The sequence below is a fragment of the Amblyomma maculatum genome, chromosome 5, assembly GCF_055883805.1.
Source record: "Amblyomma maculatum isolate TAMU_Amacu chromosome 5, ASM5588380v1, whole genome shotgun sequence".
Classification (NCBI taxonomy): domain Eukaryota; kingdom Metazoa; phylum Arthropoda; class Arachnida; order Ixodida; family Ixodidae; genus Amblyomma; species Amblyomma maculatum.
The window spans coordinates 114,261,419-114,319,261 of record NC_139348.1 but is presented as its reverse complement, the minus strand read 5'-3'; the positions used below and the strand labels follow the sequence as shown (position 1 = coordinate 114,319,261).

The following is a 57,843-nucleotide window of genomic DNA, read 5'->3' as shown; positions in this document are numbered from 1 at the left end:
GACGAGTCCACGTCTGTGGGGAAGGGCGCTTCGTCGGATTCGAGATCACAGGAAGTATAGACGGCAACAGAGACTGCAATAGTGCAAACATGCTCAGCCATACTCGATCCCTTTCTTTAAAGCCTAGGGCATAAACTCAAGAGGCCGTCACAAACCCTATCTGTGGACGAGACGCTCTCCTCATGTTTTATTGCTGCGCGAAGTTCGCCGGCGATAGCTATCACTGTACCACTTCGGATATGTGAATAGGATTGAGGTTCTGCTGAAAAAAGAAGATTCCATTCTTGAATGGGCCATCTAGAAGATATAGCAGCTTCTGCAGGTCGACAGGCTGCAGTAGGCCTTAGCTGTGAAAGGTTTTGGGAGTCTGACAATATGGCTAAGAGCATTTTTTAGAACCGTGCCCCAAACATTCACAGAGAGAAGCCAACTACTGGGGCCTCCAGAATGTATCGATAATTGTACCTGTTCAGCCAGACAAAAACTTGGAGGCGTTAGTTCGAAATGCCTCGCTGGTCGCGAAAAAAAAACGTCCTAGAGAGCGTATTGCAAACCACAAATCCTAATATTAGGATTTGTGGCCATATGGCCATATGGCCATATATTACCAAAGAAACAACTATGATACAGTATGAAAAACAACAGAACAAGATTTGTGTGGAAGCCACAGTTCGCAAATAAAGCCATCACTTGAACAAGGGGACTTGCCTTCATCTGGGCGGCACGGCCATCACTGATAGTTTTTTATATTTATTTTCATATGTGCCCTGCCGGTTTCTCCCTGATAAGCTTATGCTGAGGAGAAATACCTGGTGCTCTGGGGCCTTCAAACGTGGCGCCTTTGGCCCTATTAAAAGGAAAACAGATTAGATACTGAACACGACCTCGCATCAGTAATCCCCTGTACAACCCTCGTGTAGCTGTGAAACGCAGTCTCTCCCTCTTATTCGCGGTTGGTTCCGATTTTTGGGCAGAGCTTCAGCCGTGAAGCCGTGCGCGCATTGTTAAACAACAGGAGTATTCTTCTCGCGCTCAGCTGCAGATAAAGGGCTTCTTTGACCTAAGCTCCACTAAAAAGCAGGTGAACCAAGGTGTTGTTTATAAACTGATAGACCTTATCTTGCATCGACCTTGGGCGGCCAGCACGCTCGGTATCTCCGATTCGCTCATGATCATATTGCCACGGGTTGTATCGCTACCCGGACGGCAGTCCAGAAGGACAGGGTCAAAGGACGGGGTTGAGGCACAGGAGGCAGAGAGCAGGCGCTTGACCAGGCAAAAGCAGCGGCGTCTCAGAACCACGCGCTCTCCGCAGAACTTCGTCTTCTTCTCCCTCCATAACTGACACGGTTAGCGCGAGTTTCACTACTCCTCCCCCTGAAAGGCGCATCGTCCCGATGCGCGCTCCAGCGTAACTGAAACGTTAAATCAAGCAGAGCTCAGAGTCAGAATACGTGGCTCTAGTTCACAGTAAGTTTTGAGGCGAACCACATGCACCACTTCAGGATGAGGGGGCCGACGAGATGTGCTCGGAACAATCGGAATCACCTCGTAATTCACGTCGCTTATACGGCGAACGACCTCGTATGGGCCAAAGTGACGTTTTAGCAGCTTCTCGCTGAGACCGCGACAGCGAACGGGAGTACACACCCACACTTTATCACCAGGTGCAAAATGAACTTCACGATGCTGGAGGTTGTACCTGCGTGCATCGACGTGCTGGCGGTCTTGGATGCGTAGTCGTGCCAACTGTCGGGCTTCTTCTGCGTGCTGGGATACCAGTTGGACATCGTCGTAAGAGTAGGCCTCCGGTTCATGGGGAAGCATGGCGTCAAGCATGGTAGTCACCTCTCAGCTATGCACCAGGCGGAGCGGCGAAAACCCGGTTGTTTCCTGAGTTGCGGTGTTATAAGCGAAAGTTACGTAGGGAAGAATATCGTCCCATGTACGGTGCTCGATGTCCACATACATAGATATCATGTCGGCCATAGTCTTATTAAGGCGCTCTGTGAGCCCATTCGTTTGGGGGTGGTATGCGGTAGTTTTCCGGTGGTGCGTGTTGCTTAAACGCAAGATCTCTGCCATTAGCTGGGACACGAACGCGGCACCGCGATCTGTGATCAAGACTTCGGGAGCACCGTGACGGAGGACGATGGACGCGACGAAAAACTTCGCTACATCAGCCGCTGTTGCAGAAGGTAAAGCTCGCGATTCAGCATACAGTGTGAGGTAATCAGTAGCAACAGCATTCCAGCGGTGTCCCGAGTTGGACGTAGGAAAAGGTCCGAGCAGGTCCCTTCCTACCTGCTGGAACGGAGTCATAGGCGGTGGAATGGGGTGAAGATGTCCTGCGGGTTGTACGGACGGAGTCTTACGTCTTTGAAATTCGCGGCAGGTCCTGGTATAGTGACGAAAAGTCTTAGCAAGTTGAGGCCAGTAATACTTGGAACGAATTCGGGCGAGTGTTCGGCTGTATCCCAAATGCCCGGAAGTTGGGTCGTCATGACAGGCGTCCATAATTTCATTACGTAGGTCAGCCGGAATAACCAGTAGCCAAGACGTCGCACTCGCTGCGAAGCTCTTTCTGTATAGCACATTGTTGCGAAGACGTAATGCGGGTAGAACGCGCAAGAAGACGCGTGGAATGGTGCCTTCTTGACCTTCCAGATGGGCGATTACTTCACGGAGTTCAGTGTCGTGTCGCTGCCGCGCTGCCATACCGACCGTGCTTATGGTACCTATAAAAGCATCTTCATACTCGTCATCTTGACCGTCAGACGCTGATTCTATAGGGGCTTTCGAGAGGCAGTCAGCATCTGTGTGCCTGCGACCGGACTTATAAACTATTGTAGCATCGAATTCTTGCAACCGAAGGGCCTACCGTGCAAGTCGCCCTGAAAGGTCTCTCAGAGTGCTGAGCCAACATAGAGAGTGATGGTCGGTAACCACCTGAAATGGACGTCCGTACAAGTAGGGTCTGAACTTATTAATCGCCCAAACTACCGCGAGGCATTCTTTTTCAGTGGTCGAGTAGTTAGTCTCCGCCTTCGATAATGTTCGACTTGCGTAAGCGATTACACGCTCGGTCCCGTTCTGTTTTTGAATGAGCACGGCTCCGAGGCCCTTGTTGCTGGCGTCTGTATGAACTTCAGTCTCGGCGTCCTGGTCAAAGTGCCCGAGTACAGGGGAGGTCTGTAAGCTTTGCTTAAGGCGGTCGAATACACGCTGCTGTTCATCCGACCACTGGAAGGCGACGTTCTCCTTCGTAAGATGAGTAAGTGGTGCAGCGACATGAGAAAAATTGGGAACAATGCACCTATAGTAAGCACGAGGCCCAGAAACCTCCGTACGGCGTTCTTGTCCGATGGTGTAGGAAAGGAGGCGACGGCGGCTGTTTTATCGGGATCTGGACGAACGCCCGCGCTACTGACGACGTGGCCAAGAAATTTTAATTCATCGTAGGCAAACTTGCACTTTGCTGGCTTCAGAGTGAGGCCTGCGCTTCTTATAGCTTGTAGTATTGCTCTCAGGCGAAGAAGATGAACGTGCTTGAGAAGATTACAACATCGTCAAGGTAGACCAGACAAATTTGCCACTTCATTCCGGCCAAGACGGTGCCCATAACGCGCTTAAAGGTTGCTGGGGCGGTACAGAGGCCGAACGGCATCACTTTAAACTCATATAGACCATCCGGGGTGATAAAAGCAGTCTTCTCTCGGTCGCGCTCATCAACTTCGATTTGCCAATAACCACTTTTCAGATCTATGGATGAAAAGTAATGGACATGTCGTAGATGATCAAGTGCGTCATCAATGCGAGGAAGGGGATAAACACCCTTCTTGGTGACGTTGTTGAGACGGCGATAGTAAACACAGAATCGAAGAGTGCCATCCTTTTTCTTTACTAGTACCACTGGAGCTGCCCATGGGCTGTGCGAGGGTTGGATTATATCGTCGGCCAGCATTTCTTGCACTTGGTTCTGAATAACTTCACGTTCTTTGAAAGAAACTCGGTAAGGCGACTGACGAACAGGGTGAGCAGCGTCATCGGTAATTATTCTGTGTTTGGCAATGGTCGTCTGGCGAACTCCGGATGACGTAGAGAAGCAGTCTTGGAATTCTGCAAGCAGCGCTATCAATTTGGCCCTCTCGCTCACAGAGAGATTAGGTGCAATGCTTACACCCAAAGGTGCATCGTTCTGCTGCGATGAGAAAGAGGAGAAAGCACCTTCGGACAGGGCAACAACTTGAATAGGGGCGGTAATGCTCTCCATGGTACCGAGAGCCGTGCTTTTCGTAAGGCGCTGTGGAGTGCCACAAAAGTTGGTGACTAGGGCGTGTACGCAGCCAGTATCCAGCTGCGCGATACCATGAGCAACACCAAGACCCCGTTCAAGAAGCAGCTGAGCACTTCCTTCCAGCAGAACGTCGCCAGAAGCAACGTGGTCGGACGTGACAGGGAGAAATACGCTAGACTGGGGCGGTACGGTTACGTGCTCCGCCAAAACGCGTGCTGTGCAAACTTGGGGCTTTGTTTGCGCCGAGGTATATCGAGGTTGACGAAGCGTGAGGCGGCGGTCGGTAAAGTCGATTACAGTGCTGCAATCACTCAAAAAATCTATGCCGAGAATAATGTCGATGAAACATTTCGATAGTACATCAAAGGTAACCGGGCACCTGAGACTGTTAATCTCAATACGAGCAGTGCATCTGCCGATTGGTCTCACGAGGTGGCCTCCAGCGGTTCTGATATCGGGGCCATCCCACTGCGTTGTTACCTTGCGAAGACGGCGGCATAGCTCCCCACTCATAACAGAATAGTCTGCACCGGTGTCAACGAGTGCCGTCACGTCGTATCCGTCGATCACAACATCGAGGTTATTGTACACTGTGGCGCGACGGTCGTCGGAAGCTCCGGAAGGGAATTCGTCGTGAAGTTCGTCAGAAAGCTCGTCGGAAAGCTCGGCGGGAAGTTCGGCGAGAAGTTCGGCGCGAAGTTCGTCGGGAAGGTCGTCGGGTTGATTGTCGGTTCGCGTGGGGGAGCGGGGCGAAAAACATGGAGGCTCTTTAACAGGAACGGGTTCGGCAACGTCACCTCCAGACGTCGCCGGGATTAGTTTTCCCGATGAGGGAACAGGCTTTGCCGTCGATTGCTGCGAAGGGGAGATTCGAATCGGCGGGAAGGTGTCGAGCGAAGGTCGCGACGTGAAGACCGGTCGGGTGGTGGTGAACGGCGCAGATAATCCGCGATGTCACGGGGTTGCTCGCCGAACTCCGGGCGGGGAGCATTCCGCTGGAAACCGCGAAAACCAAGCTCGCGGTAAGGGCAGCGACGGTAGACGTGGCCTGCTTCTCCGCAGTGGAAGCATAGTGAGCGTTGGTCGGTTGTCCTCCACGCGTCAGCCTTGCTCATCCTTTGTTGCTGCGGACGAAGATCGTACACAGGGATACGGGGTTGTGCAGGCAAGTACTGACGGCGAGCAGGCGGCGGTGGTGGCTGCTGCGGCGGCGGGCGACTGGCAACGGACGCGTACGTCTCAATGGGCTGCGTAGGTGAAGAAGCAACGGAGCACTGTGGATAAAGGGCACGTTGTACTTCTTCGCGGACAGTATCCGTGAGGGCGCAGGATGCCGTACCATCAGCAGGTGGAAGCAGCTGCCGTATTTCCTCGCGTATAACTTCGCGGATGATCTCGCGTAGGTTTTCGGTGTCGAGGGAACCAACAGGGAAGCGAGCAGCTGAAAGGTTCGAAACGCTGGGACCTCCAGCAAGGCGACAATAATGGTCCGCTCGCGTAACCAAGGCTCGCTCAATGTTCGTCGCCTCATTTACAAATTGTGCCACTGTAGTCGGCGGATCACGAATAAGCCCGCCGAAAATGTCACTCTTGACGCCCCGCATGAGTGCACGCACCTTTTTTTCCTCGGTGGCACGGGGGTCGGCAAGGGAGCTAAGTCGTAGGACGTCTTGAACAAAACTCGTTACAGTTTCGTCGGGTCGTTGTACTCTTGTTTGCAGAAGGTCTTCTGCTCGCTGTCGCCGATACTGATTGGCGAACGTCCGTCGCAGCTCTTCCTTACAGGTGTCCCAGGATGTAAGGGAGGCCTCGTGGTTTTCGAACCAGTGCCAAGCCGTACTGTCCAGGCAGAAATACAAATTCTGAAGACAGTTTTCGGCATTCCAACCATTGTGGCGGGCCACACGTTCGTACTGCCCCAGCTAATCCTCCACATCTTCGGAGGCATCGCCATGGAACGTGGCAGCCGCTCGAGGAGCCATCGGTAGGTACACCACGGACGGTGCGAGAAACCAGTCCGTCTGTTGACATTGGGTAGTGGTACTCCGGGCCATTGTAAGTTGTGGAGAGCCGGAGTTCGGCAACAGACCAAATTCAGGAGCAAGCCCGTGAAGTCGCCGGCTGGCACGTATCTCGGTCTCCTCGTCGAAGGGGCGGCGGCTGAGAATTGGGGGCGAACTCAGAGTAGCGGGTTTTGAGGAGCTGTGCTGCATTTACCCCGCACCTCCACCAGAATGTCACGGGTTCTATCGCTACCTGGACGGCAGTCCAGAAGGACAGGGTCAAAGGACGGGGTTGAGGCACAGGAGGCAGAGAGCAGGCGCTTGACCAGGCAAAAGCAGCAGCGTCCCAGAACCACGCGCACTCCGCAGAACTTCGTCTTCTTCTCCCTCCAGAACTGACACGGTTAGCGCGGGTTACAATATGCACGAAAGGCGCGATGTTTCTTCATAACTGGCCTCAGTCAACTTTCCAATCTTCCTCATTTAAAGTCCCTGCACAGAAAGATGGATGATCTGCCGCCTCCTATCCCCGGTGATCTAAGGTAGCATATCAAAATACTCATGCGATGTCTCAACTGCTCAAAATGAACGTTTGCATTGAAATGAAATCGATTGTATGGAAAGATGAGTGCATCAGCGCAGAGGTGCGGGCCTTTTGGGCGGTGGTTCCATATCGCAATTTAATCGCAAGAAAATCCAACGTTGGCGCACCCAGTCACTATGAGCACTATTCCATAGCTTTCTTGTTTTTCCTTTTTTAGTTACCGGAACATCAGCATTACAGCAACATGACAGGACAGGAGCAGCATGTACCACTGGCAGCGTCATAGAGCCAAATTCGAGATGCTGTCAGTGGTGTGTAAATGGCCTGGTCGCTTCTGACGAAAGCTTGAAACCCGAAGCTTTATTAGGACATCAGTGACCAATGCCAAAGCACCAAATGTATACAAAATCTAATTTTGAAAATGGATAGTTCGCGATTTTTAATTTTGAACTGTTTCGGAGCATATGGTTGTGCTTCAGTTCTGATTATATTGGAACAGATCTCAATCACATGGCTAAGTATACATTTCTGAAATAAAAATTTCTTTGCGGATACGATTTTCTCTTGTCTACGTGGTTTGAGAGCCACTTTCTCGAATAGCAGGAAACTAATGCGTAGATCCGCAGCTATCCTGCGGCAGATACGTGGCTGCTTGAACTTCCGCTCTCAAGTATATCTATACAAACCCGGTTACCATGCCCGTGTCCGAGAGTCCGGCATGGAAACTCAGAGGCCTAAAGTCCCTCAGTCAAAACGCAAGGAGGGAAGACTTGGTCATTAGAGCGTCCGAGAGTCCGGCATGGAAACTCAGAGACCTAAAGTTCCTCAGTCGAAACGCAAGGAGGAAAGACTGTTGGTCACTAGATAGCGGTGACTCTGTAAAGAGGCCCTTTCATACCCGCAGCCCTCAGATGATCTGACGGCGTATTCCCACAAAGTTTTTTCCGTCAAATTACGGCTTCATAATTGCGGAGGTACTTCAGTAGCTCGACGAAACAAAATCGTTAACATGTTGTCAAAGATCCGCATGCTCGCCTAGGGGTGATATCCGGCAGCAGGGATGCAGAAGGAAATCGCGGCTTGTGGACCTTATTTCATCATGGAAGAGTCATTTGAGCAGTGAGGCCGACCTGGGACCCCGAGTGGTGCTACTCTCAGGTAATATGCTATTATTGGCGCTAGGGCCTTCCAAGTACGAACCTAGAAGGTTCGCACAGATCGAGTGGCAATGGTGGGGCTTCGCGACAGATGTTTCTTATCGATACCCACTAGATGTTCCTGGCATCCCCAGTCTACTTTGAAGATGTAGCTTTCTCGTAGCCCCTCCACTGCCTATGAATGCTTAAATATGCCAAACTCTTAACAAGCTAAATTTTGGAGTCACCCCTGTTTTGTGCATATTGATATAAGGTTGGAAATCACTTTTTGGTAAATTCAGATGAATTCAAACTTCGGTTGTCTTCTGGTTATATTTTTGGGTGGGCCAACAGATTTGGAAGTCATTGCTGAGTTTTCTATAGTACGATTAGGTTGGACGGCGATATTTATCAAATTTAGAAGCCAAGTTTCAGAGATGAATTTTGCCTATTTTGGTGGTAGCCTGCCTACAAGTTGATGGCACAGCTGATTTGGATGCCAAATCATACCTGAGGTTGAATACCAAATTCGATTAAGTTCAGACCAAGTGAAATTTAGGGCCACCCGTTGCCAATATTTAGGGTGGCTGCCTAAATTTAAGGGTGTGCCACCGCGATGGTGAATTGGTTAGGTCGCTTAACTTCTGTGTTCAGAAATGCAGGTTTAAATCCTGGCCGAGCGGCCGCTTTTTGAAGGAGGTAAAGGGCTGGCGCTCGTGCGCTGTGCGATACAAGAGCACGTGAAAAAAAACTAGGTGGTTTAAATTTCCGCAGTCCTCCACTACGGTGTCACTCAATCTGTATTGCTTTGGTAAGTTTAAAACTCATACAATATACGAAACTGAAATTGCGGGTCATCGCTGAGTTCTCAATAGCTAATAACTATTGCAGCATTTAGTAGTTATCGAATAACTTCTTACTCATGGTAATGGTATCCGGAAACCTTCTGCGCAAATATTCTGTAGACAAGTGCGTTCCGCCCCCATATCGAATTACCATTGAATCATTACCAGTAACTGCATTGAACGAACACAAATCTGCGGCACCACATTGGGTATTTCAGCTGTTCGGTTGGCAGCGAGATGCCAGTGAGCCCCGGCGCCAAAAAAAGTTCAAACACACATGCCATCTACGGCGGAAATGCGCCTACTCTTTCTCCAAAAAGTACTGAACAGTAGCGCCAACCGCGCAGGCTCTTCCGTTGTATCAAGGCAACAGTCCGCGCATTTGAAATGCCCGCTCGCGTCAAACAGCGCGACCTTCCGATTCGGAGCATCACCAACGTCACAGTAACGCCTTGGCAGTGGCCATACATGAGGAAGAATGGCAGGTTATATAGGGCTGGGGATGTGCAGATGTTCACGACGATTTTCTGCTTTCGGTCGGCTATGCTCGGTAGCGCTGACCCTCAGTATTTTCAGTTTTCTTCTAAAAACACTTTTATAGTTTGACACCATGGACACTCTTCCGCGCCGTGCTTCCTTACTCGCGTTCTTCTTGCGAGGCTGTGGTGGGCGCTGCGCACGACACGCTAGTAGTCAGTGGCGCCCGCCGGCTAGCCGCCGAAGTGAGGGGGAGGCGCGTGTCCTTGGGGGAGGTCAGCTCTCTAGTAGTGCACAAACTTTCAAAAATTGTGTTAAAAGCATTGAGAATTTCGAAAACATTTATGAACAGGTTACATTCTTCTTAGAGTCGCTTCAGTAAGGAACACGGATGTAAACTAAGCTTTGAGGCGAGCTCTATACTCCAGATATTTTTAAATCACATGATGAGATGTTTTATTTTGTGTAACTAATCTAGTATTTATTTTGCTTTTCTCTGTGTTTGTTTTTGACAGTTAACTCTGCTTACCGTGGTAAATGTTTGGAAAACGTCTCAGGCTAGTCCTCATAACTTCAAAATCAGAGCTAAAGCAGGTCTATTTTGCTACTGTCAAGCTAAACGTCTGAACAGCATATGTCTCGTAATGAACTATGAGTTTGCTTTATTAGCAATTATACAGTTATGTTCATCAATTACTAGGCCAAACCAATTTTTGGCTACAGCATCGAGTCATATACTGCTGAAAAACTTCGGCGAACCATAGTGGCACTGTGCTAGTTAGCGATTCTATACAATTTTTGTTACTCAGTTTATTGTGTTAAAACCAACCTGAGCCATTGATCATGTCATACATCACGGAAAAGCGTATGATGAGCTCGAATACTTTGTGTACTAGTTAGCAACCCTCGTGAAAAATATTAATCTATAGGAAATCAAAATCACCATTTGCATTTCGCATTCAGTCAAACCGTTAGGAAGCTTAGATTAAGCTATAATGATCTATTCGAGGCAGCGACGAGAATTGTTTAGTGGTAATTAGGTAATTACTGCTAAATCCTAACTTCCCTCTGTGGTGACAAGCTAAGCCTATGCAAATGTATTAATGTAGTTAGCCAAACTCAAAGATAAACCTAACAACAGAGATAATGCTTTACTATAGGCTTAACAGAGTTGAATTGCTTCATTATAGTTATTTTTTCTTCTGGATGCTTCTACGCAGCACGTCTTATTTAGATTGGGCCCAATTAATATACCTCAGTCATTGGTGCGTCGTACGTCTTAGGTTTCTTTTATCGGTGTGAAAGTAGTTTCTCTGCTGCTGTCTGTAAACTGCGTACAAAAGCTGCGGCTCAAATTGGTTTTCAGCGAAATGTAATTAGAACATAAAGAAATGAGCTAGCCTCTCAGGCTGGATAAGAAAATATCTTGCATACAATTAAAAGCGCTGTTTTACTGTTCTAAGAATTGTTATTATAAATATCTCCAAATACTGCCCTCTTACTACATCTTAACCACAATCCTTACTTATTGTTCAAACTTCGTAATTACAGCAATTCTTTCAAAGATTGCGACTTGTTTTACATGGGTGAAAAACGTTTCCAACAAACCTAAAGCGCTGAATTACGATTTTAGAGCACCAACTCCCAAAACGAAAGCTCTCATCTAATCCCTGGAAGTCGTGGTCATGATCATGTGAACATACCCTGCAGATTGCCCCTATTCATGACAAAACCAAACTATACTCGTTAATCACTCAAGCGGAAAAGTCAGCAGGACGTAAGCAAGAACTGAAAAAACCCAATATGAACTAACCCGAAATACCGCCAGTTTAATTACCAATAACTTTTTCAGGGCCAGCATTCACTTTACCCAAACAAACGACGCAGACTTGCAAGTATATATATGCTAGAAACACTAGCTCTTCTGCAAGCCGCTGTTTAGTTTTTTTAGTGCAACAGGCAAGGCAATCTCGCATAATCAAGACAGGCTGCACCCTCCCACATATTGTTGCCAACACAAATCAGACTCTATAGTGTTAAATTTCTGATTATGATATGTGAAATGGTGGAACCCAGCAGAATATTCAGCGTGGTGAGGACAACCTCGTTTTTTGCAGCACACAAACTGACACAGCGAATTATTAAGGAGCAAGAGGAAAGACTAAAAAAGTTGAAGTCTCTCAAGACAGCTTTAAGAGGTTAACAGCGAAAGCCTATGGTGTTACTATTAATCATTAGTAGAGCTTGCTAATTAAAATATTTTGGTCGTTTGTAATCAATCTTTGATTGGATGAATCTTTAGTGCTCGTTACAAGTCAGTAGTAGCCATTTATCATTACCACTCATTAGTAGTCATTTTTTCATTACTGATTATTACTAAGCACTCTTAGTCATATCTATTTATCTTTAGTTTTGCAAGCTTTCGTTAGACATGTTGGTCATTACAAGTGATAAGTAGTTATTACAAGCCTTTAGTAGTAATTTCATATCATTATTAAGTCATTTTAGTCTTCACTTATTACTAAGCTTTTTATTCATTTCTATTAATTTCTAGTCATTTTACGTTTTCATTACACATAGGGCTTCACAAGTCATTAGCAGTCTTTATTAGTCATTATAACCTACAAATCTACGTTAATTGCTATCACTATGAATAATTTTTCCTTCTTTTATCTGTCTTCAGATGGGCTACATTTCCTGATGACTAGTCCGGTGTCGATTTCTGCCTGCCCACCGCGACCTTAGAAGACTTTCCTTAAAAAACGCAGCATGAGGTAATGCTTTATTACCAGCAAGGAACGCTGTACTCTGTTGGCAAAAATAGCTCTCAGCCGATGTTATGAAGCCACTACATTTCGCGCAAGCCATCACGCTTTCCTTGCAGTATTATCAATTATTTATAGCCATTTTAATGCCGCTCACTGCAGCCATACCAGTAAAAGCACGTCATAACACTTTCACATTGCGAAGAAAGCGCAACGCAGAAATATTCGCTCGCTGAGCTCGTCAGGAGAAACTGCCGTGAATGAAAACTAAAAAGAGAAGAAAAACTCCGGAACAACTCATTTCCATCAATATTTGATATTGTGTGGCAAATCAGAAATATTATGGTTAACTCACATTCAGTGTTTAGGGTCATGAATTTTTCTGTTTAATGTTGTGCCTGTAATTCATCGATTGGATATTTTAACGGTATGATAAGCAACACAGTTAGGGACGGAGGAAAATTGCGTACTGCTACGCAATCTGCACATCTCCTGGACAGACTGCACAAGCCTAATTTTGACCACGTTTGCACGACAAATCTGCATTTCCGAAGCCGCTTCTTTATACCCCTCTCTTTGGCATTAAACACGGATAGTCCGTCATATTATCATACTTATAGTCTATGGTATTCTGAATACCTGAGCGCTGTCAAATCAGAAAAGCTAGCCAGAAGGTGTCTTTGTAGGCATGGTTTTTGTTTGTGTGTACATGTGCCGAACCGAATAGAACTAGCTCTGTTGGTATTGCGAATGCAAATATGACACTGCTAGACAAAAATAATCGAAAGCACTGTCCACCGCATCATTTGAATACTCCTGACTATTTCATTTTACACTATTGTCTGAAAAGGTAGATAGTATTCGCGGTCCAAGCCCAAACGAGTCTCCGGGAAGAAGCATTTATGTTAGCTAAAGCATATGCCTCTTTTGCGCATCCGGAATAGAATACGCCTACAGCGTCCTAAGCACAAGTAATCGAATTTGCAAACCATGATAGGTACAGCGTTCGATTCATAAATCTGTTTGGAAGGCTTCCGAAAGCCACTTGTCAGAGCAATGTCAGAAAAGCAGTTTCTCCATACTGCTTCCCGACACATAAACGATTCAATATGCTCCATATAAAAGGCAACGCACCGCCGCATGCGTTTCCTTCCGCAGAAAATATAAAGCTTGCCTTTCTGCTTAGATAATGGAAATGAGCGGTGCTATAAAAGATAATGACATCCTAGTTCCTTTAATAGCCGTGTACAGCGCTAAAGGAGAGTCTCAAGTGCAGCAGGAGCTTCAATTCAGGCACGCCTTTATCAGCACCAGAAGCAACCACAATGTCTTGCCATCTACGAGTCGGCATCCTTCCCGTAAGCTACGAGAAAGACGCGTACTCCTCACTGATCAAATTATATTAATAACCACGCCATGAAAGCTATACATCGTGACAGTTCGTAGCGTCCTCCCTTAAGCGTCTATTGTAGCAACGCGAACAGTGTAGAGAAGGGACAATAACAGACGCAAGGAAAACCGCGCTTATTTCCAACCGTTTATTTTCTTAAGATGCGACGCTTAATTTCGAAACGCAGCGCCAGCAGGGAAGGAAAAATTTGGAAGGTAAGAAACAACACAAATGACACATCATACATGATAGAAACCGGTCCTATCATCAATCATGTAATAACTTAAGCTCTTAGTTTGTGTAAGCCATGGCCCGCTTGCACACTGTTACCCTGCACGAGCAACATTTTGTGTGTCTTTCTTGTTCCTCCGTGCTTTGTCCTCGTCAGGCTACGCGCTGCGAAAAACAATCTTTGTCACCTCCGATTCTTTCAAATATAATATTCACGGTATCGAGCTAAAAATTCCTTTTTTGAACAAAGGCGCACATGGCTTGGTTCAACGAGTTGTAGGCTTTTTTCCGCATGTGCTACAGTGTAAGCTAACGCGGAGTTGGTTAGCGTCGTTTGCATACTTGTTCTGTTATTTAGGCTTTGTTTTTAGCCATCTGCCGGTCTTTCCAATGTATACTCTTGTTCACAGGACTGATATACACTATATACAACACTCTCGGTACAGATGAAAACCCGTTCTTGTGGCTATTCATGCCCATTTCTTTTTAGCTATAGCACGGGTCATTTTGCTGCTTAGTGTCGATACCTTCAGCAGAGCCGACAACATGACATTGACACCACTCGTTTTTCAGCTTTCAGCAGGTAGTGGGATTTCTGATGAATATACGGAATGATAGCAAGTTTCTAGCACGTATTCGGAGCTGACTCACCTTTTTCTCTGAATGTCTTGAATAAATTAGGTTGAACAGAGCCGGAGATATCTAAACCCCATACTTAAAGAACAGAATAAGAATATAAAAGACGCTAACCAAGGTCATCTTAGTCTGCCCCATTGTAGATACGGAAATGAGTCTCTGTGTTTGTCTCTGTATCTTCTTCGCACTGTTCGTGCACCTACCCAAGATATCCTGAACAATTAGCCCAACCAGCAACTGTTTCTATAAGCATATCCTAACAATGTGTCCGTGTTCTAAATTTAAAAGATCATACGCGCTTTCCGCCATAAACACTAAAATGATCACCAAACAAAGCATGATTGTATTCAGCGCTCCTGTTATCGATTGAGTCATTTTTTTGGTTCCAGGACATAGGATAGACCTTAATGCATGGTCGTGTGATCTTTAGACCCTCAGGAACCTTTCCGCTGCATTAACGAGCGAACGGCAATGACTCCGCAAAGTTACAAAATCCTTTGGGATTTTGTAACCCTAGCAAACATAGAAATATTACTTTTCAAAGAAACTGATATTAAAATCGGTCTTTAGGGCAACAAAGGTCGCAGCATCTGTCACAATTACCTCTGGTACCTGAAGCGCATAAAGGAATAATTATGCGCGCAAGTGATAGAGAACTGCAGGATACTCTTTCTTTTAATGAATTTTGTTTTAGCTTTCTATTTTTCAGAAACGCACTCAGGAAACTCTATGAGCAGCAAAGTCATAATGGCGAGAAACATTTTGGGAAGCCACAATGTTACCAAGATATGTTGATATATATCATAAAGTGGCGCACCTAGACTTCCCTTAGGATGGCCAATCACAAGCTGTACCTGGCATGAAAATTTAATTCTAGCCACATATAAAATGCATTTAAACATTGCTCTGGGTGTTTATATTATTATCGCTAGGTCAGCGCTTAAGTCCTTAAGCTTGGCTGGCATTTCTGCTTCCTGGAAACTAAATGAGGCATTTGTCGCAATGACATGCGTATGTTTTAGAAGTTCTGTGTGTATACTTGTGCAGTCGGTGATTTCTCTACAATGATTGAAGAAATACCACAAAGAACAAATTATGGTTGCGCGATGCCCTATTGAATACCATGCTCGAAGCTTCCAGAAAGAAATGCTGTTCGAGCTAGCTCAACGTTTTTAGCACACGTGATGCTATGTCCCTTTTTTCAGATCATGCAGTTACAAGTGCCACCTGGTCATGTCCGCGGCAAGATAAAAAAATAAGAGTGGGCGGCTCTGCCTTCTTAACCATTCGAAAAGATTCTCGCGGCTACCACCGTTGTCCAGAGCCCGTGCACACAATGTCGAGGATGAGCACTTCAGGCGATGAACACCTTAGGACATGTTATCTAAGCGGAGGCGCTAGATTTTTCCATTTAAGCCGTTTTTGTCTACGAAAAAGTCAAACCTCTTATACAATGACCACCATGCCATTACATGCAAACTATAGAATAACAATATGAGTTGACTGCATATCATAAACGCAATTTTTATTCATATAAATATAATTAACTGTAATGTGTGATGACGCCGGTAACTGAAGTATACACGAGATAAGATATCCAACAAGGTATGACATGATGCTATAGCGTGAATATAATTCTAGATGCAGTTAGCTTATTTAAGGTAAATAAGGCACGCAAGTCACCCCCGGTAATTATATCGTCACACGCTATCGAATGATACATGACGTATTGCAATGGTGCAAGATTAATTTATGAGCTACAGTCTACTAATTACCAAATAATTAGACTTGGAAATAGAAAAGAACAATTATACTTCTCATAACCGATAAAGCTGTACATGACTTGATGCACGCTTCTTATCGTTAATTATTATTTACAGCTGACTAATCACCGAATATAGTTACGATCTATAGGTCACCCAGTACGTATATACCCAACATAAGCTATTCAGTGATATAACTCTTCTGGCAAATATTCTTCACATAAGCTACACAAATACTGTGCAGTAGATTTTTCGGCATTGTTTTCCTCGATCAAAATTTTTTCACATAAGCGTTCGTCGGAGCTGCGAAGAAACAGTGAGCTATTAAAGAAAAATTGTGTAAATGAACTTTGAGACAATATGCATTGGCAAATATTTTTACAATTCTTTAATTATTTTCTTATCTCGTGTTATTACACGAATAGTTTTGGGTCACGAAAACTAGAATAAATAGTATTTTCGGATTTTTTGTTTAAAGCGCGATAATATTTCTAACCGAAATTTACTCCCTTTCTCAGGTTGCCGCAGTTAATATTAAAGATACTTCAAAACTTATTTAAACGAGCATTTTTTTTTCTGTACACAATTCAAAAAAATTTTTGTATGGATTTTCAGGTCTCTATAGGGAATCAAGGCCCTCTAGATAAAGACACGCGAGATCGCACATATACAAACCAACGTTTCAGTTTTTAATCTAGAACATTTAATTTCGAGTACTTTTGCTCGACGTCGGGCGAAACTATTTTTAAATCCGTATATTCCAACCAACTGGTAGGAATTGACTAACGGGGATTCCACTACACAACCGGCAGCTGTCACTGGCTGACATTATGATTTGCATATTGAGTACGCAGTCACTTTCTTTATGTCATGAGTCGAAAGATAAAGAAGGCTACGTAGAAAGTTACCTAAGCTTCTGCTTTATATCAGTTTTAATTTCGAGTACTTTTGCTCGACGTCGGGCGAAACTATTTTTAAATCCGTATATTCCAACCAACTGGTAGGAATTGACTAACGGGGATTCCACTACACAACCGGCAGCTGTCACTGGCTGACATTATGATTTGCATATTGAGTACGCAGTCACTTTCTTTATGTCATGAGTCGAAAGATAAAGAAGGCTACGTAGAAAGTTACCTAAGCTTCTGCTTTATATCAGTTTGTACCTTCACATTTTAGGGAGCAGTACTCGCGAATATAGAGAAACAAGACCTGCCTTAATTAACTAGGTATTTATTTCCTAACGGGATTTCTTTGCAACAAAGGTGGAAGAATAACTCCTTGATTTCTTATTGGCGGAATAAAGTTTCTTCGGTGCATCGGGCGCAGAATCCACTGACGCTTTCTATGGCACACTCAAATGTGGGAAACAAGAGCAAGGCTAAAAATAAATTCATCGTAGGGATGATTCACAAGTGGTTGGGGTTGCCTCCCAGAAAGATCACAAAGGATTAAAGTAAACTCTTTGTTAGGTACAAAAATAAAAGTGCAAAAGAGAACTGACTTCTCAACTCACTTTGGTAATCGCAGTCGAAGTAAGTGACGATTCATTCGTTTCTCACCAGCCATGTTTGGAGCAATTCATGGCGTTATCCGATAGTACTCAATCAGTCAGGAAATTATGTAAATAAACTGGCTTGTTAGCTGAGATGGCCTTAATTGTATAGCGGTAACAATCCAAGAGTTGGAACGTTGAACATGACTGAATACAAAAACGAATGCTAAGGAGAAAATTGGGATAATAAATAAGTTTATAGGCAATAATATACTTCCGTGAAGAACCGTAAACCCCTTGATGCACAGTATACTTACTGCTCTGAGACGAAAGATTTCGTGTTGTGCCTTGGCGTTGATTACTTAAACCTGGCTCCTAATGCAAAACGCTCACAAATATGTTGCGTGGGACTTGCCTGAGCGCCCCGGGCTCTCAAAATTAGATGTGGAAAACTGACGAAAATACGCCACCTGAAATGTATTTGCATTATTTTGAAAGAGCGCAGGCACACGTTCGTATTGCAACCAGTATTCTGTCCATTCGCAGAGTATAAGATAGAAATGCGCAAGTGAAATATTTTAGAATTTTATCGATCATTGCATCTCGTTTCACGCATGCTTGAAAATGATTTTTTACGTACTTTTTCTTCGCTGAAACATTAAACAGCGCTTACTTCAACAACAAAAAAATTGCCGATGATTACGTCACTTCATAATGCTAAATTTGAACGCAGCTGATCAGCTTTTCCAGCTTTTCAATATATTGAGGTAAAGAATTTGAGCAAGATGTGCATGTAAAATTACAGACAACTTTTATATTTTTCACAGTTATTCCTTCGTCAAGAAACATTGTACTAACAGTTCTTGATCTACACGCATATGTGACCTGCGCTACAACCAAAAATTGGCGGTGGCACCAGGTGGACGAAGCGGCAGACGAAGCTTCGACTTCCATCTTTTGTCTCTCTCATGGCTTAGACAAAACTGACAGAGAATAAACTATTTTATAGGCGGCCGATTCGCAGTGATGAACGACGGCATATTTGAGTTTCTGATCGGGTGGTGCGTGTTACACTGAGCCTTGCACCGAACACAACCAGCGTTCCGATGAACGCATCAAAGCTCATCGGTGTTCTAGGAAGAATCCACTTTCATGCGGAGGTATGCGTTTCCAGAAAGCGTTTTCCTACTCAATTCAGCGAGCCCTCCGCGGCGGCGCGCGCATGCGCAGTGTAGAACCTCGTTACGAGGGAGAACGCCGACGGCGACGCCGCTAAATGCAGGAACGGGCATCAAAGAGCTGTGCTCTGAAAAGATTTTCTCGAGAAAACTACTTCAACAAAAAAGCTTTCATGCAATCGTAAAAATGATAATGGCGATAAGGCTTGCTTTCTTTTAAACGCACACATCAGCAGATCATGCATATGTGCAGATACGTTGCTGAGAAACCTCGCGCAGTATCTTGTTCAGAACAATCAGCGGTGAAGTACACCCTTATACCTTTCTCCATTTACGCCTGGGGAATAAGCAGTGTCAGTTTTATTTGCCCTCAGAATCTTTCCTTATTGCGAAAACGACTAGTATTACCGCAACCAAAATACAAAGAACGGGACTGAGGAGCTTAGTCCACGTTTCAGCAGCAATTTGGTTGAAGGGGCCAGGGAATGTAAGTACTGAAAACGGCATCCACATGTTAAGTTGTCAGCAGTTACTCAGGAATTATTTAGACATGCTACAGCGTTGATGAAGCACGCAAGAAATAAAATTACTTGTTTCCACACATCTTATACGAATATTAAGGAGAGACCTGCTCTGTTTACCCGCACTATATCTATATTGCACCTCAGCAGATCAAATACGAATGACAGACTGCTGTGGAACACAAAAGTTTGAATATAGCAAGCAGTTTTAAGTTATTCCAATTTTGTAGCTTTTAAATGAAAATTTATTAATCAATGGGATCTTATCTGATCCCTTCTAATGTGAATATAACTGTAAACTAACATTTCTTCTTGTTCTGCTAAGATTTTGTTATGATATATCAAGGAAGGGCTTCTTTTATTTACACAGGACCCTTCGTCAAATAAGTTGCATGAGGTCTATAACACTAGCCGTTGCTGATTGTCACCGTGTATATTCGAAAACAAATATATATTTGAAATCAACAAGCATTTCTTTCAAAGTTTTCCCCGCTTGACTATACTGTAATTTCATTATCATTTAAGTTGTTGCTACCTACTTCACCCATTACTTACATTTTCAGGTTCCTATTGGTTGTGACATCAAGTTCGTGGACAAAAAGATGCAAGTGACTGGGATCACAGACATCATGATGTCGTCAATAGAGCAGACACTCAATTGCTCGTAAGTGAATATTTATTAGTTGTCAGAGGGCCAGCTTTGTAAAGCACGTCTATACCGAGCAACAGTCACCGATAATTCTAGAGGGCGAACTCAGTATCCTACAAGTCAATCATGCTCCCCACAGACAGGCCTTCACAGCTTCACCTTCACTCGTGAAGCTTTGCCATGCACTACATACTGGAATATGTTTCAACTCACGGCAGAATGATAACTACACATTTCACTACGAAGGCTAGAAAGGGTTCGTGACTAGACCATTAGGGGTGAGCAAGCTTATGTGGAAGCCATTGCTTCGGATTCAGCTTCATTGTCAGCACGGGTAACTAGTTAAACCGTATGTAAAGTACACGGCTGCTAATATTAAAATATTTCTCACGCTCAACACTAAGTCTTTCTCAGCGGTTAAACTTTAACTATACGCAGCCTCTTTATTAGTTTTTTGGCCATACACCACCACTATTACTGCTTTCAGAATAAGAACACCAGGGACCCCAGGCGGCTGTATCAACTGTGTTGCTAATGTTTGCAATTGGTTCTAGCTCTATCTTCAGAAATTCTGTTTCGGTATTTGTTTTTTTTAAAACAGCCGCTCTTGTTTGTTAGGATTTATGTGACCCGATTCCCTTCTATAAATCCTAGAGGATCAAAGGCATTTAAACTAAACAATGTTGTCTGTTTAGACATATGGGGTTTGCACAATGCTGCAATCTGTAATAAATGCCTTTTTGGGCATAACGCAGTGATTTCTAATCACATTAACAAGGAAGGTGTTTTATCGCCACGCGTTAAACGCTTCCTTGTCAAGAAACGCTGCGTAGCCACTGTTGGTGTTGTGAACAAAACATTTAAATGTAACTAACTGACAGGGGGTAGCGTCTTAGGTGATATGAATGGAAGGAACAGCTCAAACGAACGGGACGTGTAGAAAGGCGAGACAGACTTATGTGTTTGTTTCGCCTTTCTACACGTCCCGTCCGTTTGAGTTGTATCTTCCTCCCATTCAACATGAACCAACCAGCCCGACAAAGCCCTCTTCTTAGGTGATATGGCCGCGCCTCGAATTGTCGGTGTATATTGTGGGGCCACATCACCACACGGCATGGCCAACTTTGAGATGGCAACATAGCCAGCTCTTTTGAGATAGGAGGAAGTGAGGCGGATCCTATTTATAACCTTGAACATTTGGACATGCCTTGGGAAACTTTTATATTTGGTTGTGATATTTTTGTGCCGCCAGACCTATACATATCCGGAAATAAATAAAAGAACTTAGCATACGTGGTTGAAAATCAAATTAGGCAGGGTCATAGAATGGAGAAATGTGCCGCTGCCATTCCGGGACCTACCTTTACAAGCACATAATTATCATTCACCCCTGCGCTGGTACGGCGACCTTATACGGCCTCACAAGCAACACATTAGGCGTCTTCGATATCTTATAAGGCCAGATCAGTGCCAATCTTGAGGATGCGACAACAGGCTGCTGACCATTCGAGATGGCACACATAGAACCTTCGTATCACGCGCGCTCCCTAGCTGAAGGCAAAAGGGGACCTCAAGCCTCCGTCCTCCATGAATGCATAGAGGCCCACAGTTTTTTGTTACCGAGGCTCGCATGACCACACAGAAAACGTAGAGCCTGGAGGAGGCTCTCCGAGACATTTCCCGGGATCTCTGCAGTACCGCCATCACATTAAGCCTCAAGATACGAAATTCAGTTGCGCAAATGGCACGTTTCTATCTCAGTCAGTGTCTACACGAGTCTTCTAGGTAAGCTTGGTCTGAGTCGTCGCCACAAAGTGCCTTGTGCTTCAAAGAATCAGCAGAAAGAGTCCTGAAAATGAACTAAGCGCTGGTATCTGCATCGCTTTCAGTCTTGAAACATACTTGACTGACTATGTATACTGCACGTTTACTACACTGCATGTTTACGACACGTGGCCAAAATAGCCCGATTTAGATGTGGTGCGTCGTTAGTTGCCGTAGCCTCTCTGTGCATCGACCTTTGGCGCCAAATTCAAAAGCCTGCTCCTAGAGTCTGGTAGAGAGCACCATATTTAAATTGATATGCTCTCATTTGTTTTTACACAATCTCTTTGGGGACGTACAAAAACGGTGAGTAATATTGTTTATTGTCTGAAAATTATGCCGACTATTTTTCATCGAATAAGGCTAGCAAACAATTATCTTCAGTGGGGCACACCACACCACCCTACAAACGGGATCTTGTAGTTCGAGGAGTGAGTTGCTCCTCAACATAAATAAGTACAATACAATCAAGCTGAGGAGGATATAAAAATACTTCTGGAGTGGAGGCGCTGTTAAGCAAGTGAAGCCACACGTCGCAATTTTGTGGTTGGAAAATAAAGCATTGTGCCGCTGCACAGCGTTTTGCGCCCATTGCAAACATTTTTCCCGCGCAAAGCAACGTAAATCTAAACTCGGGTGCTTTGAACGCTGATGCATCAGAGGTGTATACCAAAGAGCAGGTCCTTGAAGCAGGAATGGCCTTTATTTTAAGCGGTCGTTTATATAGATCATTCGGTCGACAAGCCATCGGCGTCGTCCGGTCGTAGCGTTAGAGGTAGTAGCAGTAGCATTAGTTATAGTAGTCGGCACCGCATCCTGGAAGTAAATAGGGCTGCTTAAAACATTGTATCATGATATTCTGAGGCTGTAGCCATTGATTAATAACAGCTGTGTGTTAGGCAATAAAGGATAAATAAAATCATTCTTTAAGCTGAATGTTCGATGACTTAATTGAATCTTCGAGATTTGATGGCGGCGATTCCAGTGCAATGCTGAGGCTGGGGCTCGTCTCGCATCGCCGCTGCCGCATACGATAGGAACATCCGACTTCTTCTGATCGAATCAGGCACGTACAACAGACAAATTTCATATTCAAACATACTAAAGACAAAATGTCATTTCTTTGCGAAATTCGAACTACGAGGATTCCACGGTTAAGATGGGGGAAGTATTCTACAACGCGCTATAAAGGCCACACCACTGTGACTTAGCGTTAGCATGCCTGACTCAGGAACCAAGAGTCCTAGAGGTTTTGGTCACGATCTAACCCTCTCATCTCGAAGGATGTGCCCAAATCTGGAGTCTGTGCCGTCTTCTGGGATATAAAAATATCACAAAAGACAATTCCAAACAGCGCCTGGCCATTCCGCCTCTCGAAAACTCCCTGCTACAGTCAGGATAGGAAGTTTCTGCTCACAGCGCTGGCGGCAGTGTGCTAAAAAGGGGAGCGTTTCACCCAAGCATCATTGCTTCTGCTATTCTTGTTTCACGACGGCACAATATTGTGCCGTCATTCTCCTTCTATGTAACGCAGAATAGTGTCAATTCAGGTTTGTTCAAGCCATTTTACTCCCCTTCTTGTCTCCTCCTGCAGTTACAGCTACCATCTTCCGGCGGTGCTAACCTACGGGTCACCTGGTCCGAATGGCACGTGGAAAAATGGTTTGATGGCTGACATCGCGAATAATGTAAGAGAACGTTTGTTTATTTATTTTTAAATGTTGCAAATTCACAAAGCCCTTTAGCAGGGTCGGATACAAAATACTGCAAAGTAATATAGGCAACAAGAAGGCAGTATAACAAATATTCAAAGTTCAAGAACAGTTAAAAACTGAAACAATATATATCATGACATACCCCGACATTGTAGTGCTTATACCTACGTCGCATTTACAGATGCAGGTGTGAGTAAAGTCTTGCCTTCCCAGGTCGAACTGCAATTTGAGCTGTATGGCTGACACTATGTCTTAAGCCGAGCACCAGAAGGTTTTTCACCATGTTACTGAAATCACCTTGCATCAAAACAAAACATTGATATAGTTATTAGAAGGGAATCTAAAACGCACGTTTCTAACGTATGTGGAAAATTTGATTTACTGACAAGGAATTAGGATGTGTTTTAATACATGAAGGTCCCAGTGCGTCACATTTTACGTGTGATAGGTAAACCATGAATGCACGTCCCCATATAGGATCTTCATCAGGATGCCGAATTTATTCTTGGTCAACTCTCGCGAGGGCCCCGTTACGCATCATTTTCTTAGTGAGAAACTTGTATATACCCTTGGGATTGAGAAAAACGGAAGTTACCATAAAGCTTCATACGTTACCAAACTATACTTTCATGCTTCAGTAACGGGGTCGCCTGAAACGACTTTGTTTCAAATGAATCTGTGGAGCACTTTTTTATTGTGTCACTTGTACATCTCTCTAGAATTGAGATAAGTGAGGTTAGCATAAATTACTATAGATTGCGAAAACATTTTCATACTTGTGTAAAAGGGAAGCCATTATAATACAGTTTCAAATTAATGTCTAGAGCACCTTCTAATGCGCCACTTGTAGATCTTGATGAAGGGAGCCTGATCTAACTTCACACAAGTAAACGTCTAGAGCAGTTTTTACTGTGGCTTTTGTAGATATCCGTAGGAGCTAAAAAATGGAAGTTAGCAAAACGCTCCATTCGTTTCAAAACTATACTTTCATGATTTTGGGACGGGGAAAACCTGATGTGACTTTCCTGCAAGTGAAATTCTGAATCACTTTCTTACTGTGCATTTGTAGATCTCTGTGCAATTGAAAACAAAACTAGGTTAGCGAAAAGTTCTCTACACTACGAACACATTTTATTCTTCTGTGACAAGGGAAGCAATCTGATTGTTCAAGTGAATCTCTGGAGCACTTTGTTACTGTGCCGCTTGGAGACCTGTTCAGAATTCAGAAACACCGAGGTCAGCATAAAGCTATAAACATTACGAAACCATTTTCTTGCTTTTGTGACAAGGAAAGCCTGATCAGATTGTTTTAAGTGAACGTCTGGAGCACTTTCTTACTGTGTCACTTGTAGATCTCTCTAGAATTGAGAAAAACCGGGGTTAGAATAAATCCATATAGGGTACGAAAACATTTTCATGCTTCTGTGACAAGGGAAGCATCTGATTGTTTCAAGTGAACGTCTAGAGCCCTTTCTTACTGTGCAACTTATAGATCTGTCTAGAATTCAGAAAAACCGAGGTTAGCATAAAAATATATTCATTACGAAAATGTTTTCATGCTTCTGTGACAAGGAAAGACTGATCTGATTGTTTCAAGTGAGCATCTGGAGCACCTTTTTACTGTGCCAATTCAGAAAAACCAAGGTCAGCATAAAGCTCTATAAATTACGGAAACGTATTTATGCTTGTGTGACAAGGAAAGCCATCTGAGTGTTTAAGTGAACATCTGGAGCGCTCTCTTACTGTGTCACCACATGTACATTGCTTTAGAATTCAGAAAAACCGAGGTTAGCATAAAGCTATTTGCATTGCGAAAACATTTTATGGTTCTGTGGCAAGGGAAGCCTGATCTGATTGTTTCAAGTGAACGTCTGGAGCACTTTCTTACTGCGCCAGTTTAAGATCTCACGAGAATTGAGAAAGACAGAGATTAGCACAAAGCTCTATCCATTATGGAAACATTTTTTTGCTCTGTCACAAGTGAAGCCTGTTCTTTGTTTCGAGAACATATGTGGAGCACTTTCGAACTGTGTCACTTGCGGCTCTCTCTAGAATTCAGAGAAGCTGAGGTTTGCATAAAGTTCTACTCATTATGAAAACATTTTCATGCTTCTGTGACGAGGGAAGCCTAATCCGAATGGTTCAAGTGAAGATCTGGAGCAATTTCTTACAGTCCTTTTTATAGATCTCCCTACATTTTAGAACACCCGAGGTTAGCATAAAGCGTATACATTACAAAAACATTTTTATGATTCTGTTACAAGGACAGCCTGATCTGACTGCTTCAAGTGAACTTCTGGAGTACCTTCTTACTGTGCCAATTCACAAAATGGAGGTTAGCATAGAGATCTATACATTACAAAAACATTTTCACTCTCTCAGCACGCAGACATCACGCCACTTCATTGTACGATAACCTATTCGTAGGTATTGTAGACATGGCATTTACAATGATTGCTTGTTAACATCTGGTTTTTTCCCCATTTTTCTTATACAGTTTGATCATCCATTTTAATAATGAGTGAATATTGGCTCGCGGATGCCATGTCAAGCAGAGATGCAGTATAGGGGCGCTCAGACAAGCTGGTGCACATTATTCTGTGCTGTCCCGAGCCTTTCAGTCGAAGACATACTGATGTATTTAAAGGAATAAACTGCAAACAAGAATATTTATTCTCATAATAACAAAGTATCACCTAAATATCTGAAGGGCCTAAAGAGAAAAATTTCAAGATGCTGAGTTTAATGCGATAAGCATCTTGATGACATCCTTTTCCAGGAGTCGGAGCTTCTTTGATCACATCAGATCGCTATTAAACCCCCTGAGGCCCGCATGCAGGAACGACCATAAGGCTGGGTTAAAGTGGTACTATATATGAAAATTCAAGCAGCATTTCACAAAGCTTGTTCGCTTAATGTGTACTATGTTAACGCTTTAAAGAATTCACAAGTGGAGCCACATACGAGGGCTCAACGAGTTCATCTTACATCCTGAAACGTTGAGATTAAGTACCCCCTATAAATTCATCTCCTCAATAAACTCGCGTACTCATTCTGGTGCACGTAATCGCCGTAGCGGCTGTCTTTTGCCATATACAGTTCTTTGGCCTTCTTCATCATCATTGTAGTTGGCAGCGTGTGTATATATATCCTTCAACACTGGCCACTGCAAACGCTTCGCTTAGCCCAATCGAGCTGTCAATCATCCCCCAGTCTAAATCAAGTTGTTCCTGCCTAACAGCCCTATCTAAACTATAATAAGGTCTATATCTCTCTCATCTGGGAAGTTTCCCAAAATAGAGGAACCAAGACCGTAACGCAGCATTGTCCACAAGCATCAGCGTCCATGTGGATAACGCCGGAAGAACGTAATTTTGTTGTCTTCTAGACAGTACTGGTTCAGGAATTGACTGAAATAGGAATGACGTTTCTAAGCGTTCATTTCTTAGAAACTGAAGCGTTTTGATCCCCTATGTCAAATTACTCTTGCAAACGCAAGTTTCCAGAACACACACATTTTATTGTAGTGGCTTCGTCTGTAGATTGTAGGTAGAGCAGACTATAGCTCCTTCTGTGTTTAATGAATCCAATGTTGATTTGTAATCCAACACCCCCTACAAACATTTACCTGCGCCTAAAATTGGGCTTTATTTATCTACCTGCTAGACAAAGCCTAGCCGAACAGATGCCATAGCTTGTGAACGCTCATTTGGCTTTAATGTATACAGTGGCACCGTCTTCATCCTAACCCATAGTGTACATATTCTCCGTCCTTCTTTCTGTTCCAGGTTATCGATATGACGTTCCCAGGCGTTGCGAGAACTCCTGACCGGGACCTTCTCGCCGACCCAGCACCACCGAACCTTCACATGGGAGTTGGAATCTTGGCAGGCAGAAATCGAACTCGGGACACCAATTTGGCTGGTTATTTGATGACGTTTGACACACAGGTGAGCGAACGGGCGATCTTTCAAATGGCGTTAGCAGTTATTGTTCACATTTTATGAATCTGCGCCGGTTTCTCCGGGGCGATCATGTGACCACTAAGGGCTTCGATTAGAATTCCTTGAACTCTGAAGTCGTCACCATGGTGGGCTGCCACCGTAGCCACAAAATATGTGGCCACCCTGTAGCTCACCCTAACTGACGTTATGCCACCCAAGATGGCGGCCGCCCGAAGGCCCGCCCTAGGTCAAGTGATGCCACCCAAGACGGCAGTCAACCTAATTCCACCCTGGTCCCACCCCTAAATGGGGCGTACTAGGGACGGTTACCATTGTAATATATATATATATATATATATATATATATATATATATATATATATATATATATATATATATATATATATATATATATATATATATATATATATATAATGCTTCGAAGATGACGAAGCGAGCAGTGCCGCGGGGCGGAGCGCTTGCGCCAGGCCCGCTGGATATTAAAGCATATTTCATCATCATGTCATCACGTCGTTCTGTTTCTGTTGTATCGCCGTGTTCCATCGCTTGTCATGCCACCACGTAACATTTAGTGAAGGTGCGGTTCATCCCCATTCTCGCATCCTCGCCTTGCACTGTCGAAGCCAGCCGTACGCCGGGTCCATCTGCCGAAATCCCGTGGAGATCGCCGCCCAGCTTTGCCCCAGCCCTTTTTGCTCAGACCCGACCAGCCGCTGTCCCCAGCCTCGTCCCCAACTCTGACCACAACACACGACGACCGGGAAGAGCCCAAAACCGACCCTACCGACCATATAGACCCCACGACAAAGTGACCTCACGACCACTCAAGCGAAGACAGCACCCCCGCCCAAGCCGTTCGGCGTGTCCGTGAGCCTTGGCCTTCGGCAAACGGTGAAGATTGGACTTGATGCTGCGGTGCAAGCATTCTTCCCATCTTCGCATTCATTGTGGTGTCCAGCGTTTCATGTCCCAATCCTGTGTCTGTGTTCATCGTCACGCCATGCATTGGATTTCTAGCAATCAATCGGGGCGATCGCTCGGTGGCCCCGGGTAATGCTACGGAGATGGCGAAGCGGGCAGTGGCGCGGGGCGGAGCGCTCACGCCAGGCCCGCTGTCCATTAAAGCATATTTCATCGTCATGTCATCACGTCTTTCTGTTTCTGTTGCGTCGCCGTGTTCCATCGCTTGTTATGCCACCACGTAACAATGTATACAAACATACATATAAGTATATTTATTTTATTTATTTATTTAGGAATACTGTCAATCCCGGGCGGGATCGTTACAGGCAGGGTACAAAACGCATACAAAAAGTCAGACAATATTTGGAACATGTTCAAAGGCAGGGACAATCATTTAAAATAAAAGGAAGATTGCGGTCAGAAATAAACGAAGCAAGACAATGATCAGTGTACAGTAAAAATTACAGTGAACTATTGATACATGATACATTGATACATATATATACTGAAACATGATGTCAAACAATTTTCCCGATTATCTATTTCATTCAAACAGTTTCGAATGGTGGACCGTCCTTCTTCATAGTAGAATTGAGAATGGAGAATACGTCCGCGCATTACATCGGTAGCATGACCGCAGCTAGACAAATGTAAAAGGTAATTATACCTAACAGACAATGATTAAACCTGTGCAGTGATTCAGAAATGAAGCCTGAATGTGTATAAACAGGCAGCAGCAAAATTACGCGTTGCAATGCCTAATTAGGTTTGTTTCGATTTACCTAAGCGTAATAGTTCAAATTAAACCTCTTTAATGCGAAACCACTGTCGGCCTGGGACGATGCGTTTCGCCGATATCAAGATTCTGCCTTCCAGTTTTACCCCCTAACCAAATTTTCTTTGAAAAACTAAGCCTAGCTTTAGTTGTATGATTATACTCCTGGTTAACATTAGTGACCATAACTTCTGTGTTTTAATTAGCAAATAATTGAAACAAAGCTAAACTTACTTAAATGCTGTGTAGAGACGTGGCCCTCTCGCAAGTTAACCTCGGACCTTGTTATGGCTAATAACTCTCGTTTTTTTTACCTTACTTAGCATTCCAGCTTGCATAACACGCAAATCGCAAGTACCGTCTTTGCCAAAAGTAACCAGGCTGATCCGAAGGCTGCCGGAGCAAGCGCGCGGCCGTGTGGCGGCGTTGCGCTCGGTGTGGCTTATCGGGGCTCGTCAGCTTCGAGGGTACAACAGCTGACGTAACTTCGTACCCTCACTCTCGCCCATTGGATGATAAAAACTAGGTGCGTATGATGTGCGGGCTGCGGTTTCAGGCATGCGAAGCCTGGTTGTGACCAGCAAGGGCGCTCAGTATGCGACGGGCCTATTCGCTCTTCTCGGCAAATGCAGAAAACAGAAAAGCAGGTGATAGCAGATACGGTGAGCCTTGGTTGTTCGTTTTTAGGACGAATATACGCTAGGTTTGCCTGACAGTGTTGCCCTGGAATAAGGGTTCCGCGAACGAGAAAGTAATCATATGCATCTAATAGCTAAGCGTGAGAAAGGTTTCATTATAGTTCGTTGCTTAAAACAAAACTTACCTACAAGCAAATGCAAGAATTGTTTAGAATCAATCATTGCATTTATTTATACACAGCCTCCTCAAAGGGTTAACACAATTTTGCAATCCTAAAAGAGAGATAAGGTGGCTTGAAAGGGTTAACAAGCTCTCCCATATCTTTGTACCGGAGTCATGGTCCTTAAACTGGCAGTACGCAAGGCACCCCCGAGAAGGCACATTGAAATTTCGAGGTGGGTTATCATTCTCTATTTTACAGGTGCATCAAACACGCCGGAAAGCGCAATTGTGCTGGTACGTTTCAGCAGCGGAATACAGAACACAAGCACGTATAATTATATAGCAAGAAACGCGACCTATAATATGGGCTTCTGGGCTGTTGCCGAGAAGAGCGAATAGCCCCGTCACTATAACGAGCGCCCTCGCTGGGCACAACCAGGCTTCGCACACGTGAAACCCGCAGCCCACACATCATACGCGCCTAGTTTTAATCATCCAACGGGCGAGAGTGAGGGTGCGAAGTTACGTCAGCTGTTGTACCCTCGGAGGTGACGAGCACCGATAAGCCACAGCGAGCGCAACGCCGTCACACGGCCGCGCGTTTGCTCCGGCAGCCGTCGGAGCAGCCTGGTTACTTTTGGCAAAGACGGTACGTTTATAAGACCGAAGAAAATATACAGCAATTTATTGAATATGTTTTACATACAAGAAAAATCCTTATTTATTAGTTGTATAAGCTGTAAAAAACTTACAACGGGTATTAAAATCAATTCTTTAAGAGCATACCTAATCTGAAATCTTGGGTACGAACTTGCTAAATATGGATAGTGTAATTTGCCTGCACTAAGTGAACAATTTAGAAATGAAATTTTTCTCAAACACTGTTTCGCTTTCAAGTGTTGTGCATGAAATTAGACATCACAATTGAGTGACATCATAGAAGCATAAAAATCGCAACATAATAGTTTTTGTCCAGAAACAACCATTTAGGCTTCTGCTGCAGCTCAGAACAAAACATTGGCTTCATTTAAGTTATAAAACAGCGAATATCTGGCAGCTCTTTTGTGTGCAAAGTGACAATGTAGCAACTTGTGATGACTTAGGTCTCTTGCAGCAACTAGAAACTGACAGTGAAGCTTCAGGATGAAAGGCAATGCCATCACAAATTACAAAGCACTCGTTGAGTGGCGACGATTTACTTTTTCTGGTCCATTTTATCATTTCATACGTATCACTCTAAAAAGCAATTACGGTAGGTATGTTTTTGCTTATTCCCCGTTACGGTCGAGCGTAGGATATTCCCTATACTGAATGGAACAATTAGTTTCAACAAATTACAGCAAGTATCAACAATATTTAATGTATTCTGTCGCTCCTGTGTTGACATGCCTCTTCCACAGGTATGGATGATGCTTTTGCTTTTCCTCATTCTTTTGAGCATTTTGATGGCCTTCCTGGACGTTGCATCTGGACGAATGCGTAGAATCAGAACAGTAGCAGCCGAATCCTGGGACAAGTACTTCTGGACACTCTTCGAGAACATGTTTTGTGAAGGTGCGTGCTAAAATGGTAATATGCTGTTGGTATGCAGTTAGTAATTTAGGGAACGTAACAGCACGATTGCATGGAAGCCGAGGACAAGAGAGTATCAACACACCCATAACTTTTAATGAAGTGCTGTTATCAACTGCGCGTCCAAATGGTAATTGCTGGATTTCAAAGCCCCATTACTTTTTTGGAGCTTTCTTCATTGCGACTGTCAGTGCAAAAACAAGCGAGCATGAACTTTATGAGGAGTGTAACATTGCAGTTCTAGTGTGTGGGGGGCGAATTTTGTCTTCGTTCTGTGAACTCATGCAGCGAGAGCTCTGCACATGCTAGTGCCGGAGTGTGGGCCTGCGGCTACTCTCGATGCCAGATCCACGGATTGTATTTTTAAAAACAGCTGCACCTGCGACAATCCGAAAGAAAGCAGCGTTTTCGTATGAGTACAATCATTTGCGATGATTCTAGGGGCATTTCGTCTCACACAAACAGTAGTGATAAGGCTGGGTGCCAGTGAATTTGGGCATTAATTGACGTACTTTTTGAAACGTGACGGGCGTATTGCACGAAATATTCACGTATTACCTAACGCCACTAAATGGTTGCGTTAGGCGCATGCATTCGTACATTGCAACGTGCAAGGGTAAGGCACTCGAATTCTTGTTTCAGTTGGCACCGTCCATCCTTAATTTGCACTGGCAGGTTAAATGGTGTATCCCTGGAAGACGTATACAGCACACTTCTTGATACGAATCGATCTTGCAGCGTCTGCAGTAATGCCGGAAAAAACTGTGCTGCGGATCGTCATCGCAGTCTGGTTGTTGGCCATCGTGGTTCTCATGAACGCCTTCTCAGGGCAGATGCGCGCCTGCCTTTTGGTGAAAAACAAGCTCGAAAAAATCAACACGGTGGAAGACATAGCTTCGAGGCCTCATCTAAAGGTTTACGTCCTCAAGAACAGCATCATCTCCCATCTGTTGGAGGTAAATGCACACAATGGGGATTTTAGGTGGTAGACGGAAATTACGCTCCTCGAGATGCAATCCATACTGGCCAAGGAAAATTCCAAATATGCGACATCTGGGAATGGAATTCGAAATGAAAGGAAACAGAGTTTGTTAAAAATGTACGTGCATGGGTATAGACCCTCTAGCGGCCCGTCCGTTATTGTGTTGCCTTCACTCAGCCGACACCCGTAATGTGAGGAGTACCTAAGTGAAACCCCAGCGACATTGTGCTTTCCTGCATCACACTGTGCCATACTTGCTGTTAGCAACGTCATGTTCGTTGAACCCCAAGAACGTGCATGAGTTTGCCATAGCCTGACTACTAGATGACGATTCTGGCTGGGATTTGAGTATGATTTCCGTCTTTATTTAATGTAATACTGCTAAGTGCAGTTTTGTTTATAAATTACAGGTTAGCTATGCCAGGCATAGGCACAATCAAGGAGGCTAAATAATAGCAACCGCCAGAAGTATATGGAATTGCGGATAGATTTAGCTTGTCGAGATGTCTATTTTGCCTTTCTTGCAAATTCATTTACGAATGCTGGTGGACGACACGGAGAAGATGTATAGACGATTGGATTGCTTTACTTTTTTCCACGAGAATGCCTGGTGATGCCCTTTCTTATGCATTTTACGTGTCTACCGAAAATGATAATTAGGGTAAATGTTGGAAGAGGACGCTCCCCAAAACATGGCCAATAGACGTTTAACAAAGCGCCGCAGGTCGCACGAACTGTTTGGATTTGCCGTTGTGTTAAGCGCGGCATGCAACAAACGGCATCAAAAACCGGACTCCAACAAACTGGCAAAATTGAAGGCCTGGTAGGAGAGCAAACCAGCCTGATGTTGATGCATATATGTGGAGGCGAAAGTAATACTAAGCGGAAATGATGCACATAAGAAGCTGTAAAGACTAACTTTAACCGGCCGATCAGATAAATGCGAAAGCTTCCGCTGAGGTTAATAGCTGAAGTGATGGAAAACACGCGTAGCTCCCATCGTCGCACACACCGACGCATTGTTGGAGGGTTAGTAGTCCCAATTCCCTGAATAGGAAGGTGGTGTGCGTTTTCAGCATACCTCAATTGGCTGCTCTCTCCGGGTCGCATTAAAAAAAGTCGCGAAAGTGTAGCACGCGAGAAGGAACCGTGGAGTGACGTCGAATCAACTATTCACTACTTTGTCGGAACCACGTGTCAGGTTTCCTATTCAGGATGTCCAGCCGAGGATAAACCGTTGCGAGGAGTAGCGGATCTCCTATAGGCCCTTTTGAAGTGGGCCATGATGATCATTCATGAATGACCAGGCTGATTAGGGCCGACAAGGCTCTAGGAATAAATATTTTTGAATTTCCACGGTGTCGGTGACTACGAACCTGCAAAAGGAAGCACTATTGATCGTTTGTTTGAGTGCGAGAACTGTGCTGTGGACCGCTGCGACTGGATATGGGGCGAGGGCAAATGTTCTTGGCCCAACCACGCTGTTTATGCTTAGTGATTGGAGGGTTCAGGCAAAACGGTGGGAAGCAGAGGTGTAAATGGAAGGTGCCGAAGGATAATTTTTTTTTTCTCGTTCAGATGTCATCTTAGATTGGTACGCTGCACTATCCGCTCTGCCAAATTGGGAGTCTTTTTCAAAACTGACTTGCTATTTTCAGTGTTTGCAATGACTGTGCAAACACATAAATCTTTTTGAGCAAGCAATAAATGAGAAACTACAAGAAATAAAAGACAAATTCAACTCATATGCATCAAAATAGAAAGAATGGAAATATAGGCAATTATAAAGCCGACCAGCTTACGAAAGCAGCCTGGAAAATAGGTGAAGCACGGTCACCTATCCCAAAACAATGCATATAATAGCCCTTAAAGAAATTGTTGAGAAACTGAACATCCTGTAGAGAGAAGACTAAAAACGCAAATGCATACGAGTGAAACAGATATAAAATACACATCTACACAAACTGTTCTAGTAATCACTACAAAAACGAACATAATCGTACGCAGTTTCCTAAAGCGCAAGCCATTTATAGGCAAGGAAGTTGTTCATTCTCACTGGGTTGATTCGACACTCCAGGCAGTTTCAATGTGCAAGTGTAGGAAAAATTGGTATATTTATTTATTTTCCATACCCTCACTCATCTAGGGATTAATAAGCAGAGTGGGGTTACGTAAATCTTAAAAACAAAACAGCTGTCTTAGAAACAAGCCCAAACAGAATTTTTCATAAGAAAATAAACACAATAAAAACACTAGCAAATTGCTGATGGCATAATGTAAGCAGTATAACATTTTTCAGCAATAACGTAGGAGACCAGAAAATTACAAACAAAACTTCATTAGCATTAAAAAGGGATTAAAAGAGAGTAATAAACGGCTTACATTTAAAGAACACTAAACAAAGCCACGAAATGAAAATACTGACAATGGCGACGAAAGAGATCGAAATCATTTATTCACAGAGTGTCTACGAAGAGGTGGTTCCAGTCATTTGATACGTGGCATCAACGAATAATAAAGCTTTTTTTTTTGTGAGCGGTGACTAACGTGCACTTTGTGCTGGTGACCAACTCTAAAAGGAAGGTACGTTTGCGCTGGTGTAAAATGGCTGTGCAAGTAGTGATGATGATAAACCATGTTAAATAGAGAAAAGCGAAGCAATTTCCGTCGAAGTGACAGACAGGACAGGGACAGCCTGGCCTTTATAGTAGTAATTCAGGCGATGCGGTTATAATTAGAAAAAATGAACGAACAGTGTTATTCTGAATAAATTCAAGAGCAGTATTCAAGGTAGAATCGTTATAATTCCAGATTGATGTTGAGTAATATAGTTTGGAGCAGACGGGATTTATAAAAGTGTAATTTCATTGGAATCGGAGTTTTAGTGATGTTTTGCCGCAAGTAAACTAACGTGCGCTTAGCATAGGTATTTATGGGGTGACTATGAGCCTTTCAATTTTATGGCGATATTAGTGGGCACAAAATATTGATACGATAAACAGACCCAAGTTAGACGCTGTACAATGTGTAGTTGGACCTACACCCTTACGCAAATATGGACCGACAACACGAACACTAAAAATTATTTTTCTGCATAGAAAGATGCACCAGAATAGTTGGCTTCAGCAAGATGACAAGCACATCAGTGAGGCTTCCCTATGCATGTCTTAAAAGAAGCCGCTTCACGATAGAAAACGCTGGCATGCAAATTTCTCAAAACGCGTAATCTCTCCACGTTTACAAAAGAGTGCACAACCTGCACGTCTTGATATGCTCGCCAGTTTGAATTTTGCTATTTAATTGCATTGGCCCCATTGTGCATCGAATAAAGATGCTATTTAGGTCTATTTCGAGGGCCAGCCTGTCACCATCACTGTTAACTTCACGATATACGACACAGTGGTCGTCGTAGAAGTGTATGCGCGATGACATGCACTTTGGCAGATCGTTAATATATGTATATTAGAAAACGTGCAGAACTCAGAACATAGCCCAGAGGCTCTCCCGACGTTACATTTATAATTGAGATTCAAGGCCGCTATTATTACCATATTGAGAACGATTAGTGAAAAAACATTTAAGGCATGTTATTTTGTCAAAATCCAGTTTTAGTGCATAAAGATAAAGCATTAGGAGTTTGTTGTTAACTTTACAAAAGCTTTAGCAAAGTCAAGGAAAAAATAGTCTATATTAAGATATGTTGCCTGATATGGCATTTAATGAATGAGTGAATTGTAAGAGCTACGTTTCACCTATGTGAGTGATCGAGAAGTACCGTATTGAACAAAGGTGAAACTAAATTGATAATAAAATGTTAAAATATATTTCAACTTAAGATGCGTTCCAAGGGTACATGAATGCTTGTTTGCGAAATGTGTCGATAGTTTAAGACGACTCTTTTACCACACCTATGCAAGAAAACCACCTTTGTGGCCTTCCATTGCAGTGGTAACATATCATGGTAGAGGGTGGGCTGGAATACTTTAGCGAAGTATAAACAACAGATTTTAGTCTGTTTAAGGAACTTGTATATAATGTCACAAGCACAAGAAGAGGATATTTTTAAAGAATCAATTAATTTTAAAATGCCGGCAGGGTCAGTAACTGGGTCTGTAGGTACAGAATTGCTACAGGGAACATGAAATGTTGCGGTTGCAGTGGAGAAGCAAGCGCTATTTGAAAACACAACGTTAAATATTGAGGCACACTTGACCGAAGGATTGGCTCACCACAATAATTGCTGAAAACAATCTGGCGACCACAATAATTGCTGAAAACAATCTGGCGACTGCAATTGGGAATTACAATGTTTCAGAATTGGTTTGACTCAAACAATATTAGCGGCACAGTATTGCTAAAAATGTGATCTTTTTCTTAGCGAAGTGTTTTTTATAGTCATCTTCAACCTAGCTGTACTTTTCAAAGCAATAAAAAGAAATAAACATCTTTGCATCACTAAAAAGTCCTATTTTTTATTTAAAGGCATTTTAGGGTGTTTGAGTGCCAGGGTAATTTGGTGTTATACCAAAGGCTTCTGGTAGGCACGTGCGCGTCTTAGCGTTTTTGAACTTGTTAGTGAATAGGTTCCAGTTTTCGTATACACTTCTATAAAACTGTTTGATATATATACCCAGATATTTACTAAGCTTTTCATTGATCGCATCCTACTCAACTCTGCTGCAGTTTAGGATAAGTTTATTCTCCCATGCATAACGTTGGGGACAGAGAAGAGTTTTGAACTGAAAAAATAGATGATTGCTTTGTTTACATAAGTAAAAATACTGCACCAAATCTTTGTATGAGGGCTTAAAATCAAATCTAGCATATTGGAGCACTCTGCGGTGCGCAAATAGGGTACCCACTTTACTTACAGTGTGAAGTTAAAGCAAGCACATATGACTAAACATAAATATATTTTAATGTAGCAGGTTTAACAAGGGAAAAAGGGCCAAACCAGTCAATATTGGAAACCAAAAATCTCCTAACAAAAGTACTGAAAAGGAGAATAGCGGTGCAGAACGTAGGTCTGATTGTCATGCAAGTTCTTCACAAAATTTGGTGCAACGTTTGGTGGCCGGTTGCAGTTACAAAGTATGAAGTGTAAATGTGAAATAGTCGCGCAAACCTAAACAACTTTTAGATTAATTTCAACACTTAGTTGGAAAAATATAATGCTCTGAGATAGAGCTATCAACGTCCCAGCGTCGTGCCAACCTTTTCTGTCATAATGATTCACATTATAGGCTTTAGGGCATTGAAATATTTCGGAATTGTGAATGCTCTCATAAAGCCATGTTTCTTTATTACGTGTATTTTGTGAATGTCTTGCTAGGCAGTTTGGCACGATGGACGAGGGTCTGCTCGATTTCGTGCGCACTGAATAGTCTCCGGAACACTGTTTATTTATTACCAAAGCTCCCCCTCTCCCCCTACCCCCCCCCCTCCCCATGTTGTCAGCGTGTCCTCTTGGTTTTAACACCGAGCAAGGGCTGTTGTTGAGCTTAATGGTTGTTGAGCTTAATGGCGGAGTCTCAACGATTGCAGCAGCTCACCTGTTCGTAACGGTGGAGCCACTCGTCAACGTCCTCTCAGGTTGTGCCAGCGAAAGGAGGGGGTTCCCGGTGTGGTGGATAAAGGGCGGATGTCGCCTGACGAAGAGCCGAGAAGCTCACCTATGGGGCTGAAACGTGGAGGCTAACCAAGAGAGTTCTACTCAAGTTGAGGACAACCCAGAGGGCTATGGAACGAAAAATGGTAGGGGTAACATTAAGAGATAGGAAGCGTGCAGAGTGGGTCAGAGAAATAACTCATGTTACCGACATACTAGTGGAAATTAAGAAGAAGAAATGGGCATGGGCAGGACATGTAGTACGAAGAGAGGATAACTGATGGTCGCTTAGGGTAACAAACTGGATTCCAAGGGAAGGAAAGCGTAGCAGGGGGCGACAGAAAGTTAGGTGGGCGGATGAGGTTAAGAAGTTCGCAGGGGTCAAGTGGATGCAGCTAGCACAGAACCGGGTTAAGTGGAGAAATATGGGAGAGGCCTTCGCCCTGCAGTGAGTATATTCAGGCTGATGATGGCCATGACGATGATGATCATGAGACGCAGTCGGCAGCGGCATGGTAACCAGCATTGGCCGGAGTCCAGCGAGGCTGCGGCTACGACGAGGCTCCAGGGGTGCATCGATGGCAGGGCTATACCGCTATATCTAAATGAACTCCCCAGCAAAATGTAAAACTCTGAACCTTTGACGTGCACGACGGGTTGCAAGTGAATAATCCTCCACGACTTATATGTCGTGGTCCGTTTATTTAAGCGTTGCAGAAAATGTTTTCGCGTAATTTTTTAGTTTCAATACCAGTCAGAAATTATTTTCGCCATAGGAACCGCCAATACAACCAGCATGCTCAATGCCATCGTGAAACAAATTTGGATCAATATGTTCTTTTAGCATAGCCATCAACTTAATTTGTTTCATTTTCAGTTTCCCTGTTATAAGAATGCAGCGAAAAATTCAATTTTTTTCACTTTAATCTGTCTTCCGTATCGTCAAGGCGGGCGCGCAAAACTGCATATTGCGGCGCAAAATTGCACAACACTTCTTGCTCATTATGTAGACCATACTCTACGTTGGCTAATATGTTAGTATTTGCCTAAACGTTCGGCAATCGTTCATTCATGCTAGCAAACTTTGCCTCTATTGGTCGATGTAATTCTTTGATGGCATTAAAGGCAGTTAACAAATCAGCCTGTCCTTCAGTTTGAACTTTTTACTTCTTTCAAGATCGCGCATGCGTTTTCGCATTGACTCGTCCCAGTCTGTTTTGTACGAAGACGCAGCTGTTGTCTGAGGAACAGGATTGCTTTCACTGTCGTCACAGCATAACAATGCTTGACTTAACCCGTCCGTACATTCCCAGATAAAATCACAAAGCTTAAGTGGGAATTAAAGCAACAGTAGCGGCTCGCTTCAGTGCTTAGAAAAACGTGAAGGTATGTTAAAAACCTTTACATAAAAATTAACGATGCGTTAGTCATGTTGTTCAATGCAACACACCAAAGCTCGCTGAAGTTCAAGTTCATGAAAACTTTACTGCCGTCGATGTAGAGGCCCCTCCGCTCCCTCAGGAAGACTCTCGGTGGCATCCAAGGGAGAGGGAGCACAGCAGAGGGACGTCTTTCTCAAAGCGTCCCGAGCCAGACGGATTACTCTAGCATGCTGCTTCGGCATCCGAGGTTTCATTCTCTCTGATTCTATCAGTATGCCCGAGAGAATCGGGGCATTCCCAAACGAGATGATCCTGATTGGCTATTATCCCGCATTTGGTGCAGAAGTTTGGTAGTTCCTCTCCCTTTCCATATAGATAAGGTTTAAATAATCGGTGTACTTGTAATTTTCTCCAGTCTCTGCACTCGTTAGGTGTGAGAGACCGCGATCTAGAGGCGGGGGGTCTAATCTTTCATTCCTGTGTGCAACAGTGATTTCTGCGTACGTGATGAACGGATCCTTCAACCCGGGTAAGTGGGATTCCACGGTCTCCCGGGTGTAAATATCTCGGGCGGGACGGTTAGCAGCCCCATGTCATGGACTCCCCTCGTGAGCCGGGACCCATATAATGGAGATCTCTCTACCCAATAGCAATTGTCCAAGTATCTTAAGTGCTTCTTTTAAAACTATCCCCGTATTAAAATTTGTTACTGCTATCCTACTGTCGCAAAGTGCGAATTTGGCTTCTGGTGCTCCTGCAGGCTAACGACAGAGGAGCCTCTTCCGCTATGAGCGAGTTTCTAATGTTGAGCAATGCGGTGACCCCCGCCTCGTAGTCCCGATTCATTACTGTCATTACGGTCGTTTATAGGGCTGAGTCTGCCCCTCATAGTCTTTTTCTTATTACTTTGACTCTGTGTGCCCTGCGCACCTTGTGTTTCGGTGCATATTTTTCAGAATTGGAACTGTCTTCAGTCTTTTTCGAACCTGAGCATATATTTCTCTAGTCACGTATGACAGCTACCTCTGGTTTTCCCCTGAAAGGGACCCGAGGTGATGAGGCTCTTTAACCCAGCTCTGGCGCATGCTGTCTTCGGCAGTGCGGCTGTTGCTGTGTGTCCAAGGAAAGAAGCCGCACTGAAACTGTCGAAGTACACGAAGCGGTAGCACCAGGTAGTAGGGCAAATAAAGCATTATGATCGCTTCTCGGATAAATGAACAATTTGCAACTAAAATTACGAAGCAATTATTAAAATTGTTAAGACTAAACCTACCAGAGAAAATAACTATAATATTGAAATTAACATAAACAGCAGAACTAATAAAAGAAATTAGACTAATAACATCTAAAGATATTACGAATGATTACGTATGTTGCATGTCATAAAGGCCCCTTCATCTCTTCGGCGGTGGACCCTCTACTGCGCATTTCGGTTTCTCGAAAAATCCAGAAACGGAAGTTCCGGCCTCGTCAATAAAAAAATAAAACACACCATTACGTTTTGTTTGAGCCTAAAGTGCAGTACGGAAATTGAAATTCACTATTGAGAAAATAGTTTTCTCTAATGAAATTATCTACAGTAAAGAGCTCAATAAATTGGTAGCATCCGTCGCGCCATCGTTGGCAGGTGGAATTTTTAACTTAAATATCGACGCGGCATAATTCCTTTAGAAGAGTTAAACGCGAGTTAAACGGCGATTGTTGCTGAGAGGTGCCTCTTACCGGAACCTAAAGGTAACAGACATTCAAAGACGACAGGAATTGATTACGGTGTATTTAATTGTGTAGAGTAGCCGTTGTCATACCGACACATCCTGGTTGTGTTCGCGGATGGTCTTGGGGCTATTAAGAAAATATACAACCTAAAGGAGAGCACACCACCACAGGTAAAATGTTGGTAATTTGTTGGAATGTTGTGAATAAAAAAAAAAAAAAAGCACGCACAAGAATCAGGCACATGGTATTTAACCGTTGGGCCGGCGACGAGAAGTGCGAGCTTTAAATGCGCTTTTATACTTTTTGATTGAACGTGATAAAGTTGGTGCGACTAACGCAACTGGAATGATCAGAGGATTACTGCTAGCAATTTTCATCCAGCAAACTATTTTTTGTGTATGCATTTCAGTTTATGTACTGCACAGTATACTCACAAGACATATAGATTTATTGATTTCATTTTTGTTGTTTTATTTTTAGTGACGCACCCGGAACTTCTGTTGCTGCAGTTTTCAGGGAATGGCAATAAGCCCCTCTATGGCCGCCACTATGAAAATTACAAACGATAAAAAAGCTAAAATGAGATGAGGAAAAAAAGAGTAGAATACAAGGCAGAAAACATATTATAGCAATGAAGGAGGGAAAATAAAAGCGAAGGCACTGGTAACGAGAAACAATCGACAAGGCATATAGCGTCTTGAATGTTGACGCTTCCCATTGGTGCGAGGGCGCTGGATGGCCAAATAAGCCTTCTCTATATATCTTTACTTCTTTTAAGGCGAAAGCTTTTAATGGGTCAAATTGTCGTGGAAAAAATGTGTCCCACTTTTGCGGCGGCTTTGATTGGCCGAGGCATGATGGCGTCATAGAGGTCTCGATCAATCACAGAGCACCACACAGTACGTTCGAATGTGTGCCTTTTATGGCCATATGACAATCAAGGATCAATTGCTAATTAGGATTTATTTAATTACTATTTATGACTCATCAAGTAATCCATTTTAACTAAATAAAGGTTTTTAATATTAACCTTCATAGAACTCAATGTTATTTACTAATTAGTACGAGTTGCGTAGCAAAATGCGGCACTCGGGCTTACACCATTCACTACATTAGTCGCTAAAGTCCCTCGTAATTTTTTGTATTTGGTTTGGCACATTCTAATTCGTTTTCATTATACCACTTTCCTCTTCCTTTCCTTCTATACTGAGGAACGTATGTGGAGTTGGTATTCCTACCTAGTGAAATAAATATATTGTCTTCATTAACAATGTGACGCAGCATTCTCAAGGCGTCGCCGAGCGGAAAGTGTGGAGCATGATTCGTCGCGACAACAGCGACCTGTTTGGACTTCTTCATTACCCAGAAAACATGCTCCGCGAGGTTCTGCAGGAGAAAGCGGTAGTCGTACATGGAAACGGGATTTCAGCATCCGAGGTATGCTCTTCTCTAACCATTTGCTTGTCTGCATTTTTCATTCCTGAATAGCTCATAAAATTAAAGCTCGAGTCATATAAAAAATTATAAATTATTAATTAAATTTAACAATACTGTCAAACTCAATTTAAGGAGTCCCGACATGTTATGCGCAGGGAGGAACTCATGCTCTGAAAATTTTTACACAAACTTAGCACACGTATTCTTCGTTTATTTTTAAAGTGAGATAATACATTCACGATAATTCACAGCAGGCACAGCCTGATGATAAACGTAGCCGCACTGATACAACAATTACATGATAAGAAAGAAAAAAGCGAGCGGAGGGAAGCGAGGGATTACGCAATGAAACAACGATGCTTCGCCTGCACTCATAGTGATATATAATCTGCCGTAAAAGTTTCACACTAATGTCACATTCTTCGTCCATTCAAACAGATAAAGTTGTCTTCCAGTCTCCAGCAATAAGATGGGATAATTGATAGCTCTACAAATCCAAATGCAAGCCACCTAATTTTGAAGCAATAGGGACAGCGGAACAACATTATGCAGCGATGTCATAAAATTGGTCCATTTGCCTCCCGCAACAGCCATGCATTCAATCTTGCAGGACCTCATGCTTTTATATGATAAACAAATGGTCATGTTGATGAGAACGCATTCCTATACCAGAACTTCGGCTTGGTGCCCACCACACTACCGAAAGAACATTTCCCCAGCGGAGGCGGATTTGGCCACCTTGGTTTCTCACGCCCACTGCTGATAAATTCTACACGACAATAATCAGGCCTATGAAGTAGCCGCAGCTACAAGGAATATTGGTCTTCAGACAAGCTGTATATGTGCGCTAAGCCTTACAACGTTTAACTATTCATCTAATTGTCTCTGGTTAATATACACACATGAAAAGAAAGTGGTAAAAAGTTAGTCCATTCGGAAGTAACAAGCAAATTGATATCGTCCTTTTATGCACAAACTGTAAATAATTGAACTGTTGGTGCTCTTAAGAATGAATATGACAGTCCATGGGAACAGGTTTTAAAGAAAAGAACCAATTCAGCATAATATTCACAGCGGTATTATGAGGTATATATTCTCACTGTACGCTCAGACGTACACATCAAAGGGCGCACAAATAAACACTAACGAAGCCTCTCACCAGGAACTGAACCTCTAGATTTCGTTCGAGCCGATATATCTATGCTTTACAACCACATGACTATGGCTGTCAACAAGCCTCCCCGCCCCCCCCCCTCCCCATGGCGGGGTCGAAGAGTACGTCTTTAATTTAAACAATTTGTTAGCGCTCGAATCACTGCTGTCGTTATAATCTGCCATCGATTAAAATGGGCCACAGTTGTATATAGCATCATTTTCAAAGCACATAATTTTTTTTTATTTTCATTTATCGCTTACGTTTGTATTCAAACGTGTTGCTCCTTAAGAAAAATCGTGCTGCTTGCGATGCAGTCTATTTGTACTTGCAAAACGAAGGAATAAACCCTGATGATAAAGACAGCGTTCCAAATTCCGGTATTAGCCAGAAAAGCTGGTTCACTCCGTGTACCTTATGCCCGGTAGTTACATAGCCCTGAACCACTGTGTTCCTCCTTTTTTATGCATATTGAACGCACAGCAACGGACAGCTGTGAGTCCATGAGAGTTGAAAACACATATAGAAGGTAGTGTTTCGTCTAGTTCTCCCTTGCTACCGGCTAGCAGCAATAGAGAACTAACCGTTGGCCTATACCACTGCTTCTTCAGGCGTGGCTGATGCTTACCCTGAATCAAATGAGCGCGTCGCTTATGCTTACCCTGAATCAGATGAGCTCGTGAATGAATGAATATGAAATGCAATAACTTGTATTTTCTTAACGCACACTCTTACAACTCCCTTTCAACGCGCGCTTAAGCTCGCCGTATATGTTACTAAGACGTCGATGACGTTGACTCCAAGAAGCTTCTTGTAAAGAACACTTTGTGTATAGACGGGCGACTCTGCTTTCACTGTTACTAGATGACGAGCGCTATTGCAGTCAAACTCTTTTCCCTCGAGTTTTATGCTGTGCTATGCCATGGTTCTTTACTTCGTTTGCCTTCTCAGTCATTAAGCGGCAGCCGTATGAGGCTATATTCCTTGGCATACGTCGATCGACAACTTAATCTCCTGTACCCACAGGGTCATCAACAAAAAGCAACGAAATTTGTCGACTGAGCTGCGCATTATTTGCATTGCTTTCTTGCCTCTGCCTCGCCGTCGGTCATTCGTTTTAGTATGCTGGTTTCAACGCTAAACACAGGTAGCACAATAAAAGCATTGATGAAAATTCTGGTAAAGCGTCACATTTTAGCGCTGATATGCAGCGGCTTGCTATAAGTAGATTTCTTCTGCTCCTGTCGTTAATAATTATTATCTAGTTGCAATAGCCTTCCCTGCCTTTCATTATCCTACCATGTTTCACTGAGGTATTTTGATGAACACCTATGTATGGCTTACACGCAGTAAGCGTCTGCATATTGTTTGCTCAAGCAGCGATAGAAACCAAATTCACTCCTTGAAAAGCTAGAACGGAAGTTTCTTATCTACGAGGCCTTCTGCTATTGGCTGCCTCGCGAGGTGCTTCCGGCCGACGGGCTAAATTTTCTACAAACTCAGAATCTAAGCGGCGTGACGAGCGGCAGTGTTAGAGCCACGTTCTGTTCTCCACACGGCGTCGTACCGCGGCGTTTCGCCAGGAATAGTAGCCTCATGTGGTTAGCGCCTTATTCTGTTCAGTTTCCTGGAAAGAAGGCAGAGCAAACCACCACACACAAAGAACGCTGTCATATACTGGTTTATTTTTGTCTGTTTGATGCATTTATAGATCGTCGCATCACATTTTAATTTGCGTACGGCAAATTTCCTTGCAAGAGGCACAACGTAGGTAAACTGAGCGACTGATAACGTATTTTGGCGGGCAACATTTGACCAGGGCCCGCTTGCACAAACGATGTTAAGACTGTCTTAGCTAAGTCCAGACTTAACTGGAGTCTTAAGGATAGGCCGCTAGCATGGCTGCTTAAGACTGGAGCCCAGACTGGGCTTCAGTCTTGACTTGAATAAGTCGCTTGCAAGATTACGACTCTAGGGCCGTCTTAGTTAAGACACAAGGACGGCAGGTACCTAAGTAGCGAAATAGGGGAAAGCAGGGACGTGCTGGCACCGTCCTAGCTTTGAGATGTAAACGTTGTCATTTACATCTTGCCGTCCTTGTGTCTTAACTAAGACGGCACTAGAGTCGTAATCTTGCAAGCGACTTATTCAAGTCAAGACTGAAGCCCAGTCTTGGCTCCAGTCTTAAGCAGCCATGCTAGCGGCCTATTCTTAAGACTCCAGTTAATTTCTGGACTTAGCTAAGACAGTCTTAACATCGTTTGTGCAAGCGGGCCCTGGTGTTTCTTAGAGGAAGTGTAGCAGAGCAGTTCAGGGAACTAATAGACATGCGCAGGTACTTTTGTCTTAGTCAGCTTATGAGACTCGGTCAATCGCTTTAACTTCTAAAGGGCAGGAACAAACGCTATAATCGGGATTCAGAGGACAGTTTAGCATGGCAGTACGATTCAACTCTAAAAAAATGACTTTTGCCTCTATAAGGACCGTTCAGCAGGAAATAGTGACTTCCCATGTGGCAAAGGATGTCGCAGGCAAAATGGAGTTCGGCACACCTTCTTTGGAGTAGCCGATGCATCCGAAGATCGGCCGATGGTTTCGAGCGGTATCTGCCACTTTTTTTAGAGGTGCATCCGTTTATAGATGTACAATTTGTAATAAATAGGCACCTAATAAAAAACAGAAATATTGCATAACAATAAAAGAAGGATGGCTGCTTTCATAATCAGGTTTCATAAAAATACGAATAGTTTTTGTTTTGTACTTTTTATTCCTTCCTACCTACACGGTTTGTGGCACTAAATGTTTTTAATCATATGGCTGTACCACCTGTCACCCTTTTAACTCTTTTCACTAGGCAACTGAAACAATAACTTTCGGTGGTTTTCTTTGTCGATAGGCTGGCAAGTTCTGCAGTGGTGAAGAAATTGGAGAATTTTACTTCGGAAATGAAAACTTGTACACTTTGATGATTGCAGCCTACATGAGCCGTCAGATGAATGTGACGCTTCGCAAGCGCATAAAATGGATGTAAGGCTCTACTTGATATTTCCTCCTCGCGAAAGTTGCATTCGCAATCTATTTTCTCCCTTACGCCATTCGCAAAAGATGGCAGGGAAAAACGATCATTTCACATACGATGCAGTAGTATGAAAGCAACTCTTTTATTTGTACTGTTTTTACGTTTCCCTGAAACTATGCGTCAAACCACACTTATTTGAGCGAGGAAGGATGCCATTTACACTACCAGTACGAACTTCTTAATGCAAACAAGTACACCTAACAAGCCTGAAGACACAATTGTCGAAGTAACTTTCTTATTCTGTTGCTTGGGCCCCTGCCAATTATGTCACGCTGAAAAACTCACAATGTCTTTGTAAGAGCAACTCGAGCGATAAAGTTTGGCATGAAAGTTAACTGAGGAACTTTTAGCAGTTTTACAATCCGTTTGTGCTATTATCATCCTGCTGACCCACAAGGCGTACTTGAAAGCATGACGAGGCATCAAAAGCAATTAAGAAATGTTAATCTTAGAATATTATGAATAAACATATTGCTCAGTGGGCTCAGAAGCACAGAGCAGTTTACTGCTCTATTTTATCTATCAGTATTTCTTGTTTGGGTTCATTAAACCTAAGTTAGTATCGAAGTAAGATATATCGCTTTATTCATTTTTGCTCAACTGTATGACAACATGTACATACGTGTTTATTTGACAATGCCCCGAAGGTTGCTGTTCACAAAAAAGACAGCGTTGTGTTGATAGAGGGAAGGCAACAAGGTTATTCAGTGACCCGTACCAGCCCTCACAGAGCAAAACAAAACGGCGGATGAAAATGGACGAATCCATATCATAGATAATTTAAGGCAACCAACAAAGATTGACAGATAGCCCTCAAGAGGAAAGCAAATAACGTACTACCAGAGCATTACTCATCAGTGCGGTGAAAATCTGAAAGCAAACAAAATAATTGGTTGTTGCACAGGTATGTGCTGTTTATATAGGTCACATAACAAACTTGCACTTGTCTGATCAACGTGGATTCACGGCGAGTCAGAAAAAAGAGCAGCATTTAGAATTGGTAACGGGTACTGGTGTCTTTACATCTACCCGAAACGTTTTTGAGAATGTAGCAAAAATTAAGCATTCTACTGCGTGAAGCGTGCAGAGACAGACTGCGAGGAGCTTTTTCTCTAGCATTTGAATTAGATTCTGCCGATTGTGGCCTCCTTCATAATCTCGATGAAGTGCAGAGAAGCACTACAGTAACGTAATTGTTACTTAAACTTCAGAATTTTTTTGCCTGTATCTGAATCCGTGCGAGATACGTCCGATAGCGGTGAACAATTCTTGACGTTTTTTTTTTCTGTCTTTATGAATGAATTAGTAGTCCTTGATAATCAATGAAGTTGGCACAAAACCTTATTCAAGCGAGAGAGGTAGTAGTAAGGTCACAGAGGTCACAGTTTAGTGTCAATGTCTGCGTCAACTGCAATCTCCCAGAGGGATAGCAGCGTTAGTCGGGCTGATGCGTCAGCAGCCTTCATACAAAAAAAAAAAAAAACCTTTTTTGTACATTTTAAATGTGTAGGTGCAGACAAAAGCTCACGAAGCATGCTATCGCCTTTTAAGGTATTCACGTGTGCCAATCAAAACTGGCAGTACGAATGTGATGACCAGAATTCAAGATAAGTGGGTTTTTCGGCGAAAAATATTGTTTTTGTACGATAGGGAGCGCACGATTTCAATCAGAACCAGATAGCTGAGCCAGTTTTGTTGCGACTTCTCTCGACGAGCAAATGTTGAATTCAAATTGTAGCGTTGAAATAATTTTTCAGTCTATAATTTCACGTTTCACACATTGGATTCATCTAAACTTGCTCAATTATGAAATTAGGGTGGGTACAAAAGAAGAATCTGTTTTCTGTATTTTCTATACATACGTGGATACCCTTTGCTTAATTCCCTTGTGCGTCGTAGTAAACTATGCCGCTTAAGACATTCATTTTATATATGTTGCTACAATGCAGCGTTACAATATTACTTGCGTAGTGAAATGTTTTATTTGTAGAAAAGGGTAAAGAAAGCAATTCTTCGCATATCTTCTCTTGCAGCACGACCGCTTTGACAGAGGCCGGTATATACAACCGCAAGTATACACTCGCTATTCCTCCCATCGATCGCTGCAGCATCATCGAAGAGCAACAGGATCTCACTCTGAAGGACATGGGGTCGGTGCTCTATATGTACGCTGTCTTCATCGCTCTCAGCATCCTCGTCTTCATAGCCGAGATAATCTCAGGCGACTTCACCCGTCGTGGTGGTCTTTCATAAACACGCACACAGTCGAGAAAATTTTAAAACCATATCAAAATACGTAAAACCTGATCCGTAGCTTTCTCGTAGAAATAGAAATTTCTGTAGTTGTGTAGTCTTTTTCTAGTTCGGTAGTTTTTCAGTAGGCGTAGTCTGAACCCAATACATTTTCTCCGCATTCTTCGGTTGGGTATCGTACAAGCTGCTCCTGCTTCACTCAAATGGCCGGCTCACTCACCTGTGTATATTTTACCAAATTATGTTATATGCTTATAATATGAATAGTTTATATGCGTATTAAGAGTAGCTAGTGACAAACCACCACTGGCGATGTGTAGAAAATAGCGCCTGAGATGACTCCCAAGTGATCGTAGGCTCCCTTCTGCGTTATGACTCATCTTATTCTGACGAGAGTGCTGTTGTAAGCAAGGTGGTGTAATAGCGATAACAAGCCTCCGTCGCATTTATATTGGATCCTATTACGAAGCCAGTTTTCAGCCTGGCGCTGAGTGCAAATTAGGTTTTCCATAGGACGCCACCTGCTGAAACCAAGTGGTAACTCCGGGTTGTCTCGTGACACTGTTTATCACAGGGTCGACCAGCAATTAGTGCTGAAAAAAACATTTTATAGTTTGCTTGTGCATGATTTGCAGGTACAATAATTTGATCCCAAAAATGCAGTACCTCCGGGAAGTAATGTTGACCAAATTTACAACTACAAGGGGCTCTGAATACAGTACACTTGTTTGTGGTTTGCTTGTATCCAGTGAAGTTATGCTTACTCAATAGAGCATGGCATGCTGAGCAGGAATGGGGGTGGACGTCAGATTGGGAATATTACCAGTCTCCTTTATTATGACTCATCACCTTGACGGCTAAAAAAACAGTGACAGGCTAGAATGCAGAAGTTAACAAAGTGTGGTATGCATAGCGTCTACCTGTTTATCATTTATGTACTAAGCCTTGAGTTCATTTGATGATGCATGTGGACTTCAAGAGGTGTGTAAAACCATCAGAGAAAGTCACAGAGCAATCGAAGACTTGAAATCAAATATGGGTCTCATTCTAGTACGCTGCTGCTATAGTACTCAGAACACTTTCTAGTATGCGTCCTCGGTCAGGCTGCAAATGTACACTGATCTCACGGCCACCAACTACACTGTTAGAAACCGTTTGCGCACACTACTCACTTAGGGTGTATTTTCTGCCATGAAGCGTTACACATGTCCAACTTAGAGATTGCAGTTATCATAAAGATTATTCTGGTTGCTGTGTGACACAAGATGCACAATATAGAGGTTTCAAACAGCTGCTTCATATGACACTACAGGACGCAAAAGCATGGGCACAATATGCTGAGTTGCAGTGCCTGGCCCTTGTGCCTGGGAAAGCCGCCCGCATTCCTCTTAGCCGAACGTCAAGATTCTGCTGCTAACTCCCCATTTTCAAACACCAATGCTGCTCTGCTAGACAGCGACACCTAGGAAGAAAGCATCGCGCATAGCTGGTCATGTTTAAACACACCCGCAAAATCCCAGACACCCTGGCGACGGCACCGCTAGTGGCAACCAGCCTTGCGGCGAAGAAAGTTTCAAAAGGGTGATTCTTTAGCACAGCACTCTAGGAAGGACTAGCGGATTTCGAAATGAATACAATATTGGGCAAATGATTATGGTTCCAGTGAGGAATTCACTGAATATTAGAGCAATAAAACGCATGATGCCTATGACTGTCTACCGTGCCTTTTTTCTTCAGCACACTTAAATGGTGCACGTATCTTGGGACTACGAAATTTGCAGTAACATGTAGTGAAGTGCGTGTTTTACCGATATTCTAGTCTCTATCTGTTGCTCATTATCAAACCGTACGCCGCCTCATTGTAACAGGCGGTAGGCTTCGTTCAACACAGTAGAAATAGAGGCTTTCACCACTTATTTTTCTTTTATAAGCAATAACCACTTTGCTTTGGACAAAAATCTGTTTCTAAATAGCTTTTCAGAACACAGGTCATCCAAATAGGCGCACCCCGCTACTTCTATTGTAGTTTAGAGAACACCTAGTAGTGACGGCAAATTCGAATGCGGCAGTATAACCAGTACCAAAAAAAGGCACGGGTGGTACTGAGTAAAGAATTCTTAAAGCGACGTTTGCTTGTGTAAAATGACAAAAACAATACTAACAGTAAACCTTTGCCATTGCATGATTTACCGAAATCTTGAATTTGTAACTCCACGAATTACTAACTGCTCACTTCAAGCCATTAATGGATAAATATTTTCTACTGTCGTGGATACCTATTCCATTTTGCTTTCTTCTGGCAGTCAAATTTGCCTCCTTTTTTCCAAATCGAGCCACATCGTTGCCCCTCTCGACAAATTCTTGGAGGCTGAGCCTAAGTACCCGGGTTCGGATCCGGTCGATGAAGCCGCGTTTCGACGTTTGCGAAATATGGGAAGGCTGTTTTGTGCTATATAATGGTACTGAACCACAAGCATCCTCAGGCGATAGTAACGCGGATATAACTACAGTATGTGAAATAAACTATGCTGCTCAGAGCTTTAAACTACATAACATTCCTTGCATACCATTTAGGTCAAAATTAGGCAAATATATACCACCGGGCTAACGAGATTCTGGCCATGTGCTAAGAATCTTGCCTTCCCGCAATCCAAGGTAGATCTAATCATGAAATGCCTGGGGAGATAGGACTGGGGCGCAGGATTGACGCGGGAGCCGCTCTTTCGCGCTGCGCCCCTATCGCCATGCAGGGCCCTTCTCATCCTTGAGCGGTCCACTCTCGAAGGCTAGTGACACGCGACGAATTAAAATAAAGTGTATGGTGCCATTTATCTACATTTTGGAAGATCATTATTGGAATTTTTAATATAAACTTGAACATTATTTTTTATGGCAGACCTTGACCGATATATAAAGGAATCTTAAGAAATTGTAAACTATTATTTTTAAAATCGTTTAGGCGGCAGGTAGCGTTTGTATGCATGTACTTGAGCAGAAGGAAGGAAGGAGAAACTTTATTTTCCCCTATATTATTTTGGCCGTTTTTCAGAGATCTCTGCTTGTTGCATCCACACGAGTCTTTTCCGTCGACCTCGTCCACTTCTACACAATGGTCGGTTGCCCTCAGTCCATGGATCCGCTGGCTACTGCCGCCCGTTGAGCTCGCTGTACCAGAGCTTGCCGGTCTTCGCAGCGGTCGCTGGACAGCAGAGTCTCCCATTGCTCCGCACTAGGGTTTCGAATTTTGAGGACCACGTTCTTATTTTGACAGGCCCATGTTATGTGATATAGTGTGGGTTTTTCATCGCACCACGGACATCTGTCCTCGTATATGGTAGGGTGCATTTTGTTTAGTATGTGTAGGTTTGGGTATGAACCCGTCTGTAATTGTCTCCACTTGACAGCTTCCTCTCCGTTGAGAGAACTGTGCGGTGGAGAATGTCGCATTCTTCTGCCTCTATGGTTTTCTAGTATGGCCGAGTATGCCTTGGGTGCTGGGAAAGGTTCCGTGGACGACTCGTCGGATGCTCGGAAAGTAGTGTATGCTCGAGCTATCCTGTCGGCTTCTTGGTTCCCTTCCAGCCCCATGTGCCTCGGTACAAAAATATATTTATGTCTGGCCTTGTTTTCTTCGTCGTTTTACCTTCTGTCGCTCGCTTCGAGGAGTATACGGAGCGCGTGACGACCAATCCTACCATTGATGTAATTTCGACAGGCTGTTTGAGAGTCCATGAGTATCGTTAGCGACCGCCCGGTTCTATAGCCCTCTGTAACCGCCAGAGCAACGGTTACTTCCTCAGCATCTGCTACTGTGCAGTATCACATAGAGGCGCTGGTCACTTCGCGTAGAGATGAATCGATTACCGTGGCCGCCGCAATTTTGTTGCGTCGTCCTCCTCTGGAGGACGCGTTTGCATACATGGTCGTGTCTTGTGGAGCGTATGTGTTATGAATGAATTCCACCCTTGCTTCACTTCTAGCTTGGTTGACGTTAGGGTCCATGTTTTTCGGAATTGGAGCTACCTTGAGGGACTTGCTATGTTTGTCGGGGATCGTTTGCGTCCTCGCTATTTCTCGCATCTGCTCGCGGTATCCGAGTATCTGTAAGAGCGCTCTTGCAGTAGTTCTCTGCAGCAACCTGAGGTTTGGCGACTCAAGCTGCGCCTCGCGTAGCTCTTCGAAGGTGTTTTGCAATCCAAACGCCATGAGTTTTTCTGTCGACGTGTTGCGCAGTAGACAGAGCGCCGTCTTATACGCTTTACGTAGCATGGCATCCGCTTGTTGTATTTCGCTCTTGTTGAGGCACTGGTAGGGTAGGCTGTACACAATTTAGCTCACTACCAGGTTTCTAACTAGTTGTAGTGTGTCCTCTTCGCAGATGCCATGCCGCCTGTTGGTGATTCGGGTAATCATGTTTGTCACTTGTAGCGTTTTTGTTTTGAGCATGGTAACAGTGTGACTACTGCTGAGCAGAATTGAAAGTTGCGATAGTTGAAAGCTGTTTATGATGGATTAGAGGGCGCCGACGGAACGTGGACACAGAGAAGAATACAAGAATACAAGCACCGTTTTCACAACTGGTTTATTGCGAAAAATACGAACTCCTAAATATGAACAAGTATCTAATCGACAAGAAATATAGTCAGTTAACAAATCCAGGAAAAGAAAACAATGTCAAAAGCTTCGCAGATATCCTATTTCTTTCTTAGATAGTGAAACCGAAGGCTCGCTTGCGCAGTTACCATGTGATGCAGTGTAGATACGCTTCCATCACCTCTCTGGTTCTTTGCTGATGATGACGAAATGAGATCTGTGTATCTTCATAGATAGGGCTGCAATTATTACACTCTCGCAGGTGTTTCCTCAACCCACTAGTGCTATAATATTTGTGTTTACGTAGTCGAATATTTAAGCATAGCCCAGTTTGTCCAATGTAAGCTAAACCACAAAGAAAATAATTTTGTACACCACACCAGACTCACAACGCACAAGCCTTGCTCTATGCTTTACTTTGCAGGTGCGGGAATCATTGGCTACATTTTCTGCCTTTCTTTGCACAAGATGACATATTCTTCTCAACTTCAAAGAGGCGGATAGGGCTTACGTGTTTTAACCCGTGTGACGGGCAATGGATGTATGGAATGACAGCACGCTTCTTCAAGTTCACTTGAGAGGGCGATATGTGGCCTTTGACCCATTTTAATAATTCAATGCATGACTGTGAAACTACATTATTGGGGTAGCCCGCGTTCTAGAAACTTGGATATTGAAGCTATCAGAGAGAACATGTGGGCATTATTTTGTAAGGCAGGATCTGAGACAAGAAACCGCTATTTCGTTTTTAACTAGTTTCAAATGTTGTGAGCTATAATTGAGCAATGGTTCTTTTTTTGATCTAGTCCAGTATTGCCAACAAACATGTGTGCAGATGAAGGGCAGCTTTAGATCAAGAAACTGTAACTTATTTTTTTAGGAACCTCTAAGGTTAACTTGAGCCCTGAGACACATTCCTTGAAGACTTTTAGGATGTTTACCATGCGATTACTAAACCCCCTTCTGTCAATGAAAACATAACATTTCGTTATGTTGATGATTTTGTGGTTTTCATTGACAGAAAACCCCTGATGACATTGACATTGAAGATTTTGTGAATAATGTCCGGTGTGGCGCACACGTCTGAGCGGTGTCCTTGCTGGAAACAGACGTAGCACACTTGCCTCGCGGGGCGGTACTGGTAGTATGGTAGTTCACCTCCGTAGTAAATATAAAATTCGGCAAAATCGGGCCGTCGAACGTGATCACCGCGGTCTTGGATTTTCCAAGCATCCTTCCTTGGAGAATGGTCACTCAAGTTCTGACTCATAGGTGTACTTTGAGCTCTTCGGGAGACGTACCTGGGTCAACAGCGTGTAGTACGCCGCGAAGGACGTTCTCCGGAGCTGCCACGTAAGCGTTTACCTCGTACGCCTTTCCGGCGAATTTCAGGCAGGTAATGTGCCGCACCAGGTGAGCCGTTTCATGTAGGGTGCTAACGAAAATGATGTTAGATCCTGTACGAAGCATTACAAGTATGCCCTTGTCCTTGCATTGTTGGCCGCACGCCATGAAAACGGCGCGCGCTATTTGTTGTGTGGTTAGTGATTTCACCATGAGTCCTTTCTTGGGTCGAAAAATGATATTGATGTCGTTTTTGGGGAGTGGCGAAAGTCTTCGCCTAGGCCTCCTCTGCTCCTCCTGTCCAGTCTTCTTGCAGCCGGTTGCATTACCCAGTGATTTTTCATCGTGAGGTTGGGCGTCCGGGGCAGTTCCTGTGCCTTTCCGTTGTCCTCGTATTTGAAGGTTTTTCTGGCGCTTAATTTGAACAAGCTGCCAACTGGCATCGTTGTAGTACCCGACTGGTTCCTGCGAGGAATCTGACGGGATGCCGTCTTCACTTCCTGACTCGGCGTCTCCAAAGTCGTCTTCAATCATTCCTTGGAACTCGTCAAGGGGGACATTTGGTGAGGATTGTAGCGACACACCTGGGGCTTGGCTGGGCACCACATATGGTCTCTTTTTGAAGAGGCATCGGTGCTAGGCGCCATCGTTGTCGATAGGCCTACCGTCCCATGCTCTCCCGATGTCGAGCTAGGCGTCCCGTCAGGGTTAGAGGGCTGGTTCCCGCTTTGCATCTGTCAAGTCCGGTAAAGATCCAAAACAAGGTCCTACCGCTTATTTATGGCATCCAGGGGATCCAGAACTTGATGTCTTTCAGTTCTGAATACAATCCGATCGCGAAAAAGCGTTGGATCGGTGAAATCGGTCAAAATTTGAGGAGCCGAAGTGACGCGCGTCCGCCTACTTAAACCGCCATGAAGCCGAGATTGTCTCGTTAAAGCTCATTACATGTCTTGCAGGGTTCTTATGATCCCTTTTCTGCTTCCGGTTGAACACTTCTGGTTTTAGCTCGATGTCACATTACTTTTACCGATACCTGTAGTTAAAAGTACTTCAAGCTTAAAGTACGCGCTTTTGTGCTACATACAAAATATTGATATCCCAGCCGTACCAGCCAAATTGGCAGTTTCAAGGAATTATTTTTAGCTTGGAGCTCGAAGAAATTTACTTTGCATTCCGTGTCGTGGCTTTTGGCTTTCATCTCATAGGTTGCGTAAAAGGTTATTGCAGAGCACCCTCTTTGCCCGTTAGGTCACATTCCACTTGACCCTCGCGGAAACTGAGGGCTTTCCACTTACGCCGCTATGGACGAAGATAGTATGGATGAGAACTCAAAGGAAAGCAAACCATGACATAAATACCTAATAAAATGGTAATTAAACAGTCACCCTGGGAGCTATGTCGGTAGAGAACCGGAGACCAGATTCAGGGGCCTTGTGTTCAGATCCCAGGGTGATTTTTGGATGTTTTTTCTGCTTTAAAATGAACCATCTTCATACCAAAATTATTTTTTCAAAACTTCATTAAGTTTCATTGAACATCATCACCGCACCTTAGTCAGTAGAGTATCGGAGACCAAATGCTGAGGTCGTGGGTGTTTAGAAAAAGTTTTATTAGACACTAGACGTTCACATTAGACATTCACATGAGCGGCGACAAATGACCAAAACAGGAAATACACGATTAACAAAAAATGAAAGTGCACATAAGATACATCCTAAGGAACAAATACGTCACAAATCAGTATTTACATTCAGAATAAAATTTGGCAATTCGTTATGATGACATATACAACAATGAATGGCAATATACATGAAGGTATAAACAGTGTAGAATAATTTGCCAAATAAAATGAATATAAACATACATATACAGCAATCGCATGTACAGTATGTATTGCACATGTGGGTTGCGATATGAACATAAATATTTACATTATATTACAGGTACCAAGGTGGGTTAAAAGCCACCCCAACACGAACACAAAAGGGCATGACCAATGACGAAGGAACTCTCGCTCCCCAAGGTAGAGTTTCGTTCTAACCAAAAATGTATAGTTGTTTTGTCTGTTTTCACAGCAACCATCTCCATATTACATTGATATATTAAACACATCATGAAGAAGTAGTTATATAGCCATCACTAGCTCAGTCAGCAGAGCACCGAAGGCGAAATTCAGTGACCATGGGGTCGGACACCACAGGTGGCATAAGGTTTTTTCTCTCAAAGCAACCATCTTTATATTATATTTATCAATTAAGTACCTAATAAAGTAGTATTTGAACAACCATAGCGGTAGCTAAGTCGGCAGAGTACTGAAAGTGAAATTTTTTGTTGCGACTGTAGGAAGAAGGAAAAGAAAATGCATGGGCCTGCTGTTGGCACTAGCTGATCCAGCTCTGCCGCCTCATGCGGACAGTGGAGAAACATTTGAAGAAAACAAGAAAAGAATGAAAGGGAGATAGAAAGTTGCACGTCGCAACAACCGCCGTCCGGCACCGAAGCGGTTGCGGGTGCAATGACGGCCTACAGAAGGCACAACCACCGGTAGCAGGCTAGCGTTCGCAGCAAACAGCAGATGCCAATAATTCCCAGCCCCGCAGGGCCAGCAGCAGCCACCCTCCAGGCAAAATGCTGATGCCGTGCGTTTTGGCCCCACCCCCACACCGGCAGCTTGCGGTTGTAGTTTGAAGCGAAAGCTTCACAATGGTAAATGGATCGAGCCTTCTACGCAGAGCCGGCCTTTCCATT

General features: G+C 43.7%; 1 protein-coding gene across 1 annotated transcript; it reads left to right on the top strand.

The window, feature by feature from the left end:
• The first annotated feature begins 23,421 nt into the window (after nucleotides 1-23,421).
• Nucleotides 23,422-46,854, top strand: LOC146189258 (uncharacterized). Its single transcript, XM_084603233.1, has 6 exons — nucleotides 23,422-23,442; nucleotides 27,258-27,419; nucleotides 31,374-31,527; nucleotides 32,284-32,501; nucleotides 42,515-42,670; nucleotides 46,720-46,854. The coding sequence occupies exons 1-6, from the start codon at nucleotides 23,422-23,424 to the stop codon at nucleotides 46,852-46,854; spliced, it is 846 nt and encodes a 281-aa protein (XP_084459359.1).
• Nucleotides 46,855-57,843: the final 10,989 nt, after the last annotated feature.

Excerpts from the sequence above, each read along its gene's own strand:
- LOC146189258 (XM_084603233.1), top strand. The coding sequence starts at position 23,422 with ATGGCTGACATCGCGAATAAT. Across the intron at positions 31,528-32,283 it reads CGAGAACATGTTTTGTGAAG|CGTCTGCAGTAATGCCGGAA; the intron begins GTGCGTGCTAAA and ends TCGATCTTGCAG. Across the intron at positions 32,502-42,514 it reads TCATCTCCCATCTGTTGGAG|CATTCTCAAGGCGTCGCCGA; the intron begins GTAAATGCACAC and ends AATGTGACGCAG.